Genomic DNA, 64,193 nt, shown 5'->3' with positions numbered 1-64,193 from the left:
ATAGAATTAGTCCAAAAAATCTCTTTATTTCAGACTTATTTGTTTCTGTCCACATTGTCAAGCGATGCACGTGTCCACCTTCTAATCTCTTTGCTGCATATAAGTTTGTTTGTTCGGCAATTTTCTCGAACAATTCATTCGGAACAAATAATAGATAGCTGGTTTCTACGGGTTTGTCTGATCCTATATGCAAGTTTTCACTTACAAACCCAGAAGGATGTGTAAATGGCACAATCTTAGGCTGATTGCCCCTCGGGTCACGCCATTCTCCAACAATCTCTACGCCGTTTTTTAGGAAACCTTATTTCACTGCTGCTGTCACTTTCATACTCTCGGACTGACATTTCGACGCTCAGGGCTAAAGAAAATTTTTGTCTGCAGGAGGCCAAGGACTGCAATAGACTGCTTATTCGTAATAAGAAAACCGGCCACGAATCCATAATGAAAACAAAACAGACTTGGCGCATAACGTGTCGAATGAACGAATGCCTATAGGCGTCTCGTTCTAAACAAAAACACTCTTCTACTGCGATAAGAGACATTGGCCCTACAATACCAGCGCTTTTAAGTGGCGCGCGTGGCCTGACGGGCGGGGATTGCCTTCAAAATCGGCGTGACGCTCATCGTGTTAAAAGAATCTGACCCGATAATGCCGCCATGTGGAATGGGAAAGGAGTCGGGAACAATGTGAAATTCTATGGGGTATCCATAGACATCGATGGTGCACGTTCCGTACGTACCCACCGTTTCCTTCGTAATTCCACTTAGGTTTATCTTGTTTGTTTCGTTAAATAATCGTTTGCCTTACCAATTTTTAAAATATTCGGTTCGGACCCTGTGTCGACTAAGAATTCTGTTTCTCCCTTAAGCTTTTTGGAGGAGATGACGACAGAAGGTGAGCTCGGATCACTACTTGATCAGGCTGTGCGGATGTAGTTGGCTCGTCCGTCCTTACCGTCAAGATTTGACGCGTTTGCGCGCTTACTCCCAAAGTCGCGTCTCTCGTCGGAGGATGGCTCGCGTTTCTCGACTGACCTTCCTGCCACTTATTTTCGACATTCTTCGATTGTATGCCCGTAATTCTTGCAGTACTTACATTATTTAGTAGGAGAGCGGAATGATCCTGCAGCTGGAGATGTGTAAGGTGGGCGAGAAGGAGGAGTAGGAGGAGGATGGTACGATCTGTGTGTAGGAACATGCTTTTGCGACTCTTGCCTGTTCCTATAGCATTTTGCGTATAGCAGCTTTAGTGAACAATTCCTCGGGATAGTCCGAGATCATTTGACGAGCTCTTTTGCATGCCTTGATGAATGACTTAAGAGGCATATTTTTCCCGTCAAAACGCGGTATTATCCCTAATGCTTCGTTGATTGAATGTTTATCGAATTTTGTGCGAGTCTCGTTCCTCATGGCAAAGTTTCCCCCTGCATCATGAAGATGAGAGGGTCTGTGTCTATTTTTGGTTGCTCCGATTCGCGCGTCCTCGCGTGTGCATAATGCTTGTTTGTGTGCGACTAACTGAGGATTAAGCAATCTCCTTTGCGCGTCCTCTAATTCTTGCTTGTTTGGTCTTCTAGACCTTGCACTACACGTTTCCTTTTTCTCGGGGAGGTTTACCTTATCGGAAGACGTCGCGTATATTTCGCAGCTACCATCGTTGTCACCAGTTTTATGTTACGTCCCACTCGGTTCGGGCCTCAACAAATTTTTTTTCCTTCTCTTACCTTGAGGAGCTCCAACCTTTGTGAGATTCGTGTCCTTTTAGGCCGTTACCTGCTATGCGCAGTTCATGGACACCTATACGCGGTCTTTTGGCTCGGCAACGTTGACAGGAACCTCCAGATCGTTCTTCGCCTTGGGATCGGATGGTCCCTCGGGATGTAGATGGTTCTCTCAATAGTGATTGCCACAAGACGGTATGGTAATACTTCGCGGTTGCTCGTGTTCTTGAATGACGCGATTCTTAAGTCTCCGTGAAAATGATAAAGATCGAAATATGCCGCGAGTAACTGCCGTAGGTGATACTTCCTACCAATCAAGAGAGATGAAAAATAGAAATGAGAAGTAATAACCTAAGTTATTATCTTACAGAATGGTTACGATAACTCGTGCAATTCGTATGCACCTATAGTTATCGGGGTGAGGATGTTATTGCTTTTTACTCGTGCGATTCGTACGCACCGATAGTAAAAGAATAACTAAGGTGAAAAGGTTTTCACTTGAATAAAGGAAGCTTTAGCTTCGAACTTGTCAACTGCGTAGCAGGAAGATCTTGAGATTCGCGAAAGAATTTAATTGGTTTTACGTGAGGTTGCCTGAGAAGCACAGTTGGAGTTAATTGAATTTAAAACTTAACAAATTAATATATTAATATTTTAAAGTACAGTGTGAAAAAGAATTTTTTAAATATAAAAGAGACTACTAATCCCATCCATATGATTAGGCCAAAGAAACGTTTTATTTCATTAGCATTTGTTTCATACCATTGACCTAAACGATGCGAATGCAGTTCTGATTTCCTTTGCGTAGATGTTCGTTGGCTTTGCAATAATTTCGAGTATTTTATCAGTAACAAAAAGGAAATAGAAATTATGTGGTTCCGTACAAGCAAAAATTTCTGATTGACATGTGTTTTGGTACCTGACAAATCAGAAAATGTGATATTGGTTTTATTACCTAACGGAATATTCCAATTCACATCAAACTCTACTGGTATATAATTTTCATTCGTAGCTTTATCGCTATCGCTATCTTCAGATTCAGTTTCATTGTCAGACTCAATTCGGTGCCGACGTACCGTTAAAGCTCTTATCATATCTGACGAACTACTCACTGAACTTTTCTCGCTGTTTGATACCAGTCGCAGTATTTTTGAAGGTTTTTATAAAACTGCACCGTCAGATGATGTACTTGATGAATAATCTTCATTCGAAGCCAGATTTTTAAGGGCTAATAAAAAAATTGAATGAAAGGTATAAAATGCAAAAACATATGTAGAGTGAAAAATATAACAAACGCACTCACTTGCTTGTAGAACACACTGAATAAGACTAAATAATGAGAGTAATCATTTAGCAATCGAAGCACATTTGTTCGAAAAAAGGACAATCGTAAGAATTGCCTACCACGCCGTGGAGGTCACCGGTGACCCCCCACCACGAAAACTGCTTCAAGCATGATTTTATAATTCATTTTATCTGCTGCAAATAATATTTCAGCATAATATGCATCGCATAATGAAAAGTTCACATCGGCGCCTTAGGCAAATCAACGAAAATGCGTCTGGCAGTCAACGTGTTAATAACAAAAGTTGCAAAAAAAAATGTACGGCTCCTAAAGGCGCTATTCGCTCTGAGGAAGCGTCTATAGTTGAGCGTCTAAAGGCGCTGTTCGCAGTGAAGGGGTTAATCGTTGGGTTCCCTCTTGCAGCTGCAGACGTCTGATGCCGTACATGACGACGAGCAAGTCGTCGGCGTATGCGATTGTCTCGACGTCGAAGACGACGTTCCAGAGGTTCGGTCCGAGAATCGATCCTTGCGGTCGTCCTCTCGAGACCGACTTGCCGACCTCCCCGTATGGTTCGATTAACGTCACGTAAAGGTTCGCGTAGTAATCGAGGATGAAACGGAAAGCGTTGCGCGGCCATCTTCGTAGCTTCAGCGCATTCATCACGCTGGGCCACCATAGATTATCGAACGCTACTAAGATGTAGAGTATCATGAGTACGTACTTCTACTCTCTCTCGTGGACGATCGAGCAGAATTTAAGTACCGTATCCTCTGTGGATTTCCCCTTCCGGAATCCGTACTGCCGATTAGATGTGATTTCTTCCCTCGTGAATGTTTCCCGCAGACGACTTGCTATCAGCTTCTCGAGTACCTTTCGCTTCGGATTCGTCCTTTTCCTGGGTTTTAAGGAGCGCTCTGATTGATCCCATTTTCCATGGTTTCGGAGAGACGCTCCACCGAAGACAATCGTTCAATATGGCTGTAACTTCCCAGTGGAGGTATGCGCAAGCCTTTTTCAGGACTTCCATCTCGATTCCATCCAGGCCCGGTGCTTTTCCGTTGCCCAAGCTGTTGATTGCGTGTGCGACCTCGATATCCTTGAAGGCCTCGCAGTCCTCAGTGACGGGTTCCTGTTCCATAGCTTCACGAACGTTTCGCTGTCACTCGCAGGTGTCCACTTCGTCGTCGTAGGGTACAAGCGCGTTTAGAAAGTCAAGCGCGACTCTGTTCCACGTCGGGGGTAGGTCGTCGCACTGTCGCAGGCAAAGCGCTTTCTCGTTGGTGATATTCCCGATGCACTTTTTGTAAACCAGTCCCTACCGCTTTTCATTACCCTCGATGGTAACTGTTCTCTTCCTTCTTTCCTTCCTTATGTGGTGGATGAGGAGGTCGTAGCACTGCTTGATATGGTGATATTCCGCTTCTTTCCGCTGCATTTCCGCTGGGTCTCATTCTCTTTGCTTTCGCGTGCGGTATATCCTTTTCTTCTGCCTGGTGAGTTCCTTGCTCCACCAGGGGACAGAAGCCGGTTTATGGTATTTCCTCCAAATGGAGGCGTCACAAAATGGCATTGTGGTCGCTTGAGGTGTGACCCTCCCCAATTATCCAGTTCCTTACGATCCGCGCTATGGCGAGTCTAACGTCGATGTTCGACGTTCCTCGTGGCGAACTATATGTTGGCGGGTTGCTTGCCTTGTTGATTACTATGAGACTTGGCTTCGTTCAGCAATCAGTAACTTGAGCCATTCTTGACCATTTCGTTCTTGCTATGCCAGATCGTCGTTCTGGTAATCACGTCCGCACCAATGAATAACTTTTCGCCTCGCAGTTCCGTTACGATTTTCCTCATCATATGCAGGTGTGGGTCGATTAGTTTCGATGATGGAAAATACATGCTTGCCATGTATATGCTTCTGGCCGCGGATTTTAGCTGCACACACACGCAGTGCGTGTTCGAAAGATGTCCGAGGTTCACCGCTGAGATGTTTCTTTTCCCAATGAAGATGGTTGCCCAGGGGTTCTCGCCACTATTAACTCCGTCAGTGGCAATTACACGGAGTCCGAAGCTCGGCATATTATTCCTACAAACATACGGTTCTTGTAGTAACAAAACATCTATGTTTTCCTTGCCCATAAATTGCAGGACTTCTTCTGTTACGACTCTGGTCCTCCTCATATTAAGTTGTAGAATCATCAGTTCAGTGACAGTTTTACGACCTCATTAATGCCATTTATGGCCTTAGCCGGGTAAAGCACACATTTATTGACCGTTATCAGTCTTGTCGATTACTACCTGCATTGCTGCCTTGTATACGAAGCACTCTCTATCTTTCACAGAATGTCTAGCGAGTTTTCCCGCTCGCTTGCAGTTGACGCAAGTTGCGGATTTTTCCTTTGCCTTACATTCTTTCTGAGGGTATATCGGCTCCCCAATGTAAACATATTTTTTTCTCGGTCTTGCAGTGTCTCATTATATGCCCGTATGATTGATACTTATAACATCTAGTTGCCGGGATGTTATCTTGAAATTTGCAGCATGCTCAGCCGATGTATAGCTGCTCCCTTTTCCTGGGAAAATCGCGGGCCTCTGTTGTGATTTCTAGAACAATGTTGCAGCTGTTCTTTTCCTTATCTCTCGTCTTGAATACCACCTTGCTGCCTTTCGTCAGCGTCTTTAATTCCTCGCCTTCGAATTAGTGCTTCAATGTTTCCATTTTTGTTTTATTGTCATTAGTGGGTCTCGGTACGGAGATGGATGATTTGCGGGCTTTTCTTCGCTGGTAGGGTGACTTCCATCCCTGTTGCCTTTATTTTTTTGTTCTTTAGGATGGTTTTGATATCCCGATTCTTCTCCGTCTCTATCAATACGCCGTTATAAATAATCTTCCGAACTTTATGGATTCCTATGCCTTCCTCGCGATGAATAACAAGTTTCTTTGGAGCCTCTTTCACGTCATTTCTGCTATTCAGGCTCTCGTTTTGCCGGGGAAGGTCATTATAAAGTTCCTCGGTTCTATTATGCTGGCCGTCGCAACATTCTTGGCCTTGACGTCCACTCCTTCCGCGTCGGTTAACGCTACTTTGGCGAATTGGTTTCCTGGATGCAATTTTGCACTGTTTACGCCATTCTCTTGGTGTTTTACACCATGTCCATCTGAAAGCATTCTATTTTCTCCTTCAGTTTGCTGTTGGCTATCAGGGCCATGTTGACGAGCTCTTTCAGTTCTGTTGCCGTGGGGAGAATTTTCCTTGTTAGGGTGTTCTCGAGATCTGCTTTCGTAGCTAAATTCAGTATTCTAATGAAAGATGATTCTAATGAATGGTGATTTCTCGTTGAAACTCATCAGTCTTCGTCTTCCACAGCCGGTTCCTCGACTTGCGTGGTTCTTAGTGGCATTATCTTCTTTTTAAGAGCCACTGGGGTGGTCATTATATCTATTTCTTTTATCGACTCGGAGTCCGAGTCGGTCACTTTCTCTGCTTTTCTTTTCTTTTCTTACTTCCTCCTGTGTTCCACCGTTGACAAGGAGAAACTGCTTCTTTCTACCACCGTCGACATTTTGTCTGTGGCGTCCATTACGCGTGGCAGTTTCCTTGCTCTCTCATAGTTCTCCACTGAAATCGTTTCTATTTCCGTTTTTTTTCTAAATGAAACTTTCGCAAACTCGTTCTGTAACACTCGTTGTTTCACAAGCACGTCACTTCTCGTCTCACTCACACTCCCTGCATCGCTCGGATAGCGAAAGCAGCGGGGAGCAGAGAGAACTTCGATGTTGTCCGTACGACGTTCGGCAAACTATCATAGTAGATAGTGACAGTACAGTGTGAAAATAGACACCCGTAAGGTGCCTGCACATATGATAACCTCGTCTATTACGGCATGCGCTACGAAGCCACCTACGAAGCCACCACAGTCAAGTGACCGGACTCGGAAAACCCAAAACTCCTGCTGGCGAGACAGGTTGAGCGGTTAACCAACAGCCTCACAGCAACTAATCACCACGTTGATGCCGGTCGTGAACACGGGGAGGCCCACTCTCAGTGCCACGATCCTTGACACTCGTTCCGTTGGATAGGATGGGAATTGAGGGATATCGGGTTTTTAGGATAGTGTGGTTTGTAGTTAGGCAAGAAAAAATTGGGAGATGAATGCGAGCGTCTTCGACTCTATCCTGTTCGGGAATGAGTTAACCTGGGAAGATATTACAGGCACCACCCCTATTACCAGAATTCCAGCTGAACAGGATTTATGAATTAAAAACTCTTAATGAGTAGGGTTTTCTTACAAAATTCCGCGAAGAGGGAAAAGGCCTCGGCCGTGGAAACAGGATGTATCGCTGCTTCTGGCCAACTCCTTTCGTGAAGAATTTCTTCCAAAGCAACTCTGTGAGGTTCGAAAACCGGACATTCGATGATGTGATGCGAAATCGTTTCCTCTTCGACACACTCGCATGTTTCATCTGTAATGAGGTTCAGCGATGTTAGTTGTGCATTTCCTGAAAGAAATTGTGTTGAGAAATTGTTTGGAGAGACAAAACGGGCACCCATCTTTTTCTTGATGTCCGGGAAATAGCAAATGTTCTTTTTTTGGAGGAATTACCTATCTTGACTGTCAATTCGCAAGAATTTCCGCAACGAGCTGTTTTCTATTAACGCACTTTATTTTTTAATTGAATTTAAAATATTCTTTCATTATTGTAATAATTGTTTTGATATATATGGTGTCACATGTTCTTATACGGTTCAATGACCAATACTACAGTGTCTTCTAATTTTTTTCCATTAGCAACTTACACGCATAAGTTACATACGTATCCTGTACGAGCTTCAGACAGCGCTCTAACCAGTATTCCGTATTTTGTGATTTTTGCGTGATTATGTTTTTATTGAAATTCTACCTTCCCACTGAATAATACACTAATCCAGAAACAATTGTTGGTATGGTTTATACACATCGTTAAATTTTTGCTTTATATTATCGACGACAGGTTGTATTTACGCAAGTCTATGCGAATTTGGAGAAATGCTGTAATTGTTACAAAAATGCCAACTATGCATTATTTGTAAAAATCTGTTTCTGCTCGTTACTTTCGAGAAGAATGATGTTTCTATAGTTGGATTCGTGGACCAATAGTCGTAGAGAACGTACTTCTTTACTTGTCCCATTAGAACTATTAGGCCCAAGAATTTCTTCATTTCAAATATTGTGATGTCTGTCCATTTTTTCGTTTTTGATTTAATTCTATATTTTTCTATGACTTGATAATGATATCTATTTGATTAACTCACCAAGTTCTCAAGCAGGTCATTTCCAATGAATAACTTTACAATATCTATTATACTTTTAGGGGAACTTGGCATAATTTTTACGCGAGGGCTGCCTTCGAAAGGTTCCAAAATTCTTCTCATGTCGTTCGTTGACCATTGCTGTCTTCAATGTTATTATCTATATATATTTGTCTTTTGAATCACTGTATATTAGTGTTAATATAGAACGTCGCTTTTTAATTATTACATCATTGCTAACACTTTCGCTATCAGTTTCACTTGCTGAAGAGCTGTCAAGACAATCTGACAGATCATCGAGATAAAACTCACCAACACTATTCTTTTTATTTATTGTGAAGGCTAAATTTTTAAAAACTGTATAAAATTGTGAGTGCTTTCAGAGCCAAGCAACGAGTATCTGACTACAGAGTAAGAAATGCCTGCTATTTGTCAGCCGAATCTAACCGAATCTAACGGATTAATAAAAAAAATCGATTAATCGGCTACCGGTTTCATGTGCCATTGTAGACTTTGACGTCTCCGAGACGTCAAGAATTGTCTTTGGCTAACACCAGGCAGTAAATAATTGAGCCAAATTAAATGGTATCCTACGGATGCGTCGATGCGCATTTTAATTGTATGTCAAGTGGTTAATTCTGGATCCAATGGAGTCCAGCGACGGTTAATCGTCATATGAGCTTCAATTCTCCGGCGAGTGACACGCGGAGCAAGGTAACATTCATACAGATTGCAGTTTTGAGCTGTTAGAGGCCCAAACGTTCCCGGGACATTCCTTTCTTCATCCAAAGGAATTACTCGGGTAGTTAATACGCCATAGTCCTATAATACAGCATTTGATTAAGGTATGCCGTTACATCACCCTCGGCTTTTAACGTCCCTTACTTTATTCTCATTTTGTTGGACTTTAATTAGGTTTGCAGCTACACCAGTAGTTGCATGAACACACATAAGGGTATCTTTCTATTAAGGCGTTCTTCGATGGCTTGCATATCTCTGTACGCTCTCTCTAGAAGCATGAGAAGAATAGAGAAATCTTTGTTAGCTCTATAAAGTTGATCTACTGGTATGAACCCAACAATTTGCGCACCCGTCGACGAGGGTCTTTCCGCGCGGATGGCTGCGATTTTCAGTAAATAGGAACAATGCAGTGTAAAGTTGAAGAACAGTAAGGATTCCTCTAGTATCCGGAGGAGCTGGTTGAACATGAGATTCCAGCATGAGGGGCCAAGGATCGATCCTTGAGGGCTTCCTCTCGAGGCCTGATTTGAAACCTCATACTCTCCCAGAGCGATTTTGACCTTACGGTCCGCGAAGCTAGTCATCACATTAAAGACGTTTCATGGACAGTCCCGATCTTGAAGTGCCTTGAGAACTAGAGGCCACCGTACGTTGTCGTAAGGCTCCCGAAATGTCGAACAACAACACGATGACATATCTCCTTGAAGAGGCAGAAACGATTCGACGCATTTCCACGATTGCGTCTTTTGTTGAGCGTCCTTGGACAATACCAAATTGTTTGTCCGAAATTTTTCCCGTTGCGAGGGAAGTTTCGGTGAGGCGCAACTTCAGCAGCCTTTCCAGAACCTTCCCTATGACGGAGAGGAGACATATCGGTCGGTAGGACTTGGGGTCTTCTGCATCTTTGTTGTCATCCTTCAAAAGTGCTCATAAGGAGCCCTATTTCCAAATAGATGGGAAGATACCCCATTGGATGCATCCGTTAAAGAGATCATCTTAAGCTCACACACCTCGATAAGATCTGGCCCCGGGGCTTTTCCGTTTTTGAGGGACCCTATGACCCGCACTGCCTTTTCCTCCGTGAAGAGAGGGGCATCTGGCGTTTCGGGAGCGTTTCTCGAGGAATTCCGTACCGTTTGCTGTTCCAGTGTGTTTTCGGATACGCAGTCATCCGGGACGTGCGTCTTCACGCCGTCTCGTTTAAGAGTGTTAATCACTCTTTCGATACGAAGTTTACCCGTCTGTTGCTTGTACGTATACCCTCATGGTTCCGCGTTGCACTGTTCCGTGGCGAATTTCCTCCAGCTGTCTAATTTGATTCATCGTACTTCTTTACTATAGGCCCGTAAGGAAGAACGATACTTACGCATTAATTCGATACGTACCTGAAAGCCTTTTTCTCGCTGATGCGCTCGTCTTAACCGTACTACCTTTTTCTTTTGGTTTGTTCATGCTGATGTCCATCATGGGTTGGACTTCCGGTGAGCCTTTTTACGGGGCATAGATTCGGAGAATGCGATTTATAGGACACTTGTGAGCATGATGTCTCGTGCCTCTACATCTGAAGCCGATCCTAAACTGCTTCCCTCTAGCCTTGCCGCCGTGAGGGAGAATATGCGCTCAGTGAACAGGTCCAAGTCGGCTCTCCTAGTATTGAACCTTCTGTCCCCCGCGCCCCGAGCACCCCCCCCCCCCACCGACCCGACTCAGCCTTCGTGGGATGTATCGCGAAATATGGAATTATGGTCACTGGACGTCCAGCCTGTTCTGACCTTCCATTGGCCAATAGGTCGGCTCATGGATTGCGATGAGAGGGTTACGTCGATGTATGAGGAGCCTCTCGTCGTTCACCGTTGCTTTACGTTATTTAAAAATTTCAACCCGGATGCCCGGATGAAGGCTTCTAGCTTCGAGCCTCTTTCGTCTGTGCCTTGAGGGCCCCAGAGAAGAGATCGCGTGTTGGCGTCCAGTGATACTATTACTCTTTTACTCCTTAGGGCACAAAGTACCGATTTCAAGTGCCTAAGGTGCTCCTCTATTTCGTCGCTGTACTGAAATTATTGCGAGAGGACTGTGTGCTATGCTGCGAGATAAACAACAACACGATGTTCGGGTTGGTCGCCGCGACCGCAGGGTCTTTCATCGCTGATATCAGTAATTCTCGTTCCGTTTCCTAATCCTATTATTTCGTATCCTGTCACTTGCTTTTGAACGTACGGTTCTTGCAGAAGCAGCATGTCCAAGTGCTTCTGGCTAATTAGTTCAAGAACTTCACCCGTATTGTTCTAGAACGTCGCATGTTTAACTGCAGTAAACGAATTTTTGGAAACGCAGAATTTACGAAAAGGGTGCAATAGCCGAAATCGTTTCGTTACCGCAGGTAGATGCGCAGGGTTCAACGAAAGTGACCCGCGGTGCCTCGAGTTTTAGATCCACGTCTATCACGTCGGTGGTTTCTGGGATTACGCGTGTAGTGGCTTCTTCCAGAATTGTCGATGGAGCGTCACCTATTTCGAAGGCTGTTTCCGGTGGTTCCCAAGGAGTTTCTGCGCAATCTTGCTCGGTGTCTTGCTCGATGATCCTTTCGTGCGTTCCGTGTGTCCTGTTATCGCGGGTGTTGTGGCTATTTCTAGGAACTGATGGCATACATACAAGGCGATTGCACGAGTCCGCGGTCGCGTGATTGTTGATTCGCACCTTGGATTCTGTTCGACCTATATGTTCGAACTGGAAGGACTTCGCGGCAGCTCTTGTGCTGTTTCCCTAATCTAGAAAAAAGAATATAATTAAAGTACTCTAGTAGAAGAACTTTAACGCTATGCCGTCCGCACATCTAGATTTTTTCGTGTCGCGCCGATGGAACTGACTTACGTAATATCGCTTATCGCCGGCGGTTTTTCGATGTTCTTGTTTACTAATCTTATCGTCAGTTCCAATGTCTCAATCCTGTCTCTTGATTTTCTCGAAATTGTGAGGGCATACATATGTAAATAAGTACAAGATTTTTTTGTATTACATGTTTATCTGTTTATTTATATTTTGTTGAAAACTTAGTACTTATTTTTTAAATGAAACGAAGCAAAGCAATCACCGAGGTGAAGCGCAACTCCCCAAGATTTACAGATTAAATTAGTTCTCTTAATTTTTTTTGTTATTATAACACACACGACACTTTCTGCGTTTTTGGTTGGTGGTTTCTGAAATACGTATCAGCTGGCGTTCCTTTACGAGGCCGGAAAGTCTGTTGATCGATTTACGACTGGAAGCATGTCATGTACTCGGGACCTTCAAGTTCTCTTCAGCAACAGGTGAATCTTTCATTCAAGATTCGCATATTTTCAATAAAAAATCATGAAAGTGGAGTTTCTTAGAATCTATAATGTTGTTGCAGTACGAACGCGTTGTATAAAGCGCAATTGAAAAGGTATAATGCCACATTTTTTATGGTTTTCCAGTATATAGGATAAACGCTCAAAAATTGACCAGCTCGATCTACACCCTTCATATATTTATTATAATCCAAAATAGATGTGGGTTTTTGAATCGTACTATTGGTTTTTCTACATTTATTTGCTGTGTCAACTAAATCGCCATTGTGTATGATAGAAATTGTTCTTATTATTTTCATCTTCGCTGCTTTCCAAACTTGCACCAGTACTGCTCCTTTTCGTTGATGTTTGGTTTCAAATACATTTAGTTTGCAGTTTTTCAACTTTGTCGGTAATCCTCTATTCTTAAGCAGCGTTCGACAAATGCGAATTTTTTTCGTAAGCAAATCCTACGCTAATTCCACACTGTTATAGTAGTTGTCCTTATGCAAGTGATGCCATTTTCCAGTAACATTATTTAGTAGTTTTATCACTGTATCCTTTAAAGGTTTTTTAATGCCAGAGAATATTTTGTAACGCAAAATATATCCCGTAATGGAATCACACAGCATCTGGACAAATATACCGTACTTTGTAATTTTTGAGGGGTTATAAACTTAAACACTCAATCGCCCACGCCACGTTATCATTCCTTCATCTATTGTAATATTTTGACCAAGATTGAAGTTTTCTTGAAACTTTTTTGTAAAATAATCAATTATACCTTGTACTTTGAACAGTCGGTCGGCATTGGCAAGTATTTTACTATTATCCGAGAAATGTAAAAACTAGGTATTTTTTTTTTATTTTTTTTAATTAGGAGGGGAAAAATGCTTTTACGCATCACAGCCACGTTGTTATTGCTCGTGTGGGACTCTTCACCATGTGAAATACTCACTAAAAAACCCACTCCCTTACTACATTGTGCCTAATTCGTGGGCAGCACGATGTTACATGGTCCTTATCCAATTCCGGTGCGCTCCTGTCCTCTTCTTTGATCGGCCGTTGTTGCTGTTCGACTGGCCCTCCAGAACCTCCAGAACCCTAATAGACCCCCAACCAGGACCCTGGTTGAGATAATCTTGAGTTCGCTAGTGGTGATTATGTTGTGGTTAACAAGGTATTGGGCAGATTTTTTGCACCAGACACCTCTGTATGATACCGTTACAGTGGTAAATTCAACATCCCTCTCGCCATACCGTCTCCGGACGAGCTCCGTCAACGCTTTATATTTCTTAATCTTGGTGTTATGCGCAATATCGAGGCCGATGTTCGCATCCACGATTTTCGCATCGATCAAGGCACTTTTATCCTTAACCGCTACTAGGTCCGGCTTCGTGAGGCTTCTCTCTATCGTAATGTGAGGTTTCTCTTCCACAATCCCATACTTATTCTCGAGTGTTCTTTTTACATAGGATGCGTTGTATCGATCCATACGCGCTTTATGGGATCGATAGCATTTTTGCAGGACGTGTGATCTATCGTTTCTATCGTCCTACATCCTGCCCGACATGTGCGGTCATAGATCCTGCCTCTTGTTGTTCTAGATTTAATTGGCAGTGCATTTATCCTTAACTTGTTGGCGTTGACGTAGTCCTGGCCTGATAGTAACCGAGAGCTGTCCTATATCCATCGATGTTGCTGGGGGACATCTCTCGATTTTCTCAAACCGCCGCCATCCGTTGAGCCATGCAGAAGTCTCGCCCATCTTTCCTTCAGCTTTTCACGAGTGTCAATTATAAGGTGTCCGTCACGTAGCCTTCTTTCCTGTCGTCTGCTTAAGATAAGCGTTATCATGACTTCCAGTCCTCCCTGTTTTCAAACGAAGCTATCTGTGCAGTGGCATTAGCCACCTCATAGAAGGAACTGATGGTCCTCCACTTTTTACGTTGGCATGGAAAGATGAGGAGACCGTGTCGTGAGGTAGCTCGAACCACTTCCTCACAGATGCCCTTACCATGTTATCAATTTTCTTCAAGCAGCTGAGAGAATTGTTGCGCAGTGTTAAAAGGTGATATGAACCTGGTAACACCATTATTCTCAGCGTGAATAGCCTCTGTTGTGGCTTTAACGGCGCTATATCCATTTTCCGGAGTAATTAAAGGAGCTCAATTTCCTGCTCCTTTTATCTTCCTTCTGACGTGAAGAGTACGCCCATGTATTTCCACTCGTTTGTCCTCTGTAAGGCTGGTAACTGGCATCCAGCACAAGTAAACGTGGCTTTCCTGTCCACCACCGACTTTTTCATGTGTGACACACTCCGAATTGCCACAGTGAACGACTTACCTGTATTTATAATCAAGCTACTCTTGGCCAGGTAATCGCTTACTATATCCAAAGTGCATTGGAGTCCCTGAGCTGTTGAAGGCACGAGAACGAGGTCGTCCGCGAGCGCCGGTGCGTTATACCTGACCCCGTCTACGTCCGCCCCGACTTCACTGGGTATTTTACGTAGGAGCCTGTCCATTACCATGTTAAAGATAGGTGAGAGCGGGTCCCCTTGTTTCACCCCACATTTTGGTCTTATTTCCCCAGAGACGCAGCCATCACACGCAAGCCTTGTAGTCCTCCGTTCGTATTCGTAAAATATATATTTGGTTCGATGTTCTGGTACACCATATGATGTTAAGTTGTCCCTAATTGTTTGATGCGATATGGAGTCAATCGCCTTTGCGACGTCTATCGACGCTATAAATATTGGTTTAAAATTTTGACGGTGGTAGCGGAGAACTATGTCAATGTCAAAAATACACCGTGCCGTTCCATCCCAAGGTAGGAAAGCCCTCTGCCTCCTATCCAGATTAATCTCTTTGACCAGTCTGTTGGCAAGGACCTTGTGGTATGTCCTTGTCAACACCGATGATACCGTGATTGGTCGAAAGTCCTCCGGGTTGGAAGCATCCTCTATTTTCGGAATCAAGGTGGTTTTTGATTCCAAGAATTATTTCGACATCTTGCTCCCAAGTAATAACAGATTGCATATTCCCTCACGAGGATCTTTCTCAGCTGTTTAGTCGTTAGGTCAGGGCTCGGCGTAGTATTTTTGTCTGGCAACGCTCGATAGATCTCAGCCGACTCGATTGGTTTTAGTAGAGCTTGATTTTCTTTTGCTGTGACGGGCTGACCCCACGGAAACAAGTTACTTGATTTTGACATAATGGCTGTCCAGTAGGAGCCATTCTTCTCGGGGCGTTTGATGGTAGAAGCGCTACTTAACACATTAAAGACGGGGGATCTTGACGAAAGTATGCTAGGTAACGCGGCGACCGCCCCGCCTCGTTTTTCGTCCTAGAGCGGGCGATATTTTGTGTAATCATAAAAAAATTTAGACTTAAAAAAGTTTATTTAAACTCTTAAAACTACAAGAAATATTAAAAAGGAACTAAACACTAATTATAAAAAATGTTTTAAAGTACATATTTATGAGAGGAATCTAGTATTTTTTATGAGTGTGATAATGTTGATAACACTCGCCACGGTGAAGAGGTACATTGCAAAACTCGCATTTGAAGCAAGTCAACTTTCTTTTTTTATGTGCCGCACAAACTACGCAGTTTCGTTGGGCATATAGCTTTTGGCCTTTATTTTCTATCCGAATTAATCTGTGCTTTTTGATATCTAGCGAAATACGTCCATCAAAGACGGATCAATTTTATATCGTGGAGTCCGTGGTGCCGAGTTCGATGTACCAGGTTGTGGCTCTTCATTGTCCATAAATTCCAGATCTTCGCTTTTTTTGTTAGCTATAAGACAGCGTGATAATTCTAACAAATATTTTTTATATGGCAAGCTACTATTATTATGCATGTTATATACTAAATAGGAATTGAAAAATGCGCAATTTAACAAATACATTACAGCCCGCTTTATCCACTTTCTTGTTTTTCGCAATATTGAGTAATACGAAAGGTACTGGTCTGCCCTGTCAATACCTTTCATATAGTTGTTGTATTCCATTACGCATTTAGGTTTCATTATTTTTGTATTTGTGTGCCAATCTGTATTGGAGCTTTCTAATAGTTCACTCGAATGAATATTCGAAATCATCCTCACTTCTCTCTTTGACTGTCAAATTTGTAATAACTGACTGTTCGCGTTGCAACTTATTATTTTTTAATTCATGTGGAAGTCCTCGGTTTACACGTATTGTTCCACAACTTCGTATTTTATGTTTTAAAAGAATTTCGTTTATATCTACACTGTTATAATAATTATCCATAAACACATGATAATATCTGTCTTTATAAGGAGTAAGAATAGCTAATATTGTTTCCGCCAGTTTCCTTCCTTCTCCACAATACATTTTCATATTACAAATGCAGCCACTTTTCGATTCAGCCACAACTCTCACCAAGATTCCATATTTAATAATTTTCGAGGCATTGTAAACTTTAAATCCCTATCTTCCACGCCATGGTATGATGCTTTTGTCCAGTGAAATCTTTCTTCTTGGTGTATATACAGTATTGAATTTTTTAACCAAACCGTCATAAACTGGTCGAATTTTAAATAGACGGTCGCTCAATTCATCCATTTCATCGTTGTTCACAAAGTGCCACCATCTCCATATCTCTTTAAATCTATCACGACTCATTGTCTTTGGAAATATTGGCGTTTCTAATAATGGATCTGTTGTCCAATATTCATTCCTTCCAATTCACACCTATAAGTTGGTGGACCATAAGTCAGGCCGGATGAACTTGTGGGTTCTTCAGCATTTGATATACCATGCGAGGCTAATTTTCTTCTATTTGGGCCGACTTAAAAATCGGTCGAGAAGGGCTGGCAACCCCCCAGGATCGTGGTTTCGCAGAGGCAGCTCTTGGTCCACCCATCCTCAGAAGAGCTTGCTTCGGAGGGTGTTTAATGGCGGGACCCATTAAGAAGAGACTGCTTGCTAAGTATGACCTTTAAGAGAGTCATAGTTACTCCCGCCTAATGGCTACAACGTTGTCGACCGAGGTGGGCTTTCGGCATTGATTCAACGTCACGTGTAGGTCAACTGGCGAATACGACACTGCTCCTGAGGCTGCAGCTAATTTAGTCCCAATTAACACTGGTACGATTGGTTGTCCATTGGCCATGAAGTTTTCGATTGTTTCTGCGTAGATTACAAGTGGATATAGGAGTCGTCTTGAAATTGAGCACAAAGTGCGCAACTGTATTTCAGTGTAACACTCTAAAGATGGTAAAGGGAACGTCAGCATCTGTTGGCACTTCATCTGCGCGAAAGCTAATTTCGTCTCGCAAATGTACATTGAACATTTCCAGAAAATCTTGAAGTTCTCGTCGGTTGCCAAAGTCGCAAAGGGTCTTGTCCTAATCGATTTCATTCGCGACCACAAATCGTGGACGTATCGAGGTAAACCTCGAAATGAGATTGGAATTCGTGCTGGCACAATAGATGACTGTAGTTTGATGGCAGATGCATTGATAGGGACCTTCAGACGCTTCAGTAATGACGCAGTTAGTTCAGCTTGGAATTGAGCGTTCTTCTTGTGACGGAAGTTCAACTCTTTCCCGCTGGCTGCACCATAAACTTGCTTCTTACCCTTCCCTACAGCAGGATTTCCTTCAGTTGGATTTGCTTTAGCGGAAACTGAATTTTCCATTTTGAAGCCCGTTCAACTAGTCCGATTCCTTAAAAGGAAAATCGAAAAGAAAGTCATAGTTACTCCCGCCATTTACCCGCGCTTGCGTGTATTTCTTCACCTTGATATTCAGAGCACTGCACAGAAATGACATTGCGTCAACACCCGTGAGGGCCATCGCAATTCTTTGTTTTAATTGGACAGTCGGATTCCCCTAGTCCGTACCAGTTCTGAGCTGAACGTTGAATGGCGGCCGAAGAGGACGACCACGATGGGAAGCCTCGCAGCAAGGAAGATCCGCGGGAGGCCAAGGCACGGGACCGAGCTCGGATCCCAGTACCGTAACCGGAACTGTTCACCTCGTCCAGGCCCGGCACGTCAGCCAGACCCGTTTCCCTACTAAGCGCGACTCGTCCCGCTCCTCAGAGCCAATCCTTATTCCGAAGTTACGGATCCAATTAATATCCTATGTAATTCTCTGAAAAATCTTTTAATTTGTGCTTTCTTAGAATATTAGATAGTATTCTCTGGAAAATGGCTAGTAATGTTTTTAGTCCGAACGGTAGACATGTCCATTGGAAGTGTAACGAATCCAGTGTAACGAATCCAGTTTTTTGTCTATCTTCAATACGTAGTGGAATTGACCAGAAAGCGGAATTTATATCTAATGTGGTCAAGTATTTACATTTTCTTGCTTTTAATATTAAATCTTCTATTAATGGAAATGGTTGAGCTTGTGGTGTAACTATTTTCTTTAATTCGCGGAAATCTATACACAATCGTGATCGTTTGTTTTCATCTTTTTCGAATGCCAGAGTTACCGGTGCTGCAAACGGACAATAAGATTCTTCGATTAATTTATTTTCTAGTAGTTTTGCTACCTAATTTGCTATCTCTTTTTTATCTTCTATAGTGCATCTATATGGTCTCTTACTGCAGTATTTATCAACCAGTAAGTCTATTCGCGCTTCGTAGTCCGACATCATATTTGTTTTTTGCAAATATAAAATTATATTTTTCTATAAGTTTTTTTATTTTTGTTTTTTTTTTGTGTTATCCAAATGATTCAGACTTGATCTGAATTCGTCCTCATTCACATGTTCGTTAAAATTTATTCTAACTTCTTTTATTTCTTTCTTTGTATCCAATGTATTTATATTTTGTTCTGTCTGTGTTTCTCTCTTTTGAGATGTCTGTAAGTTTTCATCTTGAGTTAGTTTGAATTTCTTTATCATCCAAACTACAGACTACATCATCTTCTTCTGATTCGGAGGTACTAAATACATTTTTACTCCGAATTTTCATAGCCTTTTTTCTGGCACAATTATTACTTATCTCAATTTCACTGTCTGAGTCCGATAATTGATCATGCGTGGCATAGTTCTCATTTTCGTCCTTCCTCTTTTTTAGCAAATTTGTATTCATTATCTCTAAGGTATGAAAAATACATAAAAAAATAAAATAAAATGCAATGGTGCGGAAAAAAAATAAAAGCACATACCGTGAATATGTCTCAAACGAGTGAATAAAACTCAGGCAAGTGTACTGTCGAAACGTTACTTTTATACTGATATTCATATTGCCAGTTACAAATCTAAGAATGTAAAACAAATGCCAAATAATGGCAATGGGTTGCCATGGATACAACATATATGTAGACTGTTCGTGCAAACGCACGACATCCTAATGTACCAAGCGTCAGGCGTTGGGTGACTATAGTCACCGCTCGTAGCGAAAGAGTTAATGCGTCCTTTTTACTCTGAGCTTTTGATATTGAATGAATGATACTTCCTACCACCACGTAGAGTTCTCGGCATAAAGAGGAAGCTAGGATTCGGGAATGCAGAACAATAACTCGTGTGATTCGTTTGCACCTCTAGTTATTCTATAATGGATGTAATTACAACAACTCGTGCGATTGATACGCAACTGTAGTTATTGGATGATGGATGTTATTACTTTTATTTGTGCGATTCGTACGCGCCTGTAGCAAAAAATAACCAAGGTGAAGGATTCACGTTCTATAGAAAGGTAGCCTTATTTGCTCCGAACTTGTCGATTGCGTAGTAGGAAGATTTTTGAGACTCGCGAGTGTAATTAATGAATTTTAGTTTAGAATTCCGCGAGGTTGTCTGGAAAGCGCAGCCGGGGTTTTATAAACACATGTCGATTTAAACTTAACAATACTAATTTATTAATATTTCCACAATAGTCGTCAAGTATCAGTGTACAATCGTTAAAAGTATTAGAGAACGAATATGTTTTAAAAAAGGTAACTCATGTATAGTTTCTGAAGTATTAACAAGTAGTATAACTGAGTAACCAAGCCATATAATCACGTAATATATCATAGGTTTCATAGGTTTCATAGGTTCCTTCTTCCCTTTCTGCCTTATCCAGAATTTGATGATTGTATACTTATGTATATAATGCGTTTGTTATTTACTATCGTGTATTTTATAATATAGTTAGTTTGTAATACTAATGACTCCCTTTACATCGGGCTCGGATGTGTAATATAATGGTATTAGTTACTTATGCAAATAAGATTCTTAACTTATATGATTCTTTGGAGTATTAAAAGAGTTTTGAGAAATATATAATACGTAATATGTAAGGTGTCCCCATTTACTTCCTATATTTAATGATCTGGTAGTAATCTTATGATGGGTATATAGTCTGAGAGGAGCGCAGGATGTAACACTTCTCCCATATTTGAAAATGTGCCTAGATATAGTTGCATTTTAGATTTGTCTTTGCTTAGATATACGTTCATCTCACAGGATGTGCTTGGTTGGTCGGGTGCGTCAGCTGCTTCGTTTTTCTTCGTCGAGGGCGGTAGTGCCGTGCCTGTGGGTGTTTCCTCCCGCTTTACTCTATTTCCGAGATAGAGGAGGAGATGTGTAACCGAACTCCATAGTGCTCCTAAGAGGTGTCAGCTTCATCCTTATATTTCATGTAATGCCTACACATGGATGAGCGTATCAACGATGAATTTGATCAATCGAATGGTCATGAAGATTGCTAGGACTGTGCGGCTCTTGCCAATCCATATGTTATAAAGGCACCATAGAGTCATTATGCCGTACTTGGTGCGATCTTATTTAATGACTCTTCATCCATTATGTTGTACAAAAGAGATTTTGTCCGAAGGTATATGCATTCCACTAATTCTTCTAGCAAGTGTGTCGATGATAGCATTTCTCTGCAGGATCTTTTACATGCGACCTTAGTTTATTTAGGTCTTCATTCGAATAAATACTACTTGTTCCTAGGTGTTCGGAGTCGATGTACCTCCATCTTGGCTTTGTTAATAGTTGAATTGCTGGAGGAGATATTGATTAGACTAATTTGGGAGTTACCCTCTACCATGTTCCATGTAAATTGTTCATATTGGGAAATAGTTCATTTCAATTTTCAATCATGATGATGCGTTTATTACCAGGTAATAAAAATCATTTCGATATGTGATCGGTAGTTTTTGTTACATTCCTTGATCTGTCTTACTTTTACTTCTACTGGAACACATATTATGACGTGTATCACCTCTGATGCGATGACTGCCATATATCCCGATTGTTTCATTAGAGCATAAGTACCTTGATCGGTCAAGATGCCTTTTGGAGTGCCAAATCGGCATAAAACGTTTTTCGTAAATGCGTCTGCGATTTCTTCTGAAGATGCTTGTTGAAGAGGAATTGCGATAGAATATTTGGTATGGAAATCTTGTATCATTAAAATATTGCTATTTTCGGATTTTGTGTTCGGTAGTGGATCTACAATATCCATAGATATTTTATCGAACGCCTTCCCGGGCGTGTCGGTGATAGTCATTGTTTGGTGAGTTTTTAGTCTAACAAGTTTCTTCGTCTAACAGCTTCTGCATTTTTGTATGTAATTCTGTATGTCTTTTTTCAGATTTGACACATAGTACTTCTATCTGATTCTCGAAAACTTTTTCCACACACCTTTATGTCCACCTATTGGTATCGTTTACATTGTAGTTTACATTTCTGATTCGTTCGATTTCTTTAAGCATTATTATTTCATGTTTTAATACAATAATTTTCGCTTCGCTGTCTAAAAAGACCGAACGAATTTTGCGCCTTACGTCGGCCCAGGGTGTCTCCCACTGGTCCTTTAGAGATTTCAATTGTCTTTATTTGTAACTCCATGGCCGTCCAAAGTTTCTAGTTGGATAGAGATCTAAACTCTCCTTGACGGGTAACGCGTTTAAATATTTATATTTTTTATAACTTTTACTCTTTCGAGAGTTGCATCAGTAATGGCGGGTAGCTTATAATTATCTGCAAGTTCTTTCGCGCGCTATATCTACCGGTTTTCCGTTTGTCGTAGTGAAGAAGGTGATATTTATGCATTATGCATTATTATTCTGTATCTTATCTCTACTCTACTGCCGTTGATGTGAGCGTGCGTTTCGTTGGTTGAGGTTTCGTCACTCGTATCGCCTGTCTCGTCGTATTCGTCGAGTGGGACTCTGTCCCACAGTAATAACAGTTTCATCTGTTATGTTGTTTCCTTTTTTACCTTGTGATTTATTAATCTCTTGAGTGTGCGCGTGTTTACTTTTGAACGTATACAGTTCTTCCTCGCTCGTGCTTGTCACTACTATGGGGAGTATTTGTTTATGGAGGTCCGCGGAGTTTCGAAATAAGTTCCTCTTTCCGGTCATATATACGTTGTTATACTCGTACTTGGCTAGCTTTAATCGCCAGATTAGTATTAATCTCATGTAGGATCTTTTACTGAATTCAACCATAATAGTGGCCTGTGGTCCGTTTCTAAGGAGAAACTAGAACCGTAAAGATAAAGTCTGAAGTAGTTTACAGAGTATTTAATAGCTAATAGTTTCTTTTCTATGGTCGAGTAATTCTGCTACGCTTGGTTAAGCAATCCAGAAGTACACGCTATAGACAAATCCTTACCTAATGCGCCTTGGCTTAATATTCTATCCATAGCGTAGTTGGATGCGTTGGTTGTAACGACGAAAGATTTGGAGAAATCTGGATATTGTAATAGCGATTCCTGATACAATAAATTTACTAACAATTTAAATGAAATTTCTTGGCTGTTCTCCCATTTGAATGGTACGTCTTTCCTTAGAAGATTTCTGAGTGATTTGCTAATAGCGGAAAAGTTAGGTATAAATCTTCTATAATATCCGGCTAGTCCTAAATATCGCTTTTGCTTATCACATACATTTTTATAGCATTTAATGCGAGTATGTCCTACCTTTTTGCAATATGTACAGACTTTGGGTGAGGCGCCAGTCTGTATTATTCGCGTGCTAGCTCCTCTCGATTTTCGCGATTCATGATAATATTACTTTGCGGCTATTCTCCTGTTCCATTCGTATTGCATTGTGGAATGTAATTCTATTGCCTTATCGCAAGCATCGGCAAGGTCTCTGCATTGGCTAGCCGATAAATATGGGACTACTTCATTGGGAGTGCGGTGTAAAAGCTGTGGAGAGCAAGCGTTTTTTCGTATCGGATGCTTCTTCGACCTCAGTATCCTTCTTCGACCATGAGCGCCTCATGGAGATCTATTACTCTACCGATATTCTCTATCATTGATTCGTTTTCACGCATTAATATATTATGGAGTTTCAATCTGTAAAATTCCTGCAAATGGAGCGTTTCTAATGTCTGCTTAATTCGGTTACATAGTCAATTCATACTTGTAAGATCGCGTTTCTCAATCGCGCGATACACGGAGTCGCGCATCTTTCGTAATACGGTTTTTGTAAAAAGGTCTTCAGGGTATTCCGGTATCATTTGTCGCGTTCTTTTACACGCTTTTATGAACGAGGTGAGAGGCATATTTCTCCGTCCAATCGCGGTATCATTCCTAGTGCCACGTTAATTGAATGGTTGTCGGATGTAGAGCGGCTCGCTCCTTATGGCGAGTGTTTCATGCATCATGAATGCGATAATATCCATTTCTAATTTCGCGATAGACGATCATTCGGTCTCACGCCTTAGCACTTCTTCGCGGTCGCGTATGGTTTTCCCGCGTGCGGCCAATTGAGACTCTTTGTGGAGTAATTTTCTATGAGCTTCCTCGATTTCCTACTCAGTGGGTCGCCTAGTTCTATTACTAAGCGATTCCATTCTCTCAATGATCGAGTAGAGTTTGTCGGAATAAGTCGTTCTATTGGTTGAGATATCGTATTAATCGCAGTATCTCACCGCTGTCACAAGTTTTCTGTTACGCCCCACTCAGTACGGGCCTAAACAAAAATATAAGTTCTAGACTTACCTGAGTACCTCCGGCTTTCATGAGATTTGTGCTCTTTTTGGCCGTTACTTGCTGTTCGTGGCACGGAACAGACGGACACTAGTACGAACCGTCTTCCGTTGAAACGACCTCTTCAGTAGCGCTGACAGGTGGTTGACAGTGAGGAATTATTCGGGTGCCTTTCCGTATTTTCCACCATTCGTTTAACCGTTTGCGTTCCAAAGGGTTTTGACAAAACATGATCGATAAACGCCAAGGAGCGCGATCGCGCTTCTTTGATTACATATCGAAAAAAACCGAAGAGCACGATAGCACTTGTCATGTTCAATGCAGTTAACAACGGGGCCGCGCTTCTCGTGTTTGTTTCTTTTATACCAACATTCTTTTTGCAACAGGCAAAAGGATTGGACGTAGTGTTATAAAAGTGCGATCATCAATGCTAATAAACGTGTCTTTCTAGAAACTATTAGACGAAATAAAGCAGAAGATAAGTGTAGTTTTGCCTGAGGTTTATTGACTAACTTTTATAATTAATTTATTTTATCCCTAAGGAAGTATAATGAGCCAAAAAACTAAAATTACAAGCGTAAACGAAAATCCAAGTTGTCCGAGTGACACCGATGACTCTGATATCATTCCTGTTAGGAAGAGCAAGAAACGTATTTTCAGTAGCTCGGAGAGTGATAGCGATTTTTCGATACACGATGATTCATGTGCAGAGGACTAAGAATAGTCGAAGAAAATATCGACAATTCTGAAGCAAAATGCAATTTTCCTGATGAAAACAAACCGATTAAATACTTTGACCTTTTTCTTGATTTAAAACTATTCTCACTAATGATTACCGAAACTCATCATTAAGCGGAATATTCGAGGTGTTTTCTTGAAGCATCAAATTTATCTAAACTACAGAAATGGACTCCAGTTACTGAATTGGAGGTGAAAGCATTCATAGCAATAATTCTAGAAATGGGTATTACAAAAAGACCCAATATACCTTTATAATGCAGCAAAAATTCATGGCGGATACCATGGTTCAAGAAAATGTTTTTAAGAAATAGGTTCCAAGAAATTTGTAATTATTTTCATTTGGTTGATAGTTCTTTGTGTTTTTCACCTAGTCATTCTTATTACGATCTCTGTGTAAGATATGAACCCCTTGCTTAACACGTTAACAGAGTTTTTAAATTATATTATACACCTCATAAAGAATTATCAAGCGACGAATCCTTAGTTGAGACATTATGTCATTCGAATATAACTCAATACATGCCAAACAATAAACATCATCGCTTGGGGCATACAATTTTGGATGCTATGCGATCCACTTTCGAAATATTGTTTAATCTTTTATTGTTACAAAGGCGCAAAATCGAAAAGTAATAGTGACAAAAATACGTGTGGGCTAGGATATAATGTCGTGGTAAGTTTATTAAATGAAAGTAATTGTTTAAATAAAAGATCACGTTTTCGTTGACAACTTTTTTAGTAGTATTGAATCAGCAAGATATTTACATTCCAACAATACTTATTTAACCGGAAATGTCAGACGAAATAAAAAATGTCTTCCCGATCACTTAAAAACAGTTAATGTAAATGAAGCGAAATATTTCAAAGATAATAATGTGCTCCTTTTTGCATATCGTGAAAAGAAAAGCGTAAAAAAAGCAGTAATACCAATTTCAACTAAATGCGAAGATAAAAGTGTGAAGGTATTAAGGAAAAGACACGGTAGAACAAGGCATTCAAGAAATCCTACCATCATTCACTCTTACAAGGCTGCGTATTGGTTCCCTGATCTTTGCAAACGCTAAAGCCTTAATGCGTAATTCGACTCGCGTCACCGATCGGGCGCCAACGAGCACTATCATTGCGTGACGCTGTTGGAGGCACGAGTCGGACGATCACGGTCCGCGGCCATATATCCGTGATAAAACCAGTTTAACGAACACCTCGATCCTAAGGATGTGCTTTGCTCGACCATGTTCCGGCTCGATGAAGCAGTCACCGTTATCGTTGCCTTCTTGTTTGTATCACATATATGAGCCCTATCGTTGCTTCTTTGAGCAACTTTCTTATACGTTAATGATCCATCCGCAGGTTTACCTACGGAAACCTTGTTACGGCTATTATTTCCTATAAATGATCAAATTTACTCAGGTTCACGGCAACACCGACAGTGCCGAGAAACTACAGAGCACCAGGCAGAAGACGTAATTAACACGAGCTTTATGACTCGCGCTTACTGGCGCGAAATTAAATTCTAGCACGAAGGAGGTTCAGCGGGTTACCCGGTTCTTTCGGCAAGGGAAAACACGTTGATTCCTTCAGTGGAGCGCGCGTGCGGCCCAGAACATTTAAGGGCATCACAGATCTGTTATTGGTCAATCTCGTGCGGCTAAAATCCGCCTATCTTTCTAAGAAGATTTGTTGTAAGTTGGTAGTAGAAACCGCTCGACCGAAGTCGGGAGACAAGAGAATGTACGCCTATTTAGCAGGTTAGAGTCTCGTTCGTTATCGGAATTAATCATACAAATCGCTCCACCAAGTAAGAACGGCCATGCACCACTACCCACCGAATCAGAAAAGAGCTATAAATCTGTCAATTCTTCCGGTGTCCGACCCTGATGAGGTTTCCCGTGTTGAGTCAAATTATGCCAGGCTTCACTTTTGGTAGTGCTCTTCCGTCAATTCCTTTCAACTTGCAACAATACTTCCCCCGGAACCCAAAAGCTTCGGTTTTCTGCAAGTAGCCCGCCGGGTCATCGGAGGAATTTCGGCGGATCGCTAGCAGGCATCGTTATGGTTAGAACTAGGGCGGTATCTGATCGCCTTCGAGCCAAAAACTTTCGTTTTTGATTAATGAAAACATGTTGGGCAAATGCTTTCGCTTCCGTCCTTCTTGCAACGATCTAAGAATTTCACCTCTGGCATTGCAATACAAATGCCCACATCTGTCCCTATTGATTATTACCCCTAGGTTCCGAAAACCAACATAATAGAACCGTGGTCCTGTTCTATTATTTGCACAGTATTCAGGCGAGGCTAGCCTGCTTTAACCCTTTCGTTACGACAACCGACTATAGTCGGCGGTCGCGCAAAGTGCTGTGTGTACGAGTGCCAACTATAATCGGTGTCCGCCAGATCACCTATGCTGACCGTTGATAAAACAGAATTTACTAAACTAGAATCCGGTAGAGTATCTTTTGAATCTAATGACTCGTACTGAACTAAATCCTGCATATTCTGCATATGAAATAAGTGTCTTCGATTTTTTTCTATTGGATGGTGAAGTATTTGTAAGGCACAAAACTATAATAGAAAACAAGGATTATAATATAAAGTCGGACAAGATATAGGTTGAAAAGATTATTGTCTGCTTTTACAGTTGAGATCAATTTTGAGATTAATAACCTGTATCTGAAAATTTTAATTGTAGTTTTGCGTAAAATTTGCTTTTTAATTTTTATTTGCACCCTTGTTAGAATGTCAGAACAGAGTTCAAAAAGAATTCTATTTTTGAATAGATTAACCGACTCCGAAAATGATTTCGAGAGTGAAAACGCAGATAATTTCACTCTGAACAAAAAAAGACGGTATATATGTAATACCTTAGACTCAGAAGTAGAAAACAATGAGAGAGACAATAACGACTATTGTGATTCATGGACGTCAAATACATTCATCCCTAAGATACATCCATTTACCCCCGAAAATACAGGAATTATAGCAAACATTAGCAGATCAGCAAAAATAATTGATTACTTTGAACTCTTTGCTTCAGACGAATTCGTGCAATACATTGTAAATGAAACAAATGACTATTGGTTAAAGAAAAATAACAATAATATGAATGATGGTGAAGCAACATTATCCGAAATATACTGCTTTTTTGCTATGTCATTTCTAATGACACGCAATAAGAAGTTGTCCTTAGGGGAATACTGAAGTGTAGACAAACTCTTCTATTCTTCGTAATTGTCGAACTGGTTTCGTTGTATAGAACCTTATTGTCTATGCCGGGTCATCGACTATGATCAACAGTCAAAATAAGGAAATCGGCAAATCGGGAGCGATAATAAAAGCACTAATGGCGCCCCATCTAGGAAAAGGACACACAGTTTTTCTAGATAATTGGTATTCAAGTCCATCCTTGTTTTATTTATTATATAATAATTATACAAATGCGTGTGGGACCATAACAAACAGACGACGAGGAATGCCAAAGATTACTAATACACTGAAAAAAGGAGAGGCATCATCCCGTTCAACTAAAAATTTATTAGTCGTCAAATGGATGGATAAGAAAGAAGCATACATGCTATCCACTATGCATACTTCAGAGTTTGCAAAGGTTGTTAGGCGTGGAGGACAGAAAATTCAAAAACCCGTATGCGTCATAAATTATAATAATTGTATGGGTTCTGTCAACAAAGCAGGTATGGTGATTAGTACTATAAATTCGACACGTACCGTAAATATTTTTTCCATTTGCTGGACATGTGCGTATGGAATGCATACTGTCCATATAAACATAACACGCGAAAACCGATATCTATAACCAAATTTCACTTGGAATTAATCCGACAAATATTGCAAAAATATCATATGAACACTACTTATCATCATCAAAGAGGCAATAACAATCCATTACGGCTAATAGAACGGCACTTTCCTTCACTGTATAAACCACTAAGACAAAACCGAAATAGAAGTTGCGTTGTTTGCACCGCAAACGACAAAAGACGCGAGACTCGATATGAATGTAAAGATTGTAATTTTGGTTTCTGCGTTTAACCTTGCTTTAGAATCTACCATACAGAGTTATATTACTAAGAATTATTGTATAATTCGATATCTAATTACCTTAACTTAATTTTTATTTATAATAATAGTAAAATTTGTTAATATGTAAATTTCTGAATACCCACAATATACTCATTTTGGTTTTTTCTGACCTAATGACTCAATCTTCATATCTTAAATACATAATAGTACAATAAAGTGTAATAATTCGATATTTATCGAAACATAGTAAAATAATGTTTTTCAAAGAATAAAAGAATTATCTCAAGGTGTTTATACAACAAAGAATATAAATTTATCATGTTATATTTCAAGTATTCGGGCCAAATATGTAATAATTTAAAAAATAATAATTGTTGTTAAACCACAGTATAAAGTATATATATGTCGAAATATTGTTAAAACGTAAAAATAGTTTTTATATATAAAAAAATAAATGAAAAATAAAATAATATTTTGTAAATCGTATTCGTGGAACTGTATGCGTACATACATATTTAAATAAATTTGATTAAGCCGACATTTGAAAGTCGTTTATCTATATAATATGACGAAACAGATGTTACATAACTCTTAAAAAAGTATACATACAAGAAAATTCGAAAGTGCCATTGAAAGACGTAAGTGCGAACATCGAAGACTACTACCGATGCGCAATGTGCACACTGCGCGGCATGGTGCCCCGTTCAGTGGCGCTACTCCCGCGGAACGGATTACCGTAGCGAAAGGGTTAAGAGCGACTGGATGAGAAGGAAAACCATCGGTAGAAGAGGAGGACAACGTCCGGATCGGAAACGGAAGACGGCGAAAAAAACCGACTTAGCTGGTAGGGTATATAATCACTATATGGATAGAAGATAATAATACTGAATTTAATAAATCTATTAGATACCTCGGGGTACACTTCGATAAAGGGCTGGGGGTAACAACACACTGCCGTTACCTTAATGATAATATCGGTCCATTGTTCGCAAAGCTAGGTAGATTAGCAGGTAAAGAATGAAGACTCCGTCACTGCGCCCTCCGGGAGATTTATCGCGGCGTGTTTACACCAACGGTTACGTACGCGGCAGCAGGATGGTCCGATCTCTGCACGGAAAGGGATCTTAAAAAGCTGAGCGCGACCCAACGATCGGCCCTCATCTCAGACACATCCTCGTATCACACGCCACGGAATCTCTCTGCGTCGCAGCAGGAGAGCCTCCGATTGATCTCCTGTTATTTAAACGGAGGAGATTACACGATATTAGGAAACATGGGAGCATCGAGACAGCGACCCGGAAACTGAAAGGCACGAAGCTAAAGCGCGCGATAGTAAAACAGGTTGATGAAGAAATCTTTAGGAATTGGTAGTCTATATGGGAGAATTCCTCCAAAGGAAGGACGACATTTGCTTTTTTCCCGGACATCAAGAAAAGGATGGGTGCCCGTTTCGTCTCTCCAAACCACTTTTCAACGCAATTTCTTTCAGGTTATGGGGCATTCAAGGCAAAACTAACGTCGCTGAACATCATCAGGGATGGAACATGCGAGTCTGGCAAAGAGGACACGGTTTCGCATCACATCATTGAATGTCCGATTTTTGAACCTCAGAGAGTCGCTCTGGAAGAAATTCTCCATGAAAGGAGTTGGTCAGAAGCAGCGAGACATCTTGTCTCCACGGCCGAGGCCTTTTCCCTTTTCGCGGAATTTGTAAAGAAACCCTCTTCATTAAGGATAATTAGTTAATGAATCCTGTTCAGCTGGGATTTTCGGAGTTCTGGTGATGAGAGTGGGTGCCTGTAATTTTCTCAGGTTAACTCACTTTCGAACAGGATAGGGTCGGAGACGCTCGCATGCATCTCCCTTTTTTTTTTACACTATTACCCAACATTACCTAAAACCTGCTATCTTACTAACCCTATCCTATCCTACGAAACGAGTGTCAAGGAACGTGGCACTGTGAGCGGGCCTCCCCGTGGTTCCCCGTGGGCACGGCCAGCATCAGCGTGGTGACTCGTTGCAGTGAGGATGTTGGTCGTGGCTAAACCGCTCACCCTGTCTCGCCGGCAGGAGTTTTGGGTTTTTCCGAGCCCGGTTACTTGGTTGTGGTGGCTGCTGTAAGTAGGCGGTTTTGTAGCGTATGACCTAATGGGCGAGGTAGCATAGGTGCAGGCACCCTACGGGTGTTCATCTTCACAATATACTGTCTCTATCTACTTTCTAGCGAAACCACTGCCAAGGGAACGTTGTTGGAAAAATTAGCGGGGAATCAAGACGCTGTTGACTTTGACTCTCGTCTGGCTCTGTAAGGAGACATGAAAGGTGTAGCATAAGTGGGAGATGGCAATATCGCCCGTGAAATACCATTACTTTTATCGTTTCACTCGAAACCACATACCTCGTCACTTAGCAACGATGAAAGACAAAATTTAGTTATAGACGCCACTTCAGTTAGTTTCTGATAACTCATTTACCCCGTACAGTTGTAACTGTTGCATTGGCATATTGTCGTATTAAACTTATAGTGTATGTAATTTTCATATTGTTATTTACCACTGTTTCATACTTTAAAAATGTGTGCAAATTTTAAAGAAATTATTACAAGAAACGACAGCGATGACAACTTGGATGAAATGGCAGATTTAAATGACATTTATGACGACAAAATACAGGTACCACACGAATATGTTCTACTGTCATCAGATTCGGAAGATACAGAGAATAGCATAAATAATGGGATAGTTATATGTAGAAGGAAAAATAAACGGCAAGAATACTTAGCACATCTTCCGATAAGGATGATTTAAATTCAAATTCGAATTTAGAAAGATCCGACTTGAATGAAGTTCTTCCAACGTTGTCATGGTCGAAAAACGATTTCAAGCCCACACTACATGCATTTAACGATAAAAATTCTGGAGTAAAAGGAAATTTAACTCCAGAAGCTACGCCTTTAGATCCTTTTCAACTCTTCTTTTCAGAAGGGTTAGTTTCACATTAAAGGGTTAGTTACTGAAGAAACGAACAATTATTATAAATTTGTTATTGAAAATACAACATTTAGAACGTATTCTGTTATTAATACTTGGAAAAACACACCAATATGTGAGATGTACGGATTTTGGCTATCACGATGTTAATGCCGCGGATGAAAAAATTGACTCTAAAAGAGTATTGATCGACCGAAGACATGTTAAAAACTAATATTTTTCGAAGAACTATGGCGAGCGACAGATACATGACATTATTGCAAACGTTGCATTTTAATGATAATAATGTACAAAGTGATGATCCATTGATAAAAATACGATCTAGAATTGATATTCTGAAGAAATCTTTCTCACAGTCATTTTATCCGTACAAAGATTTGTGCATTGACGAAAGCCTTACGTTATTCAAAGCTCGGTGTTACTTTAAAAAAGTTATTCCGTCCAAAATAAGTAAATTTGGTATCAAACAATTTATCTTGTGAGACTGCACAACAAACTATGTATTAAATTATATAGTATATACCGGAAAAAATACAGATATTATAAGTAATTCTACAGCCATTGGGCAATCGACAGATGTTATGACACTTTTACATTCATACCTTGAAATGGGCCATACATTGATAACAGATAATTGGTACACAGGCCCTCATTTATATAATGTACTTCATGAACATAAAACTAATGCGTTTGGGACAGTACGGAAGAACAGAAGAGATATGCACCATGAGATATGCAAGGGAAAATTGACAAGAAGGCAATTTGACTACAGATGTTCAGATAATTTATTGGCATTGAAGTGACGAGATAGAAATGATGTATGGATGTTATCAAGTGCTCACGAACCGAAAGTGATAGAATCTGATCAAAGAAATTATGTTACAGGATCGCCCAAGTTAAAACCAGAATGTGTTGCAGATTACAACATCAAAATGGACTCTGTAGACCACGTTGACATGGTTCTAAGTACAATTAATTCATGCAGAAAATGTCTAAAGTGGTATAAGAAGTATTTTTTCCATTTAGTAGACATCTTATTATATAACTCGTATGTCCTGTATCAATGTGTGACAGGTAAAAAACAGCAATATAACGATTTTCATATGTCACTAATCAAACAAATTCTGCAAAAATACCATCAAAATTGAAAACAAGCGGGCGGTGACAAAAGAAGCGTAGAAATCCTACCATTTCGTTTGACTGAGAGACATTTCTCTTCAAAAATTTTGAATGCAGAGAGAAAATCGACAAGAAGGAAATGTATTGTCTATAGAAGACAGCAAAGAAGGAAGAATACACCATATGAATGTAAAAAATGCGACGTCGGATTATGTGTTGATACTTGTTTTGAGATTTATTATACGCAAATGAATTATTAATTTTCCTATTGTTTTTTTCTAAAAATATCAATGTATTAAATATTAATTCCTTAATTTATATATAAGAAAAATGACGCAAAATCACGGCACACTTTGTTTTGGACCAACGCCTATACGAAAAGGCGGCTCGAGTAAGCGGCGCGCATGCGTAAAGCTGTTTTTCAATAATCGAATAAGTAGTAGCGATTAATGGCATAGTCGAATTTCAGCGAGCGTTCGGAACAAGTCGTTTTCAGAAAGCATACAGAATAAATTCTTATTGTGATCATTGGATATTAAGGCTTCTGGTCTAAAACTAAAGTGTTAAAGAAAAGTCTCAGATAGTTTCTAATTAAAATAATAATCTTAAAATCACAAGTCTTAGGAAAAAGACTTAGGAAATTTTGGTTAATTTACGTAAAGTTCTTACGAGTTTACAACGATCTTAAGGAAGATCAGAGTGTTGTTAACAGTTATTTTCGGACAGTATTACCTACGAATTAAGATCAGTTCTTTGTCGAATCCAATAAAGGAATTATTCTTAGAATCATTTTGATTTATCGATCGAGAGAGCGAAAATATTGTTTTCGTCGATGAATTGTTAATAACAATTGTTTTTGCAAATTAATAAATTCCTAAAAATAAACGCGTGTCGTATCGACGAAGGAACGTTAAATAAAGACCATCCAACGATTTGTTTCGAAATATTTACAAATCTGACTTTTTTATTCATTTGTTAATTAAGGATGGTAAAAACGACAATGTTATAACATAGAATTACTTAATTAGATACGTAATCACCTTTTGATTTATTTAAAAAATCGATTTCTAAAACAAATGGTTTATGCGTAATATATTTTTAATTCGCAATATTATTTAAAATTTGCATTTTTTTTATACGACTTTTGTTAATAGAAGCGTGATATAACGTGAAGAAACGTCTAGAAGCGTATAAAAGCTCAATAGACAATATTTTTTATATTGGTCGATTCGTTTAGCAGTTTTTTCCCATAAGACCCCGTGTATGTCGTCCAGCGTCGCCGACCACTTGCTCGCAAAATCGGTATATATAAGGGAACATATATATCGGCGTGCACGAATCGTTCGAAAATGGCGATTCGTACAAAATGCTCGATCCGACCAAAATGCACGATTCGCCAAAGTGCATGATTGTTTCGAAAAGCATGATTCGCCCAAAATACACGTTTCGAACAAAATGCTCTATTCGATCAAAACACAGGATTCGTTCGAATATTCGATTCGCCAGAAGGCTGATCAAAGGAGCACGAGCTCCTTCAATGTGCGCTCCAGAAACTATCCAAAGTGTCATTAAAGTCACAACAGAGGCTCTTCGCACCAAGAGTGATGGTCCTACCAGTATTACATCATCTTTTAACATTGGGTAACATCTCCCTTAGACGCTTAAAGAGGATCGACAACATTGTAAGGGCATCAGTTAGGAAATGGCTCGATCTACCTCGCAAGACAATCTCCTCTTACCTCCATGCCAACGTTAAAGATGGAGGACTGTCAGTTCCTTCTATGCGGTGGCTAATGCCACTGCACAGATGACTTCGCCTGAAAGCCGCAAGGACTCGTAGTCATGACAACCTTCATCTTAAGCAGGAGTCTGGTCATTCTGAGAGAAGACTACGTGATAGACGCCTTATAAATGACACGCGTGAAAAACTGGAGGAGAGATGGGCGAAAGCTTTTCATGGCTCTACAGATGGCGGCGGTTTGAGAAAATCGAGAGACGTCCCCCAGCAACATCGATGGATACAGGACAGCTCTCGGTTACTATCAGGTCAGGACTACGTCAACGCAAACAAATTCAGGATAAATGCACTGCCAATTAAATCTAGAACAGCAAGAGGCACGATTTATGACAACACATATCGGGCAGGATGCAGGACGATAGAGACGATGGATCACGACCTGTAAAAATGCTATGGAACCCACAAAGCGCGTACGGATCAACACAACGCGGTCGTATCCTGCGTGAAAAGGGTGCTCGAAAAGATGGGTGGAATCGTGAAGAAGGAACCTCATTTTACGATAGAGGAGGGCCTCAGGATGCCGTAGCTTATAGCGGTCAAGGATAACAGTGCCTTGGTGATCGATGCGCGAATCGTGGGTGCGAACATTGGCCTCCATATTGCGCATTACACCAAGATTGAGTAATATAAAGCATTGAGGGAGTTCGTCCGGAGAAAATACGGTGAGAGATGTAAAATATAGATTTAAAATAGAGAAATATAACGTTTCCATACAAAGATATTTAGAGTAAAACATCTGCCTAATACCTAGTAAATCAAAGCATGTGAGTTAGATTAACGTCCACGTGCGTTTTTCTATTATGTTGACGTGGTACAGCAGTATCATTTCCGGATCGTTTTATATCTTTGTCCTATTCCTTCGCTTTATTTCTTTTGTTTAACTCTATCTCTTTTATTTTTCTCCCATTACTTTCTTCGTTTTATTCCTTTGTCCTATTCCTTCGCTTTATTTCATTCATCTATTTCTTCAAATAAATTCCTTCTTATGTTTCTTTTGTTGTACTTCCTTCGCTTATTTCTTTCGCTTTATTCCTCTGGCTATATTTCCTTCATTTTATATCCTTGTTTCACTCCTTTCGTCTCATTTCCTTGTTTTATTTCTTCCGTTTTATTTCTTTTGCATTATCTTCCTTCGTTTCATTTTCTTATTCCATTCCTTTTGTCCCATCCCTCTGTTTTATTTACGATTCTTATTCTCCTTTTTTTTACTCATTGTATTTTTGCTTTCAGCCTTATCTCTCTCAGCTTAAAGTTTTCTTCTGGCAACTTCTTTTCTTAGGTTTAATAAAGAACTCTTGCCCATTAAATTCCATGATGGTTGCTCGTGGGGAAAAATATTCCGGATGTAAATTAGCCTCCCGTTCGGATCTCCGGGTGGAGGCTTTCCCAGGGGCAGTCAGCATGGTGAGGAGAAGCTCGCACATTGCCATGTTGAACACATCTAGCGCGATCCCAAAGGTGACGAGTAGAAACTCTTGCCACGTAGGGCATCTTAGGAACGCAGCAACATGCCGAGTGTCGCAACAGGCGATCCCCCGCTGCGTTCCTAGCCCCGCACAATCCGGACTACATCAGATGGTAGCCAGCCTTCATGCGGCTGTAGTCGTTTTGGAAAGGTGCGATAGGAGTTTGCCAAAGTCATATTCTAAGGCCGTGCAAACAAAAACTGCGAACACTAAACCGACCGCGATTAAATTAGGGAAACACAGCGCCAGAGCTGCCACGATAAGTCCTTCCAATTCGGATAAGAAACAGATTAAACAAAGTCTAGGTTACGAATTGACAAGCTCGCGACCACGAACCCGAGCATACACCCGCATGCATCCTTTGCAAAACTTCATTGGAAAGGAACGCACTCCTGCCCCAATCCTCAAAGATAATAACAACTCCCGCGATAACAGTGCACACGGAGCTTACGACAAGACCTCCTTACCTCTGATCATCGAGCGAAACTGCGTAGAAACTCCTCGGAAATCACCGGAAACATGCTCCGAAATAAACCACACTCAATCAGGAATTCTTGAAGCGGACAATACATGTGCAACGCTTATAACCACCGACGTGATAAACGTGGTTCAACAGCACGAAGCACTGTGGGTTTCCTTCGTTGAACCTTGCGTAACTAGCAACGGTAACAAAACGATCTCGACCAAGAGTCCTGCCCGTCCCGTAAGTTCTGCGTTTTCAAGAATCCGATTATTGCAACTAAATATGGGACGCTCTAGAACGGTAACGGGTAAAGTTCGCGAACTAATCAATCAGAAGCACTTGGACATACTACTTTTGCAAGAGCTGTACGTCCAAAAACAAGGGCTAGGTTTTGAGATAATAGGTTTAGGTAACGGAACGAGAGTTGCGGTCATCCGTGAGGAAAGACCTTGGTCGGCGGTTGCGGCGACCAACCCAAATATCGAGTTATTGTTCATCTCGCAGCTTAGCACTCCGCATTGCGTCTGTGCCGAAGTGCAAGCACCCGGCTCCTCCTTCTACGTCGTCTCGCACTACTTTCAGTACAGGGACAACACAGAGGAGCACCTCAGGCACTTGGAATCCGTACTTCGTGTTCTGAGGGGGAAGAGATTAATCGTATCACTGGACGCCAACGCGCGATCACCTCTCTGGGGTCCTCAGGGCACAGACGAAATAGACTCGAAACTGGAAGCCCTCATCCGGGCATCTGGGTTGGAAGTCTTAAATAACGTAGAGCAGTCACCCACCTTCTGGACAAGAAAAGGTTCTTCATTCATCGACGTAACCCTCTCGTCACCATCCATGAGCCGACTTATTGGCCATTGGATGGTTAGAACAGATTGGACGTCCAGTGACCGTAACTCTATAGATATCGCGATACATCCCACGAAGACAGTGATGAGTCGGGGTGGCGGTGTTCGGGACACGGGGAATAGAAGGTTTAACACAAGGAGAGCCGATTGGGACTTGTTCTTCGAGCGCACGTTCTCCCTCGCCGCAGCAAAGCTAGAGAGAAGCAGTTTAGGATCGGCTTCAGAAGTGGAGACACGAGTCAAAGTGCTCACAAGTGTTCTCCAAGTAGCATGCTCCAAATCTATGACTCGCAAAAAGGCTCACCGGAAGTCAAATCCATGGTGGTCATTAGCTTTAACAAACCAGGAAAAAGCAGTAGCTCGATTAAGACGCGCGTTCCAACGGGAAAAAAATGATCAGACACGCCTTGAGTTAATGCGGAAATATCGCTCTTCCTTGCGGGCCTACAGTAATGAGATCCGACGGGTCAAATTAAGTAGCTGGAGAAAATTCGTCTCGGAACAGGGCAACGCAGAACCGTGGGGCTATATAAGCAACAGGCTAACAAACTTAGGGTCGAAAGAGTTATAAACACTCTGAAACGAAACGGCGAGAAGACCATAAACGTGGTAGATACGACTAGAGTTCTCCTTAACACGCATGTACCGGACGATTGCGTATCCGAAGATACACCGGAACAACGAGCGATACGAAATATTTCGAGAAGCGCTCTCGAAACAGCGGATGCTGTTTCAGGTCGCGCGTGCGGTAGGGTCTCTTAAAAACGGTAAAGCTCCGGGACCGGATCTGATCGAAGTATGTGTGCTCAAAAGAGCATTCGCTGTTATCCCGACTCATTTTGTGGATCTATTTAACGGATGCCTCCGATGGGGAATCTTCCCTTCTATTTGGAAAGAGAGCTCTTTAAGAGCATTCATGAAGAATGACAATAAAGATCCCGAAGATCCCAAGTCATATCAACCGATATGTCTTCTCTCAGTAATAGGGAAGGTTTTGGAAAAGTTGCTGAAGTTACGTCTTATCGAAATCTGTCTCGCACCGGGTAAAATTTCGGACAAACAGTTTGGCTACGTTCAGGGACGCTCAACGGAAGATGCAGTCGTGGAGATGCGTCGAATTGTTTCTGCCTCCTCACGGAGATATGTCATAGCGTTATTGTTCGATATCTCGGGAGCTTTTGACAACGTATGGTGGCCTCTAGTTCTTAAGGCACTCCAAGATCGAGACTGTCCGAGAAACGTCTTTAATGTGATGAGTAGCTACTTCGCGGATCGTAAGGTTAGAATAGCTCTGGGAGAGCATGAGGTCTCAAAGCAGGCCTCGAGGGGATGCCCTCAAGGATCGGTCCTTGGTCCTTCCTGCTGGAATCTTATGTTCGACCAGTTACTTAGAATACTCGAGGAATGCTCAGAAATCAAAGCGATTGCGTACGCGGACGATCTATTCGTTATTGTAGATGGAGATTCGAGAAAGGAACTCGAAGGGAAAGGAAATCGTGTGGTAGGTAGCATCACCACGGTAGGTGCTCGTCAGCGAAATTGTCCATCTCCGAGCGTAAAACCGAAGCGATCGTTCTTAGAAGCGACTGGGTGAAAAGGAAACTCATTGGTAGAAGGGGAGGACAACGTCCGGATAGGAAACGAAAAACAGCAAAAAAAAGAGACCTAGCTAGCAGGCCTCCTACTATATGGATAGGGAATAATAGCATAAAATTTAGGAATTCCGTAAGATATCTTGGGGTACATTTCGACAAAGAGTTAGGGGTAACGAAACACTGCCGTTATCTGAACGACAAGGTAGGCCCACTGTTTGCAAAGTTAGATAAACTAGCTGCTAGGGAATGGAGACTTCGTCACTGCGCTCTCCGAGCGATTTATCGCGGCGTATTTACCCCTACGGTTACATACGCTGCAGCAGGATGGTCCGATCTCTGCACGTAGGGAGATCTCAGGAAGTTAAGTACGACTCAAAGATCGGCACTTATCTCAGTCTCATCCGCGTATCGCACAACCACTACGGAATCTCTCTGCGTCGTAGCAGAGGAACCCCCGATTGACCTCCAGTTACTCAAACGGAGGAGATTATACGACCTTAGGAAGAGCAGGACTACCGACAAAGCGACACGAAAATTGAAAGGCAAGAATCTTAAGCGTGCGTTAGCAGAACAGTGTGTCTGTGTTTATGTATGTAATATATAAATATATATATATATATATATATATATATATATATATTATATATATATTCCTCATTTTTCTTCTTTCTCTCTTCGGTAAAGATTAATTGAGTCCTTTTCGGTCTTTGTCCTATTTGTTATTACGTTATCCCTGCACTTCCATATCACTTACTCTAGATTTCAGTCTCTTCTTTTCCTTCCATAAACGAACAAAGGACAGATCATGCGTCTGTCAACTATTTTTTATACCTTCATAATCGACTCGTCATTCCGATCTTGTCATGAAAAATAGACGAATTTAAAATGAAACTATTGAGCAAAATGTGTAATGAATTACCGACGGGAAATACAGTAACTAATCTAAAAACGTTAATAATATGAAGGAAACAATGATTGAATATATAATTAATTACGCACTTACAATTATTTAGCTTTGAAAATTTAACATGGTTTCTGTTATCCAGTCCCGATTGAGACTACCTACATAATATGTTGATACCTATCTGCGTATAAATCAATATTATAATTCCAAAAAGAAGTAATAATAATCTATTTATTCGCATTCTGTTATGATTAATTGACTTGATTTAACAATAATATATATATATATATATATATATAAAAGTTTCTATTTAATATTATTGTAATAATTACTAAATTTATTATCATTGAAAAATAATGAATTCGAAGGTGGACATTAAATATATATATATGTAAAGAAAGTATATTTTGTTCAGGTAGATTTGCCGCGCGTCTCATGACCCGCCTTTCCATTGTCCTTTGTTATCTACAAATTCTTTTATTACCTACAAATCGAGCCATTAAGATTTGGGAAAGAAACGGGCAGTAAGAAATAGAACGTGGACGAGAGAAGTAGCACGAGAGCGTAGTATAAAATTTAAACATTGTGAATAATAAACGTAAATTGTCGTTTCTTTATTCACAGGTAAGACTGTAAATAGTAAATAACTAATAATTAACAAATAAAGATTTATTACTTTGTTCACAGAGAAACATATTTTCGTTTATTACCTTCCATAAGGAATCCGAGATATTATATATATATATATATATATATATATATATATCAACTTCAAAGAATTTAAAAGTCTTTGAATTTATTTAGAAATTCATTTCGTTCGAATTAACAAAGATTTGTAAACACGTTGGATACTAAGCATATTGATACTTTGCATTCTCTTTCGTGGTTGCTTCAAGAATATGTAATTTGTTATGCATGTAAACATAAAAAATTAAATGTATTAAGAATGCAAAGTAAAAATGGTCCCATGAAAGAATGAGACCGTCAGACGTATCATAGATTTAATAATTTCGTTCGGTACTTTATAATTTTTTTAATGCAGAGTGTTAATAGTAGGTTCATTGATTAGTTTAAATCTAGGATATTGATTTGTTAAAAAAGTCAATGATGAAATTATTTTAGGTATTAATCAATTAGGTATTAATAATTGTTCATTTATATTTTTTACTTTTTTTTTCAAATGTATCGTTAATATTTTTCTAATGAATCTAGAAAATATGGAAAGCATCGTACATTTTGTAATAATTATTATGGAGGTTAATAATTTATTTGAAGGATTTTGTGATGAGGATGAAAATGTACATTTCCGAATTTTAACAGTTTTCTCAACAATCTTTCTTACTCTCATGAATTATATTTTGATCATTAATAAATAACACACTTCATTGGTATCATTGAATTATGCAGTAGTAACTGGCTATAAATTTTGAACAGTTATGATTGAGTAATTGTATTAGTATAATCAGGTTGCAATATTTTGCTTCATTTTAAGCCATTTGCACATATAATAGTTTATGTGATTGTAATTTATATATATTAAACTTTATTTCTTCATCAGTGATAAGATTAGCAAAAAGGGCAAGAAAAGACAACCAACATGTCCAAAAAGCATTCTATCGAATTTCTGTTCTGTGTATTGCTTATATATATATATATATATATATATAAGCAACGTTTAAAGAGTCACGTTAACTCCCTATTCTTGACTATACTATTCTAAAACTATATTTAAAAATTTTGTATATAGTTCAATAACAGTCTACGAAAAGAAATAAGAAAGAAATTTTAATGATTAAAACATTCACGAAATACAAGTTTCTGTCTATATCATATTAAGCAATATTAGATAATATATGTACATAACATTTTAATTAAAATTATTTAAATAAAAGTAATTGAACATTCAAGAAAAACTAATCTTTTTGATTTCAAGCATTTCATAAACTGTTTTCCTGTACCTTCTTACCAATACAGATGTTAAATCAACTTTGATTTAGTTGCATTTTGTTACTGAATGGATATATGTATATATATATTGAATGAATTAGGTGAGGTGATAAACGAAAATATGTTTCTCTGTGAACAAAGGATTATAAATTTTTATTTATTAATTAGCGATTATTTACTATTTACAGTCTTACCTGTGAACAAAGAAACGATAATTTACGCTTATTATTCACCATTTAAATTTTATTTATTATTTTCTTTATAAAGTTTCTCAGTAATCTCTCTTCCTGTTTCTCTCGTCTAAGTTCCATTTCCTAATGCCCGTTTCTCCTCCAAATCTTAACGGATCGACTTGTAAATAACAAAGGACAATCGAAGGGCGGGACATAAGAAGCGCGGCAAATTTAACTTAAGAAAGTATATTTTCTTTATATATATATAAATATATATATTGCCTTTTACTCATGTAAGAGAAGTCATTGGTGAGCACTGGCAATTTTTGTCATTATGATAAACATTTCTGCAATAAATGCATATCTTCTATATTTGTGTTTCCAAAATTAAAAAAATATAAACCGATTTGACTTTATGAGGAACTTAAATTTTGCAAGAATAAAATCTTATCTCCATAACAAAATTTAACAAAATTTATATGATGAAATTAGAAACCTTAGAAAACATGTTGAAAGATACAACACATAAAACTGCTACTCTATTACGTCACTTGCGTCATGTTACATTAATTATGTATTATGATACGTCGTCGTAATTCTAACCTAATCTAAACCTAACACAATTACTACTACTAATACTACTATTATACTTACCTGCATTACTCAACCATTACATTTAGATTTTTTCCCTTTTTTCTATCTTTGATACGGATATGTCGTGGATGCACTAGCAAGTAACTTGCAATATTTCCTGCAAGAGAAACTTTTGTGACATGTGTAACAAAATATGTGTAAACGTGTGTAAACACATCTGAAATAATAACTGATAAGTTGAACTGATTGCTGTAATTGCTTTCAGATAGCGAAACAACGTGTAGTATAAACATTTTTTTCTTCTTTCGCATAGTTATTTCTAACTTCCAACGATGTCCCAAATATTTTATGAGAACTCGTGCGCTAAAGATAATGAAAAAAACGTGTTGAATGAAGGAAGGGATACTTAGATTGATTTATAAAATTATTACTTGCAAATTTGTCGCTTCACTTTCTTCTAGTTAGTAATCGTCAGAACATTTCGTATGATTTCCGACTTCTATCGATTCGTAATATTTCATTTCAATTATTAATTCTATATTAATAGACGTTTTTAAATGAAAATGAATAGATACAGATAAATATTATTTCTTCAAAATATTTATAAGAAAGATTGAAATTTATTACGCAGATAAATTTATTTATTATTAGATTTATTTTTCGCTCTTATGTATTCATCTGTTGTAGCAAATGTAGGCGATGAGGATGATTGCTTTAGAAACATATTTACAACTTTTAGATAAATTGACATATAATCACTTTCATAGCTGAAAACGTATACGAATGAAAAGCTATATAATTTTGATATCTTTTAAAACTATTATAAAATTTACAGAATGTACCATTAGCGGACTGAATAAAGGAATCAAATAGATATAATGGAAAGGCATATGATTTGCAAACTATTAACGCGGCCCTGGTTTATTGTACGAAATATTCACAAGATGGTGCTATATATGTGGGACTTGTTACGCCTCTTCCGGCAAGACATACATGTCTCGGAGCCACTAAACGCACACATCAATAAACGAAGGTAACGAAAAAGACGCCGGAAACACAAAGAAAATCATTGTTCTTTCTTCGACTTTTCTAGAGAACACAGTCATAACTGCTAGAAGTCATAGTCTAATTATACCTGCTACACACCGAACAAGGCTAAATAAATATCACTATTGTTACTTGATGTTCAAGGTTTCTCTCTACATAATGGATTGTCAACGATAAACCCACAGACTTCGTCTACTGCTGCTATTATCAAGACCACTTAAGATTGTGCGTGCTGACACAAATTGTCATGAAGTTCGTCGTTCTCCTGATTACAAGTAATCAACTTTATTTCTTTTAAATTACACATTCTTCCAATATACTAATCGATAGCTAAACATGTGATTTCTATGGTGTAGCATTTGCAAGTCGAAAAAGTCGTGCATTTGAGATATATTCGTGAAAATAAAATTGTAATCTAGATATGTCCATCGTGGAGCTTATTGTGTTGTACTTGTTTTAGGATTTTCAAATCTTATTTTCGTAATGTGTATTCTTTGTAAGGGTTTTAATAGTGATTAGCGTAATCATTTTTAGGTCATTTAATCATAATTGATTGTATTTCGTATTACGTATTATATTCGACTTTCCCCTAAGTCGTGTATATACGGGTATACATATATCAGGATTGTTATTGCCAAGCGCGTGGTATAGACATTCAGGCATTAAGTCACCTGAAGCCTTAGTTACGATTGAAAAAAGACTTGAAAGATAAAAAGAGGACATTCTGTTCAAATTATTTTGTGAGATCAATCGTTACAATCATTCCCTCTAAACCCTGATTTTACACATTCGTGTATATATATATATATATATGTAAAGAAAGTATACTTTCTTCAGGTAGATTTGCCGCGCGTCTCATGACCCGCCCTTCCGTTGTCCCTTGTTATTTACAAATTCTTTTTGTTACCTACAAATCGAGTCGTTTAGATTTGGAAGAGAAACGGGCAGTATAAAATATAACGTAGAAGAGAAAGTTAGCACGAGAGATTATACGGATATTTATAATAGATAATATATAGTAAATAAAATTTAACAGTGTGAATAATAAACGTAAATTGTCGTTTCTTTGTTCACAGGTAAGAATAATTAGCAATTAAGCATTAATTAACAAATAAAGATTTATTACTTTGTTCACAGAGAAACATATTTTCGTTTATCATTTCACATAATTAATCTGAGATATATATATATATATATATATATATATTTGATTTATATTAGTAAAACACTTTCATTTTATAATACATGATATTCTACGAATCGACGAAATTCTATACGCGGTATAGTGGAAATGTAGGTTTATTTTTTACTGCTTTTTGTATGTAGTCGAAGTTAAGTTAAATGTGTGGTTTTAAAATTTTCAAGTATATTCTAATAAAAGAACATTCATTAAGGACGAACTTTCTATTGTTCTATTTTGCTTGGTATTTTTTAGGAAAGTTGGTTTGTTTTCGCATGATAGACAATTAGGGAAGGTGACTTCTCTTTCACTATTCAGTAATATGATCAAGTACAATACAAGTACAATACAAATAGAGGTACATAAGTAATATTATTTTCTTGTTGATTATATCATTGAAAATTTTATTTTATTTTATTTTAGGATAATTATCATTTTTAAATAAACCAAAATTATTAATTCCTCTTTATTTCGTGCTGTTTTTTTTTATTTCAATTAGTTTTTATTAATAAAAATTCAAGTAACCTCTTTTTATTTACTTAATATACATATACGTTCAAGGAGTTTTCTTTATTATAATAATGATACTAGTAATATTGCTTTATTTTACATCAGATCTTATTGTGCAGTTGTCCATGCAGCCATGGATAAGCCGATTCTTGTTTCGATAAAGTAAAAGAAGAATTGTGAAGCTGACTGAGCTTTTACGTTTATTTAAATTTGTTTACGGTTTGCGATTTCAATTAATTTTGAGGAATATGTGTATTTGAATAGATAGCGCGCAAAACAATCTTAGAGTCAATGTTTGTTCGTATAAAGTTTTATTTAACTTCTTTTTTATAGTCACATAAACTTTACAGGTAACCCTCTTATAATGATATAACAAGAAATTAAAATTTCTTTTGTATGTTAACTTATATGTATTACATAGATGAGACAGAAATTATACCTATTAGTCATGCCAGTGGCTTTTTATATCGTATAAAAAAAATTTTAAATAATGTAAAAAACATTTCGGAAATTAACTTCGTCTGTTCTATTAGATCTGAGTCTCGTGTAACGGAATTTATATAACGTGTTATTTTTATGGAATGGCATATTTGTGTTATATTGTTATTTCGGTTATCTGTATTTACATATAAAACAAACAATAGATATTAGCGAATTCAATTTATTGTCATCCTCTTATTTAATGAATAATTATTGCGTAATAGATTTAGTGCATCACGGAAAATGATCAAGACATTAATACACTTCTTTTGTAGAATAATATTAGTAATTAAATATTGAAATTGTATAGCCAATTTAATTTTGGAATTCTTTTTATTATAATAAATTTAATACTTGTGGAGATAATTAACTTTTCACTGGATTGCAAAATAAAACTGATAATAAATCTATTCTTTTAACGAATATATTGATATATCAAAAAACGAAAATCGTAAAGATACGGATTAATATCCCAACCGGAGATATCGCGTTATTGTTTAATCCCTATAATACATTATAAATTTTCCGTATACCGTCCAAAAATATATAGAAAACTATGGGATTTTAATCGCATCTGTTATTTGTTAAAATTAACATATTTCTTTCAAAAATGAAGATATTTTCACGTATTTTTTATTTTATTGTAAAATGTTTGTGGTTTTACGTGAAAAAGAGAGAAAATTATTTCTGTAATCAAAATATAATGTCATTATATATGCTTAAATTATTAAAAAACTTGGAAAGTCGATATATCTGCTTTAAGATATTAAAATGGGTAATTGTATTTTTGCTCAAGTTGCTAGTTAGTACTAGATTAATTTATTGTAAGTATATATATGAAAGGATACGATATCTGCTCGTAACCTGTCTATTTAGATCATCCCCATTTAAAGAAGAAATACTTACTTTATATAACAAATATAAATTTTGTTTGTAATCTTTTTTCAGATAATCATTGCTTCTCAAGTCAATTTCGATCTACATCGCAAATGAGTATTTTGGAACCACCATAGAACTTCTTAAGTAGTAAGTGAACATATTCAAGTCGCTTTAGTATTCCTTATTGTAGTTGGGTTTAGGCCAAAGTATTTAGAAAACTACAAATGCTTTTTCTCTATTATCTCTCGTGATATACAAACTTACTCTCGTTCATTTGCTTGACGTTCGATGCTCGGTAAAACTGAATTACTCTGCTCTGCTTTAATTTACCTTACGCATTTTATAATATTTAAATTTACAATATACGATACAAAATATTGAAATATTACAAGCTGCAATATATATATAACAATATATTACTTAATATATATAATATAGTTGTTACAGTATTATTTCTACCATTCTTTCGATACTTACATATAAATGAACATGTTCCAAACCCCACATTATGCTGGCAATAAATGTTTCGACTCGACATAAGTTACTGATCATAATTTTTCCAGTAAGTTATTGGCCAGCATGACCATTAGTAATTCTGTTTTAGGATTTTCATTTATGTTTTTTCTTTGTTTGCTTATATTATGCATGCCTATTTTTATTAGCTAAGCTTAAGATCTTATTTTGTCAATTTAAAAAATTACATTTCTCCACTTTTTCATCCAGTGAACGTGGTCATTTACAAATGGCGGATTTATGCTTTCCCATTAAGGGTGATTATTACTTTAATTGTTTGTATTTAATATGCTTGCTTCTTTACAGAATATGACGCATATTTCTTACATTTGTTTACACTTCTTTGACAATTTGCAAGGCAGTCCCTTTTTCAATTTGAAGCAACGTATAGAAATTTTTGTTTATTTTCCATATCCTTTACAATTTATCAATAATATATATTAGGTAAATTGTTTATATATGGAAAGTAGCATGTGGACAATGTCTCCATTGAGATAACGTCTCTATTTATAAGATCATCGATCTAATATAATTTATATTGTTTAATTTTTTACCTAGCCTTCAGGGTATATTTTTTCGCGCCTTCGCAGAATGTATTCCTATAAATATTATTGACTATCGGGATAAATTTGTGCCTTGTGAAGTGTTGTTTTTATATGATCTAATTATATGATTTTTTTGAATAGCCTTTAATTTGTCTTTTCTTTACACAAGATTCATGACTTTTTATAAACGATTGATCTGTTCCAGTGTGTAATTAATATAATTTAGCGGTCAGCTGAGTTTTAAGCATGATTCAATTTTAACATATAATGGGTTTAAATCTTTTAAGATGTTAAAATCTAGTAGATAAGGAGTTTTATTATAAGTTAGTAGCCAGTAGATTGGCTAATCGATGGTGAGATTGTTCAAATTAGTGTTATATAAATATGGATTTAGTTTATTACCTCGTGATGTTATTTTTGATCCCCAGCTTGAATGCTTTGCATTATAATTGCCTGCTGCAATGAATTTGATACTTATTGATTGCAAGTAATTTTTTCATTGATCCATTGTGATTTTAAATCTTGGCGGGGCGTAGTTGCCTAGATTGAAAATGAATTATTGGTGACGAAACACTTTCGAATTAATTATTTGGTAGAAGTTAAAAAAAAACAATTCCCTTATAATTCCTCCAAATAGAAAGCATCTCTTTTATTGATGCATATCGGCTATATACAATATGTATGTTGGTAAAATAAGAATTAGTGACTATAAAAACTTTTTACCTCCTCTAGCAATTATGATAACTAAACTACGGGTGGGGGGGGGGGGGAGTATTTACAATGGGAGCATATAAACATTATGTACACTTTAACTAGTGTGTTCCTTTTTATTTTTAAAATTGCCTATTTATACTATCCTATCTTATGAATACTGGTTATCAGTCTTGAGAAGTTATTACTATTTAAAACTCGTTCGTCGGGACAGATCGTCCATGTATTTTGTGTCCTTTTGTAGCCAGTAGTATTTTTTACATAGTCTGTCGGTGTCCTTAACATCTCTATTAGGTAATGATTTCGAGAATATGAGGTTTTCCTTCATATCTTCAGTATGGTTACTGTAAATTTGCTTATTAGCTGAGTGTTTGCGACAGTGATAGATTAGTGGAAGGTTATTATGGTCTTGAATTAGACCATTTTTGTCACAATATATAAACAGTTCCGGTGGGATGTAGCCAGTTTACTCAGAATTGCATCCTCATCGTGTGCGATACGTTTTGTGATTAAACTGTTGTTTGTACTCTCTATGTTGCTGAAATATCTTCTGGTTAATTTGAGTGCAAAGCAGTCGATTCTATTTATGTTGGCGCTGTTGTATATGATCTCATTTTTAATTCCCCTCTTATACTCAGATTCAGCCCTTCGATGCGTCCTTAGGCACGATCTCAAGCAAGATCTCTCGAATCTCCTAATTTGTTCTATTATTGTTGGAACAGTGTTCCATAATATTGGTGCTACGTAAGTTAGGATAGGTCTCACCAATAATCCATAGCATATAATTTTTTCTTTAGTAGAGAGATTTTTATCGTAGAATATTCTCGAGTTCATCTTGAATGCTATCCTTGCCTTCTCTAATTGAAATGCATAGTGTTTGTCGAGTCTTAGCAAATGATCTAAGTGAACTTCCAGGTATTTCACTATTCGTTTTTTTGGTATCTCTATTAACTCGTTGGTATGGATATCTATTGCTGTTAATTTAGTGCTGTCTATCTTTTTAACTGCGGAATATTTAATCTGTTTGACCGCGGAAAACCAAAAGTAAAAAGTAACCTAAAGTAAAAAGACAACAAAGATTCTGAAAAGAAAGGAGACGGAAAAGATGTCGGGAACACAAAAAGAATTATTCTTTTTTTGACTCTTCTAGAGACCATAGCCATAGCTGCTGGAAGTCATAGTCTAATTGTATCTACTATATATCGAACATAGTTAAATAAACATATCACTGTTGCTACTTAATGTGCAAAGTTTTTTCTACATAGTAGGTTGTCAATGATAAAATCTACACATATCGTTCAAAAGCATAATATCCACGAAAGTCATTATAGTGATGTAACGTTCAATAAGATAATATACGCGGAAGCCATTATAGCAGCATTTAACAACTAACAGGTTAAAATCAATGCATTGCCTTTATTTTTTCTTGTTAGAAGCCTTTTCTTTGCTGACATTTTTTTAAACTCACTAATGAGACAAAATTAATAAGTCTATTGATTGTGAGGCTTCGATTGATCGTGGAGAAACAGTACGAAAATAAATGCACTTCGACCACAAGATAGTAAGACAAGAAGAAAGAATAATAGACGAAAGCAAAAGAAATATAAAGAAATTTTTCATACTTTTTTCACATGTCATTGTATTAGACATCTGTCGATGGTGATCATTTGTCGAAATAATTAAGGACATGATTTGTTGAGAATTCGCGCGTCAAATCACCACATAAAATGATACATTTTTCCTTCTTTTGTTATCATAAATTACCATCATCGTATGTGTCATGATGTAAATAAGTATATTCTTCTGTTTTTTCTTATTATTATTACTATATCATATATTATATCACATATTATTATTATAGTAACATTAGTAATAATAGTAATATTATGAAGTGACATTTCCTACAAAGGAAACCATAAGAAAATAGTGCTTGGAGAACAATCTCGTAGATAAAGTTGAAACGAACTCCTGTTTTGGCCTTCATAAAAAGTAATGTATTATATATATATATATATATATATGTTCATTAATTATTAATTATAAAAAAATAATCGACAAATGTATATATTTTTTATATGCATTTACCACCGAACAAAATTATACTACTCTATCCTATCTACCACAGATCATCGTGAAATTCATGTTACGTTTATCGGTGGAGGAAATAAATATAAGATATTGGGTAGTAACAGCTTAGTAATTTATCAAATAAGGAAAAAAGAGCAAATTCATTATTTTCGTTTATATCGATACATCGAAAAAACCACTGGAATCATTTACGTCTCGATCTAAAAGTTCCTGAATTACGAATCTATACGCTTGCCAATATGTTGTACATTGCTTATAGACTCTTCTTAGTCTATAAAATCTAAAGGAAACTACATATTTTTCAAAAATTTAAATATTTTAGAAATTCTGATCCATTGACATAAAATTTGACCCGTATTTTCTTATTTTTGCCATAAAATCATTTGGCCAAAACTCATCCGTCAGAGCTTTTCCGTTAGATCTTTGTGAAACGCATTTCTTTAGGTTTGGAAATGTTCAAAAAATCTGAGCATCAGCTATTTACATACCCAACTTAGCAAACAATTGTTACTTCACGGACATAAAACATATACCATTCAGGCGTGTATATGAAAACCAATAGTGAAGGTACGAGCTTCATTTCTTTTGCCGCAAATTTCGAGGAGCACCACAGTATACTAAACTTTTTCTTCGCGAAAAATATCGAAAAGAGCATTTACGCCATCAAGGACAATAGCTTAATCTACGGTATGATTTCGACGGATTTAAAAAAAGCTTGGTATTTATACATAAACTGTTCTCGAAAAAATACTATTTTTGACAGAATTTTTTTCAAAAAAAATAAATCTATTTTAAAAATCCATCTACAGTAAATTAAACTTTAAAATGAGACTTAGTTCGTTAAAATCTGTGAAGAATTACGCCTCTTTAATGGCATTAACACATTGCGTACGTTGCTCTGCGCACTCAACGCGCTCCCAAGGCCCGAACATTTTTGAACACTCCAGATGCATGCTTGGCAAACAATAGGATGGGTATATGCACAGTTTTGATTTGCATTTGGTATTATATTTAGATAAATTATTCTTAATTATAACTATATATTTTATACTTCTATTTATTGTATAAGATTTTTTACATTTTAACTATTATTTACTTCACATGCTTGAATAATGTTTTAGAGTGTGATATCTAGTTAAGCATACTTCATTGTGCAATGGCGTTCAACACAATGTGCAACAGTATCTTGTTTCACTCTGTTTTCCATTGGACGAACAAATTTTACATTTTTTTGTTGGAAAACTTCTTGTCTTTACTCGTTATTGGTTCAAGTATATGCTGTTTCATATTACCAGCGAGTCTAATTGTAGGTCGATGCGTAGATGATTTGTTGTACTTAAAATACTTTGTTCTATATTTATAACTGTATCCGTTGATTTTTCTTCCATCGATCATAATTTCATCACAGGAAGTAGAAAATCTATATATTTCATTTTTATTCTTACACGAATTATAAATCTTGAATGCGTTGAACAGGCCGTAGTTGATGAGATTATAATACTACCTTTTTTGGCCATTTAATTGTTTTTCTCAATATTGAGTAATATGATAGATACCGATCAGTAAGCTCGACTCCGTTCATGTTTGAATTATATTCTGCAATGCATTTCTGCATGGTTTTATATTTTTCAGTACATTCAACCATTTCATATTTATGAATTGTCAGAATCATTCGTATCTCCCTTTTATCTTTCCAAATTTGCAACAAAATATGACGTTTACGTTTGAAAATACTCTCCCCTTTTTTTAGATTTAACGATTTTATTTGAAAACATCTTGGCTATCTATTGGTGCTTATTGTGCCATAAATTCGTATTTTATTTTGTAATAAGTATTCAGAATTATTCAAAGTATTATAACAGTATATAGATGGTGCCAATATCCGAAATATGGTGTTTATCATTATTATTAAAAACGGTGTAAGAATCGTTAGAGGAATCCTGCGGTTTTCCTCCTTGTCCACAACAAATTTCTATATTACGTATATATCCAGTATGACTTTCCGATAATACTCGTACAAGTATTTCATATTTAGCAGTCCATTTTGGATTGTACGTCTATATACCCTTTGCGATTGGCAGATTTCGCTTTTGGGAGTAGCAGTAGGTCGGAGTGACCCCCACTACGAAAACTGCTTCATGCATGATTTTATAACTCATTTTATCTGCTGTTAATAATATTTCAGCATAATTTGCATCGCATGATGAAAAGTTCACGTCGGCGCCTTGAGCAAACCATCGAAAATGCGTCTGGCAGTCAACGTGTTAATATTTTTTTAAAGTATGATACTGCACGAAATAATCACTTTTGTGTAGTGGAACGTTGCAGAATTTACAGATGAACCCTGTTCTGCTTCTTTTTTTTTTTAATTAAACAAACTCTGCATTGTCTTAAAGGCTTTTCACATCGACCGCTGGTCACTATATTTACCAATTTATGCTTTCCGAAATTTGTCATTCTTCCAGGATGATCAATTCGGGATGTGCTTCTTGTGGGTTCAGGATTAGGTAGATTTTTATCTTGTTCTTTAGTTTCGCAATCTTCTATCCAGGAAACTGTCACTTTGTGCAGAAAATGTTTATATATAATCTTCTTTCCGCTGAGAGCTGTATATACTTTAAAGGAATTAAAAAGTGTACAGTTGATAAAAAACATCACGATCCGTTTAGTATATTTCTTTGTCTTCCTAAAAATTGAGTAATAGGACAGATATTGATCTACGCGATCTACACCCTTCATATGTTTATTGAAATCTATTATTGAAATAGACTTCTATATGGGGCAATCTGATTTCCTACTTCTGCTTCCAGATTCGGCCATTTCTGCAGAATGTATTGTCGAAATTATATTTACGTTCTTTTTGCCAATATTCCATACTTGTAATAAAATATGGTCACCTCTATTGAATTCATGTCGGTCTCTTGAAAGTTTGGTCGTTTAAAGTGGTTGAGGAAGACTTCTATTCCTTTGAATTGTCCCGCACACTTGCAATTTATTTTTTAAATGAATTTAAGATATTCTCGCACTATTGTAATAATTGTTTTGATATATATGGTGTCACATGTTCTTATACGGTTCAATGACCAATACTAGAATGTTTTCTAATTTTTTTCCATTATCAGCTTACCCGCAAAGGTTACATACGTATTCTGTATGAGCTTTTAATTAGCCGTGGAGAGAAGATGTTTCGCTGCTTCCGGCCAACTCCTTTCACGGAGAATTTCTTCCATGGCCACTCTCTGCGGTTCGAAAACTGGACAATCGACGATGTGATGCGAAACCGTGTCTTCTTCGCCACACTCGCATGTTGTATCCGTGATGAGGTCAGCTTGGCCTTGAAAACTCCATGTCCTGTAAGAAGCTGGGATGTGAAGTGGTTAGAAGGGACGAAACGGGAACCCATCTTGTTCTTGATCATTAAGGTAACGGCAGTGTGTCGTGACCTGCAGCCCTTTGTCGAAGTGTACCCCGAGATATCTAACAAATTTCCTAAATTCAGTATTATTGTCTTCTATCCATATAGTGATTATATACCCTACTAGCTAAGCCGGTTTTTTTCGCCGTTTTCCGTTTCCGATCCGGACTTTGTCCTCCTCTTCTACCGATGGTTTTCCTTTTCACCCAGTCGCTCTTAAGGACGATCGCTTCCGTCTTACGCTCGGAGATAGACACTTTCGTTGACGAGCATTATCCAGTTGACTTCCGACGATTCCTCGAGTATCCTGGAGAGCTCATAGAACATGAGATTCCAGCAGGAGGGGCCAAGGACCTTTGAGGGCATCCTCTCGAGGCCTGCTTTGAAACGTCATGCTCACCCAGAGCGATTTTGACCTTACGATCCGCGAAGTAGCTAGTCAACACGTTAAAGACGTTTCTCCGACAGTCCCGATCTTGGAGTGCCTTGAGGACTAGAGGCCAACATACGTTGTCAAAAGCTCCCGAGATATCGAACAATAACGCTATGACATATCTCCGTGAGGAGGCAGAAACAATTCGACGCATCTCCACGACTGCATCTTCCGTTGAGCGTCCCTGAACGTAGCCAAACTGTTTGTCCGAAATTTTACCCGGTGCGAGACAGGTTTCGGTAAGGCGCAACTTCAGCAACTTTTTCAAAACCTTCCCTATTACTGAGAGAAGACATATCGGTTGATATGACTTGGGATCTTCGGGATCTTTATTGTCATTCTTCATGAATGCTCTTAAAGAGCCCTCTTTCCAAATAGATGGAAAGATACCCCATTGAAGACATCCGTTAAAGAGATCAATGAAATGGGATGAGATAACGGCAAAGGCTCTCTTGAGCACACACACCTCGATAAGATCCGGCCACGGAGCATTCCGTTTTTGACGGACCCTATGACCCGCGTGACCTCTTCCTCCGTGAAGAGAGGGACGTCCGCCGTTTCGGGAAAGTTTCTCGAGAAATTTCGAATTACTTGTTTTTCCGGTGTGTCTTCGGATACGCAGTCGCCCGGGACATGCGTATTAGGGAGAACCTTAGCCTTATCTTGGACATTCAAAGTCTTCCCTCCATCTCGTTTAGGAGTATTGATAACTCTTTCGACCCGAAGTTTACCCGTCTATTGCTTGTAAATATAACCCGACGGTTCTGCATTGCTCTGTTCCGTGACGAATTTCCTGCAGCTGTCTAATTTGGCGCGTCGTATCTCTTCACTATAAGCCCGCAACGAAGAACTATACTCACTCATTGACAGGTTGAATGCCACGGGGCCACCGGTGACCGGCGTGCCCAGATTGAAAAAAAAAAAATAAAAAATTTAGACAAATGACAATACTTATAATTTTTTTATTATTATCATCGTTTATGTAGTGGTGTGAAGAAATGAATGCAGTATAAATCATCTGAAAATAGTTTTATTATGCGCACACGTTACGATGTGTCGTATTGAAACATTCTAAACAAAAAAAGGGTGAACCAGCGCAGTCTTTACAATATGTCACAACTTTTTTGCTACAGTTTTTTGCAATTATTCTTCCTAGCTTCTTTGAATTTTTTTGGTAACAAATTTTGCAGAATCTTCGCACCGTTCGAGCTTTTCCCGGCATTGCTTTCAATTCATGTCGTGGTTTTCTCAGCAAGCTTTCACGTAGAGAAATGGAAACTTCAGCATCATTATCACAACATTTTGTTAAATACAATGCAACTTTCATTCTGAAGTCGGAAATTTAAATATCTTTTCTTGTTACCTGTTTGAATAATATCATTGAATTTACCATACATGTATTCAATAACAGTTCTGTTGCTAATTTTTTTATGAAAATTTTTTTATATTTTTTTATGAAGATTTTTAATGGTTTCTTGCGGCCTTTTGCCTTGCTCCGAATAGACCTCGAAGTTGCATATATACCCACTCTCACTTTCACAAAGCATTCTGATCAAAATTCCATATTTCGTTATCTTCGCTGGATTGTACGTCCTAAAGCTGATGCATCCTCTGTATGGTACCATTGCTTCGTCTAGAGCCAACTCCTGCTTGGGTGTAATATAGGGACTGAAATTTTGGAATAATATAATTCAAAAGCGGTCTAACTTTGCAAAGCCTGTCTTTGGAAGATGTATGTTGTGTATTATCATTTAGATTAAAAAATGTAAGAATTTGTTCAAATCGCATTCTGAATATAGTTGCTCGAAATATTGGTGCTTCAACTAAAGGATCCGTTGACCAATAATCTCTCCAATGAGATTTTCTGGTTTGGCCCATCAATATTAGTAATCCAAGAAACTTTTTTATTTCATTAGTGGTAACCTCCGTCCATGGTACCGTTTTTGCAGAGGTTTTATGTAATCCTTTCATTTGAGAATGGTACAAATTGGTCTGCGTAACAACTAAATCAAAAAAACCACTATCAAAAAATAAAGCCATTACCTCACTGATAGTCGGCGCGTCACCAAGTTTCACCAGGAATATTTAAATAATTTTGTTGCTTTGGCGTAATATCATGTTCGTTCCACTCTTCCTCCAATTCTTCGTCACTATCAGATTCTATTATATTTTTATTTTTATATTTTGGTGGTCTAATATTAGAGTCACTATCTTCTGATACAGTATCATTTTCAAGTTTACCACAATTTGATTCACAATTACTTAAACAAGATCAGATAAATCAGCCGCGTTTAATTCAATGAAAAAATCTTCATTACGTTCCGTCATCGTTTTCTTTTTTAATTTTTAATTATTAAATTTTTTTACAACAAAAGATTTGGCGGGACTTACAAGTGAGAGAAATAGCTCGTGTATTACCGACCAACAATTTCACTGTATGGTTGGCAGCAGAGAAAACAACGGCGATGTGAAAAAAAAATCCATCACGAGTTTACTCGTTGCCGGTCAACAATGTGTTAAGCAATAAAACCTGTAAATAAAATTTTCTTATATTATTAAGTATAGTAGTAAATGGGGACACCTTACGCTTACGTACTATATAAATTTTTTTCAAACTTTTATTAATCAAAAAAAATGTACAAACTAAGATCCTTACATAAATATAACTAACACAATTATATGACACATTCGAGCCCGATGTAAAGGGAGTCTCTACTATCACAAACTAACACTATTGTAGAGCATACAATAGTAAATAGGTAATAAAGATGTAAGCGATAAAATAAGGAGATGAAAAGAAAAAACCAGAAAGGTTATAGAAAGCAATGCCGAACTCCGAAAAAGTAAAAGGGACACAGGAACTCATGGTATTCGAAGAAGCGAAACTATCGCTCGACGTACGTGTTCTCCGGGTGGAAATATTTAAAATTTCGTCCCCCCACAAAGCGACGCCAAACCCCGGAAAACGAGAAGGGACGCAGAAATCTAAAGAAGTAAGGAAACGAAACCAGCACCCGTCGTACGTGTTTTCCGCATAGGAATCTCCAAAATTTCCATCCCACCACGGCAGCGGCAGATTCATCCCCACTACGCATGGCGGCTTCATCCCCACGGCGGCGCTAATTCGAGCCGCCTACCGTAGATCGACGGAGGATATAAGCGGCTGCATCGCTCGTTTCCGCGGTTATATTGTTGCATTTCTTGACGAGAATAATTCTCTCCGATTATATTGATTCATTTCTCATCGAGGACACTTCTCTCGACGATTAAACTTCTCTTCGCGACTAAACATTGCTTTTAACTTCGATCATACTAACGCACTGTTAGTCTTCTTTTATACTTAGAAATTTCGTCTACACTTTATTTAAATACACAGTACTTAAAAATTTTAACAAATTAGTTTGTTAAGTATTAAATTCAGTATTCGTTCAATTAACACGTTGAGCACCACGCCGATTTTGAAGGCAGTCCCCGTCAGGCCATGCGCGCCACTCAGAAGCGCTGGTATTGTAGAGCCTTCGAACTATTATTGAATGCTACGGTTGTAAACAGTTACATTCTATACAAAGATATTACGAAGCAGAAAATCAGCATTCAGAATTCCGGAAGAAATTAGCAGTATATCTTTCAAATTGTGAAAAAGAAGACAATATCGGACAATATTGTAAGAAGGTCTAAAAAACAACACCAACTTCAAAGAAAACCTGGAAACGTTTCCAAAGTACGAAGATATTGTAAATCATGTTACAATAAAAATGTAACAAAAGGTAGTAGAGAAATGGCCAGGAAAAGAACTAAGCGAGTTGTCACATTTTGTAATACCTGTAAAGGAGAACCGATTTTATGTTTACCGTGCTTCAATGAAATCCACTAATCCTGTATTGTGTCAAAATTAAGAAAATTTTGAATAAATTTTCTGCAATTCCATAAAACAGTGTAAATTTTATATAGTTCTATATCATGTTATACGCTGTCAGCCACCACTGGCTGATGCGGCCTAAACGGAAAGTCCAGCCACCGATGGCTGACGTGGCGCTCAACGTGTTAACCCCGGCTGTGCTTCCCAGGCAACCTCGCGTAAAACTAAATTCTCTCGCGAGTCTTAAGATCTTCCTACTACGCAGTGGACAAGTTCGAAGCTAAAGCATTATTCTAGTGAAAGCCTTTTCACCTTAGTTATCCTTTACTAGAGGTGCGTACGAATCGCACGAGTTATCGTAACCTTATTCAACACCCGACAATTCCGTTACGGATGGACAATTCCATACCGTCTCGTGCCTATCACTACTGAAGAAACAATCTATATCCCGAGGGACTTAGCACCATCCGATCCCAGGGCGAAGAACAGCCTGAAGTTTCCTGTCAACGTTGCCGAGCCAGACGACCGCGTATAGGTGTTCATCCCGTGCCACGAATTGCGCATAGAAGGTAACGGCCTAAAAGGACACGAATCTCACAAAGGTTGGAGCTCCTCAAGGTAAGTTCCGAACTTGAAAAAATGTTGTACCGAGTGGGACGTAACACAAAACTGGTGACAACGGTAGGAGTTGCGAAATATACGCGATGTCTTCCGATAAGGCAAACCTCCCCGAAGAAATGGAAACACGTAGTGCAAGGTCTAGGCGACCTAACGAGCAAGAGTTAGAAGACGCGCAGAGGAAACTGCTTAATTTCGAATCTCAATAAGCATTATGCCCACGCAAAGACGCGATGAGGCGCGAATCAGAGCGAACGAAAATAGAAACGGATCCTCTCATCTTTATGATGCAGGAAATTCTTGCCATGAGGAACGAGACTCGCTCCAAATCCGATCAGCACTCAATAAACGAAGCATTAGGGATGATACCGCGCTTTGACGGGAAAAATATGCTTCTTACGTCATTCATCAAGGCATGCAAAAGAGCGCGTCAAATGATACCGGATTATCGAGAGGAACTATTCACCAAAGCTGCTATACGGAAAATACACGATACCGCGTACCGCGCCATAGAAAAACAAGAACTTCATAACATGAACGCGTTATGTAATAAACTTCGACAGACGCTAGGAGCTATACACTCGCAGGAATTTTATAGAGCCGTGCTTAGGAATATTCTAATGCGCGAAAACGAGCATATGATAGAGTATATCGGTAGAGTGAGGGATCTACACGAAGCGCTTATGGACGAAGAAGGGTATTGGGAAGAAGCGTCCGAGGCAAAGAAAGCTGAGATCGATCAACTAGCTCTCGATAGCTTTTGCGCCGGACTCCCTATGGAGTACTTTCCTTATATGTTAGATCAACGGAGTAAAAATCCGTCAAATGCATGCGATAGAGCTATTGAGCTGCACGTCAAAATACAGTATGAATTGAATAGGAAAAAAGCCGCGAAATCTTGGCATTCGAAAGATAACAGCGAACGACCAGCTGACCATTACTACCATGAGTACTACCATTACTACCAAGGAAAGCAAATGGGACCAACACGCGAGTAGCACGAATTAACGACACGCGCGAAATCTGTTCATGTTGCAAGAGAGTAGGACATATGCGGGACCGATGCTATAAAAACAGGCAAGAGTCGCAAAGGCGTGCTCCTATACACAGATCGTACCATCCTCCTTCTTATCCTTCTCGTCTACCTCACACATCTTGAGCTGTAGAATTATTCCACTCTCCTACTAAATAATGTAAGTACTGTAAAAATTTCGGGCATACAATCGAAGAATGTCGTAAAAAGAAGTGGCAGGAACGCCAGTCGAGTAAGAACGGACGAGCTAACTACGTCCGCACAGTTCGATTAAGCAGTGATCCGAGCTCATCTTCTGTCGTCATCTCTTCCAAAGACCTTAAGGGAGAGATAGAATTTTTAGAGCCAAACATTTTAAAAATAGGCAAAGCTGACGATTATTTAATGTGCAACGAAACAAACAAAATAAACCTAAGCGGAATTACAAAAGAAACGGTGGGTACTTACGGAATGTGCATCATCGACATTTATGGATACCCAATAGAATTTCACATTGTTTCCGACTTCTTTTCCATCCCACATGGCGACATTATCGGGTCAGACTTTTTCAAAGATGCTGCAAAAATAAATTTCATTAAGGAACACGTAGAATGGCACGAAATGACTATGCCCTTCGTCAAACCGAAGGAGATAACCATTCCGGCGTGAACCAGCAATATAATCAAAATAAACACGTTAGATAAAGAAAATAAAACAGGCTATGTGCCTCCATTAAAATTAGGAGTAGGAATCTACGTTGGTGAAGCCATTGTAAACAGTAACAATGGAGAGGCCTTCATAGAAGTCTTTAATACAAAAGAGGAAAACGTAAACGTGGTCATTCCAAAAATCGAACTTCAAGATTTCGATACGGTCGACACATGCATTATACCGAGTCCAGAACTTGGAAGCAGGGATAGAGAGAAAGAAGAAATAAGAGATTCTTATCTCCTCGTCTAAAACAATTCGTCGAACGTGACTAGTAAGTCAGGAATGCAGACCTTATCTCCCCTAGGGCGAGATAACGACATACGAGACATAGAACGCCTTACGCACGAGACCGAGATTTCGAAAGTTACGCAATCGACAAAGGCCGCCACGATTCTCCCTCTCCTCTCACACTTGCTCTTGTAAGCCAGTCACTAACACAACTAGCGAACGCTACGCTATAGCATTACAAAATATAGATTTAATATCATTGAACGCGGAAGAAATCATAACGGTAAAACAAATGATAAGAGAATCGCTGGAGTTATTCCATCTACCAGAAGACAAACTCACATATACCAGTATAGTAACGCATAAGATAGAAACGATAGATTCGACGCCAGTCTCCGTTAGACAGTATCGTTTCCCTCCCGTTCACAAAGAAGAAGTAAACAAACAGATAAGCGTGCTCTTAGAGAATGAAATCGTTCACCCTACAATTCTTCTCTGTGGATCTTTCCAAAGAAAGCAGGCGCCGATGGAAAGAAACGATGGCGCTTAGAATGTTAACGCATTAAGGACCGCAAAAAAATCTGTAAGGCATACGCCTGGGACCGCACGTTTTTGGGCAAACTTGTACGTTCTAAAATCATCATAAATTTGTTATTTATGAAGCAACTTTTGTGAAACTTTCAGAAATTGTATAATAAGATGCATTCTATGTATTATTGAAAAAAATTATGTTTTTTAATAATTATAATAACTTTTTTACTTAAAAAATTAATTTGTACGAAATTTTTACAAATTGTTGATTAGGATGCACTTTAGGTATTATTAGAAAAAATTGTCTTATAATAATTGTTATAAAATTTTATTTAAAAATAAATTTCACCGAAGTTTCTAGTACTTTTTTAAAGTATGATATTGTGTGAAACATTTTTGTCTGTGAAGAGGAACCATACAAAATTTATATTGATATCTTGATTCGCTTCGTTTTCCATGGGTGGCACAAACTCTGCAGGGTCTCGTAGGTAATTTGTTTTTTCCATTCGCTGCAGTGCTAGTAGGTTGATGCTGTTCATATCACCTGACAACCTTCCGGGTGGATCTTTACATGATGCTCTCCCTGCACCTCCAGGGGAAGGGTTGGGCAGATCTCTTTCCTGTTCTGGAGAGCCTTCATTTTTGTCGTCCATTATCGAGTGTCTTGCCACCGAAAGCAAAAATTGTTTGTACTTCATTTTGTTGTGTGGATTGAGTTCATTGTATACTCTGAAGGAATTGAAAAGTCCCACAGTTTATAAAATAGAGGACTACTTTTTTTGTCCATTGCATACTTTTGTTCAGAATGGGGTCATATGAAAGGAACTGATCCGCACGGACAACCCCTTATATTCATGAATGAAGGTAGATTTTGCAATGTTCTCTCCCGTTTTTCTATTTTTTTTCCAGTTGTCGAGACGGAAGTGTCATGAATGGTCGAGATCATTCTGATAATCCGCTTGTCTTTCCATGCGAGAAGAAGAATATCACTTTTTCTAGAAAATATTATATCGCCTTTCTTCATCGTTGATGTTTTTATTTTCAAATTTGGCGGTAAGCCTCTGCTCTCTCTAATAGTCCCACATTCTCTAGTTCTGTTTTGGAGCAGCAATTCAGCAGTAGATGTACTATTATAATAATTATCTTGGTAAATATGGTGCCATATGCCAAGATAGGGACCAAGAACTGAAAGAATAGTTTGCTCCAATTTTTTTCCTTCAGCAGTGTATATGTCCATATTGTATATGTAGTTGGTGTCACTCTCGCACACCATTCGAGTAAGTAAACCATATTTTATCAATTTTGCTGGATTGTACGTACGAAACCTTAGCCGTTCTCTCCATGGGATCATTCCCTCGTCCAAGGACAACTTTGGTTTATATATTGTTCTGAATTTATGCAGGAAATAATCCAGCACGGGTTGAATTTTGAAAAGTCTCCCCGAGCGACTGTCCATTTTCGTATTATCATTGAAATGCCAAAATGTCCATATTTGTTCAAATCTATGGCGGCTCATTGTTTGTGCAAATATAGGGGTTCTGTGGACCAATAATCTTTGCAGTTATCTTTTTTTGTTTGACTCATCAGAATAATTAGACCAAGGAATTTCTTCATGTCTTTCGGTGTAACCGGAGACCACTTGAGTGTTCTGGATGGTGTTTTACGTCTCATTGCGGTTTGATCGTGATAGCTGCACAGCTCTTTGCAAAACATTTCAAATAATTCTTCACCAAAAAAGAGATTAGTCACAGAGTCACACTGAAATGGAAATGTAGTGACCCCAGGATGACCCTCAAACATTTGTAAGCGTCGTAGTATGTCATTTTCAGACCAACAATTATCATTATTTTCGTCAGTGTTGGAATCACTTGAAAACACTGCCAGCTTACTCTTCTTTACAGGTGTAATAATTTCACTGTCACTGGAATCCTCCTCGCAATCTTCAAAAGAGTCATCCGCATCTTCGTTCTCACTAGGAACGTCTGACGAATTATCGTCAAAAACTTCCGAAAGTATTTCAGCTTCGTTCGTTTCCATCTCTTTTCGAAAGGAGGCCATTTCTAAAAGGGCGAGGAACTTGAAGACGAAGGCTATTCGAATCACCAAAATGCAATGCAACGTGTCGAATTCTCTTTGAGACTAAGCTGTTTTTATTTTGCGTTCGTGCATTTATACAGTTTTTCGTAGCTTGATCTGTTCGGATTCCCACCAATGGGATCGTCTGGTCACCAGCCTTGGAGGTAGTAGGATGCAATGTATGAAAGTAAGTCCATCCGTAACAGACGAAATGCGAAACACGAGAGAACTCGTGAGCGGTCCTTAATGTGTTAAATGAAAAAACAGTCAAAGATGGTTATCCTTTACCCAACATCACGGAAATATTAGACCAGTTAGGAAGCGCAAAGTACTTCAGCACGTTTGATTTAGCATCCGGATTCCATCAGATCGCAATGAGCAAGGAAGACGTTCCGAAAACGGCTTTCTCGA

At 38.4% G+C, this 64,193-nt stretch overlaps 2 protein-coding genes and 1 pseudogene across 2 annotated transcripts; 1 reads left to right on the top strand and 2 right to left on the bottom strand.

Annotated features, from left to right (window-relative positions):
* The first annotated feature begins 32,614 nt into the window (after positions 1-32,614).
* Positions 32,615-33,181, top strand: LOC124428619 (annotated as a pseudogene).
* A 23,159-nt stretch (positions 33,182-56,340) lies between these two features.
* LOC124428618 (piggyBac transposable element-derived protein 4-like) lies at positions 56,341-57,829 on the bottom strand. Its single transcript, XM_046972879.1, has 3 exons — positions 57,771-57,829; positions 56,824-57,008; positions 56,341-56,750 (listed from the first exon to the last, which is right to left on the bottom strand). The coding sequence occupies exons 1-3, from the start codon at positions 57,827-57,829 to the stop codon at positions 56,341-56,343; spliced, it is 654 nt and encodes a 217-aa protein (XP_046828835.1).
* Positions 57,830-63,218: 5,389 nt separating this feature from the next.
* LOC124428617 lies at positions 63,219-64,077 on the bottom strand. Its single transcript, XM_046972878.1, has 2 exons — positions 64,071-64,077; positions 63,219-63,796 (listed from the first exon to the last, which is right to left on the bottom strand). Exons 1-2 carry the CDS (start codon positions 64,075-64,077, stop codon positions 63,219-63,221), a joined length of 585 nt encoding a protein of 194 aa, XP_046828834.1.
* Positions 64,078-64,193: the final 116 nt, after the last annotated feature.

The sequence above is a fragment of the Vespa crabro genome, chromosome 13 (genome assembly GCF_910589235.1).
Source record: "Vespa crabro chromosome 13, iyVesCrab1.2, whole genome shotgun sequence".
Lineage (NCBI taxonomy): Eukaryota > Metazoa > Arthropoda > Insecta > Hymenoptera > Vespidae > Vespa > Vespa crabro.
This window is presented reverse-complemented; position numbering and strand designations above follow the sequence as displayed.

Excerpts from the sequence above, each read along its gene's own strand:
- LOC124428618 (XM_046972879.1), bottom strand. The coding sequence starts at position 57,829 with ATGAATCTGCCGCTGCCGTGGTGGGATGGAAATTTTGGAGATTCCTAT. Across the intron at positions 57,009-57,770 it reads GATTCCTATGCGGAAAACAC|TAATTGTGAATCAAATTGTG; the intron begins GTACGACGGGTG and ends ATCTTGTTTAAG. Across the intron at positions 56,751-56,823 it reads AAATTATTTAAATATTCCTG|TTGTTACGCAGACCAATTTG; the intron begins GTGAAACTTGGT and ends TTTTTGATTTAG.